Source organism: Mustela nivalis, assembly GCF_964662115.1.
Source record: "Mustela nivalis genome assembly, chromosome: 7".
Lineage (NCBI taxonomy): Eukaryota > Metazoa > Chordata > Mammalia > Carnivora > Mustelidae > Mustela > Mustela nivalis.
The window spans coordinates 136,893,459-136,954,406 of record NC_139026.1 but is presented as its reverse complement, the minus strand read 5'-3'; the positions used below and the strand labels follow the sequence as shown (position 1 = coordinate 136,954,406).

Sequence of the window (60,948 nt, the reverse complement as noted above, 5' to 3'; positions counted from 1 at the left end):
TTTCATCACAACACAAAGACTTAGAATTCAATTAAGACCTAGTCCCTTAAACTTATGTGCCAGTAGTATAAGGTTATGCAAGACTTACATCAAGAGTTTCTTGAAGGGGTGCCTGGTTGGGCTCAGTGGGTTAAGTGTCAGACTCTTGATTTCAGCTCAGGCCATGCTTTCAGGGTCCTGAAATCAAGGCCCACATCCGGGGCTCTGTGCTGAGTGTGGAGCCTGCTTGAGATTTGCTCTCTCCCTCTGCCTCTATCCCTTCTGCTGGTGCACTCTCACCCTCTCTTTCTCTCTCTCAAAACAAACAAACAAAAATAAGCAGAGTTTTTTAAAGCGAGTGTTTCTGTCCTCACGGAGTCCCTTCTCTGCTGGGAAAAACCGACTAGGCAGTATATTACTTTGGTATAGCTTTGACAAATGCTAAAAGGGAAAAAGAAGTAGAAAGCAGATGTTCCCCAAAAGGTATGGTGCAGTGAAGTGGGAAGGAGGGAACCAGTGTAATTGATGAGAGTGGTAAACAGACAGGCACACACACTCAGGGTGTGAGTAGTCTGATATTAGAGACTGTGACTTACTCATCCTGTTTCTCCAGCAGTAAGAACATAGTAGGTTAACAATTCATTGAATTATGAACAACTTTTTAGACGTACTTGTGCTGACAGAGGACATACTCTAGTACGCTTGCCTATTGCTTTTCATTTCAACCTATCTGATGATCCTTTTCTTCTGTTTACTCCCTTAAAGATAACTTTTTTATTATAATTTTAAATACCTTATTATAATTTTTATTGTAATTTTACATGCTTTAAAACGTGAAGAATTTATCAATATCCTACCAAGGAAGAAGATAGTTTGGACAGAGATGAGAGACCTTTCTGTTATACGAAAGCAGGGCTTGCAACAAAAATTAAAACATCACAATATCTGAGTTTCTTTTAGGTACTTAAAGAACAACTTTTTAAAGTGTCCTTCAGCGAGTTTAGAGGTACTTACCAGAACTGCAAATGCGTTACACCTTGGATCCTGCAATTCTACTTTTATAAATGTATTGTATACCCTTACTTGATCTTGGAGCTGCTTTCTTAGAGCAAGAGATAACAGATAACCTAAATGAATGAAGAGGATCTTAATTTACTGATTTGTAACTACCTTCAAGATACATTGTGAGGGTGCCTGGGTAGCTCAGTGGGTTAAGTCTCTGCCTTTGGCTCAGGTCATGATCTCAGGGTCCTGGGATCGAGCCCCGCATCGGGCTCTCTGCTCAGTGGAAAGCCTGCTTCCCTTCCTCTCTCTCTGCCTGCCTCTCTGCCTACTTTTGATCTCTCTCTGTGTGTGTCAAATAAATAAATAAAATCTTTACAAAAAAGATACATTGTGAAAATTGCAAAGTAAAACAACAGAGGATAGGATACTATATGCAAGCGCGCACACACACACAAACCCTTGGCTTGTATGTGTACAAACTATTTTTGGAAGGATGCACAAAAAACTGGTAGCTTTGACAGATTCGGGAGATGAATCAGCTGTGAGAAGGGGATTATTTATACCCTTTGTTCCTTTAAATTTTTAAATATTTAAAAACATTATAACTCACGGGGCGCCTGGGTGGCTCAAATGGGTGAAAGCCTCTGCCTTATGCTCAGGTCAGGATTCCAGGTGCTGAGATCGAGGCCCGCATCGGGCTCTCTGCTCGGCAGGGACCCTGCTTCCTCCTCTTTCTCTGCCTACTTATGATCTCTGTCTGTCAAATAAATAAATAAAATCTTTTAAAAAATTAAAAAAAAAAAAAAAAAAAAAAATTAAAAATAAAAACATTTTAATTCTGAATTTTATTTTAAAGATTTAAAACACTTAATTAAACATGTAAAAAGGCTTCAGATCTATCATTTGCTTCACAGGAGAGAAATTCAATATCTAATTATTAGGGGAGTCAGGGGGAACTACTTTTCTTTCTTTCTTTTTTTTTTTTTTTTTTTAGATTTTATTTATTTGAGGGAGATAGTGAGAGAGAGAGAGCACGAGAGGGGCAAAGTTCAGAGGGAGAAGCAGACTCCTCACTGAACAGGGAGCCTGATATGGGACTCAATGCTGGGACTCCAGGATCATGACCTGAGCCAAAGGCAGTTGCTTAACTGACTGAGCCACCCAGGCACCTGAGAATTAATTTTCAAGGCTTACATTTTTGCTCCTTTTAAATTTTTTACTATGCCTATTTAGGGGGAAAAAAATTAAATATGTCAGAGCTTTCATATCACTTTGTTAATTAAGTGACTATAAAAATTCCTAAATACAGTTAAACTATACTTAAAAATCATATAAACCTTCATAATTATATATTCTAAATTTTTTTATAATTCAAACTGATCATCTACATCTATCTCTTTGGGGTCTTATGGTTTTGCTACTGATAGTAAATTTTCTCAAAACTATCACTTACAGCTCTGAATGTATTCAATGTCCTCATTATATGATCACTTCTGATTATCTTTCTTTTTTTAAAAAAAAATTTCATTTATTTATTTGACACAGAGAGAGAGATCACAAGTAGGCAGAGAGGCAGGCAGAGAGAGAGGGGGAAGCAGGCTTCCTGCTGAGCAGAGAGCCAGTTGCGGGGCTTGATTCCAGGACCCTGAGATCATGACCTGAGCCAAAGGCAGAGGCTTAACCCATTGAGCCACCCAAGAGCCCCCGATCGTCTTTCTAAGCTCTAGGCATCCGATTTGTCCAGAAGTTCAAGCCAAGAGGCCTTTCTAAAGTTCAGTCTTAGAGTTTGCCAGGATTTCTAGGGCCCAAATAAAATGACCAAAGTGCTTTTTCATGGTTCTATTAATGCAGAGAGATAAGCTGTTCCTATGACGTATCCATAGAAATGATGTTGAACTCTTCATCAGTTCATATAGGAGATCTAAATGAGATCGTCTTTCAGTATTTAAAAGCAATCGCTTAGGCCCTCATATACAGATTGGCAATATTCACTATTTCCTGAGTCTGTCTGTCTTGGGTCACACACGAATCCTAGGCTTCTCCCTTTCCTTTTTTTTTTTTTTTTTTCTTCTGTTAGTCCACAGATAAAGTTTTGTTTTTTAATTTCTTTTCAGCGTAACAGTATTCATTATTTTTTCACCACACCCAGTGCTCCCTGCAATCCGTGCCTTCTCCAATACCCACCTCCTTGTACCCCAACCTCCCACCCCCCCGCCCCTTCAAGGCCCTCAGATTGTTTTTCAGAGTCCATAGTCTCTCATGGTTCACCTCCCCTTCCGATTTCCCCCAACTCCCTTCTCCTCTCCATCTCCCCATGTCCAAATAGACAGTCCTGCCCACCCCACCAGAACTGATGAATCTGATCCTTTCTGACTACAATTTTTTGCAGCTGCTACTTCCATTATGGCCACAGGGGGACACTGTTGAGAAACCCAGGCTCACACTTCTAAGTCCATCTCGTCAACATGCTCATGCTTGTTGACCTAGTAGTTCCACTTCTAGGATCAGAGATGTACATAAAGGTTTACATTCAATGCAGTATATAGTGCAGGGATATCATTGGAAACAACCCAAATGTGCAACAAGAAGAAACTAGTTCATTTATAATCCAACCACAGGTTAGAATACTAATAGGTTAATTATTAAGTGAGTAATACCAGCTCTGTATTGGTATTGGTTCTAAGCATTTTGTTTCTTGACTCAGTTAATTCCCACAAAACCCTAGGATAGAGCCATTATTATCATATTTCACCTAGTCTAAGATGCCATCATTATAAAACATTCTTTGATTTTATGCACCACTAAGAAAAATGCTGTCAATTAACCCATGACACAATGGGTTTCTCGTCATCATAGCGAAGTATGCTTTGATTTCAGAGATTTTAAAAATTGGGGGGAAATGTTTATTGCAGAATTGATAAAATAAGCTATTATCATGTCTCATTTTTGGGGTGAGGAAACTGAGACACAGTGAAATTAAATAATTTGCCCGAGATTAAAAAAAAAAAAAAAAAAGCCTGTAAGTAAAGGCAGAATAGTGATCATGGTGATCCACAGTCCCAGTTTGGTCAATCTCTGTGTGTCTTTCTCTTCTTCTGTCTGAAGGAAAAATACAGTACTTTAACAATATTAAAAAACCTCAGGGACACCTGGGTGGCTCAGTTGGTTAAATGTCTGTCTTCAGCTCAGTTCATGATCCAGAGTCCTGGGATCAAGTCCCAGGTGGGGCTCCTTGCTCAGCGGGAGCCTGCTTCTCCCTTTGCCTGCTTCTCTCTCTGCCTGCCACTCTTGCGGCTCGTGCTCTCGCTCTCTGACGAACCAATAAATTAAATCTTAAAAAAAAATAAAAAATAAAATCCTCCCAAAGCTATCAAAGATCCTCAGAGTAATTCAGGCACCTTAGAATATGCAGAGGACTTCTGAACTAAGCCGGAAATCCTAAGAAGCATTTGCACCTGCACTATAAGAAGTCCTTCTGTTTAGCGAATTACCCAGAGATCTGAGCTACAGGGTTGCCTTAAAGGAAAGAGGTCTGTACATTCTTCACTACCCTCTGAAGGGCTTTATGTAAATGAGGAGCATCGACTACTGTTCTCTCTCCTGTAAGATTTTTTTTTTCCTGAGTGATTGCTGCTGTTTGGGGAACATGAATGGTCAATTAGATTTAGCCTCACATGCTAGTGCTTGCAAACAAATGTCTTGAAAATGGGAAAATCGGCTTTGGGAATATGACACCAACCTGGCTGCAGTTTGACTTCATATGTTCTAGTCTGAGGGTTTTTTCTCTTTTTGGGAGGCTAGGCTTTCCAAGGTTGGTGCAGGGACCTGATTCTTGCCTCAGAAGCATTTGGCAAGATTACTACAACAGGAGAGTACTGGGCTTTACCTGCAGACTTAATCAGACTATCTGGGCGGGGGTGGAGGAGTGGGTTCAGGAGCCTGCGTTTTTCACAAGATGTTAGATGTGCTATAAGTTGAGAACAGCCTCCGAAGACCATCCCTACATGTGTGTGATCCCATGGAGGTCTACGCTTTTCTTTTTCTTTTTTTAAGATTTTATTTATTTATTTGACAGAGAGAGATCATAAGTAGGCAGAGAGGCAGGCAGAGAGCTAGAGGAGGAATCAGGCTCCCTGCTGAGCAGAGAGCCCGATGCGGGACTCGACCCCAGGACCCTGAGATCATGACCTGAGCCGAAGGCAGCAGCTTAACCCACTGAGCCACCCAGGTGCCCATGGTCTACGCTTTTCTGAAAAGATTGTTTTACCACACGAAAAACACCTCATATGATCTAGTTATTGCTAGAGTTCCTTTTCTCTCTGGAGAACGGCATAGTGCTTTTTTTTTTGCCATATTCATAATAATAATGATAATAATATCTATATTTGCTAAATTGGCTTATACTCATGTTTTAACTTGAGTTACAAAGAGTTCTATGGATTCACGTATATGTGAATTTTGATGCTGGAGCCAAATTTAATACTGAGTTCTATGACCTTAGACCCTAAGAAGTGGGCTAAGCTTCTGCTTCGGCTCAGGTCATGATCTCAGGGTCCTGGGATCAAGTCCTGCATCGGGCTCTCTGCAGAGCAGGGACCCTGCTTCCCCCTGCCTCTCTGCCTACTTGTGATCTCTCTCTCTCTCTTTCTGTCAAATAAATAAATAAAATATTTTTTTTAAAAAAGAAATACTTATTTCTCTTCTTGCCACATTTAATACTAACTCACATCTTCTTTTCCTGAAAAAAGAAAAGGAAGAAAGAAGAAAGCAGAGATCCTTTGAAGAGGCAAGAGGGGAGGGAGACGGCTTTGCCATGTTTCTCTCCTCCAGGTGTTGCTCCTCCTCAGAACCTCTGTCACTGGCTTCTTTGCTCACCCCTCTGGAAATGCTGCTGCCACCAAGCTACAGGAAGACTGTCTTCTTATGGGCAGAAATGCCTGCTCGAGGCTGCAAGACAGAAGAAACCAGCCTCTCGTTGAAGACAGGTATCTGGGAACCATGTGATTCCAACCCTCCAAATGGAGCCTGCATTTTCTCCCCATATCAAGCCTCTTCTCCTTGGTTTGTGGCAACTCAGCTGGGTTAGAAAAAGAGAAGTCGGCCTGATGAACCTCATAGCTAAAGGCTCCAAGACTTCAAAAATTAGGCTTATTCCAGGGATGCCCAGGTGGCTTAGTCAGTTAAGCATCTGCCTTTGGTTTGGGTCAAGGTCCCAGGAGTTTTGGGAGCCAGCCCCACATCAGGAGGCTCTGCTCAGCAGGGAGCCTGCTTCTCCTTCTGCCTCTGCTCCTCCCTCTGCTTCTGCTTCTCCCTTTGCCTCTGCTCCTCCCTTGGTTGTGTGCGCACGTGCACGCTCTCTCTCAAATAAATAAATAAAATCTTTTAAAAAATTAGGCTTGTTCCAGTCTATTCCAGTGTTCTAAAATATAAGTACTCTTTGCAGTCCCCTGAGATATATAATAAGCCTTTAAACTGACCTTTCCAAAGAGGCACTTAAGACGTTTGTAAAACTTCTACAAGCTATGTAAAAGTTTAATAATTTCTTTGTTGGGTTTTTCCTTAAAAATGTCCTGGTTCTTATCAGCTTTAGATATTTTTCCAAGAACCCCAGGGAGATTTGCAGTGGGATAATCCAGTGCACATGGTAAAAATGAAACCACAACCACGTAGCTTATGAGGCAACAGATAAGATATAATTAAAGAAGCACTGAAGAAAACCGGAAGGTTTGGTATCTTTAAAAGAAAAACCACAGCAAGAGGGCTTTGACCCACTGACTTGGTTCCCCAGGTTTCTCCACGCACTGACCCAGGGTTTCTGTTCTTAACCAGAGCCCTATTCAGGTGAAAGAAAAACCCAACCACCACCAAATTCTGCTCTACACCCTGCCCCGCTCCCCCACCGCCGGAAGATGTGAAATGTTATCACTAGCTGTGTCATTTCCCCCCTATATTCTCTTAACTACTTTCTCTCTCTCTCTCTCTTTTTTTTTTTTTTACACTTGGCATATATTATTTCTTTTAAAGATTTTATTTATTTATTTGATAGAGAGAGAGAGAGACGCGCACACACACAGCAAGAGAGGGAACACAAGCAGGGGGAGTGGGAGAGGGAGAAGCAGGCTTCCTGCTGAGCAGGGAGCCTGATGTGAGGCTTGATCCCAGGACCTTGAGATCACAACCTGAGCCAAAGGAAGATGCTTAACGACTGAGCCACCCAGGTGCCCTACTTTCTCCTTTGAAACACTGCAATAACCACCATATTTACTAAGCATCCTCATTCCCTAAATAAGCAACTACAGCTCAGAAGGATTAAGTGGTTTTCCAAATCACACAGCAAGGGAAAGGAGAAAAACAAAAAAGACTTCTGGATGCCACGTAACACTAACGCATGTTCTTTCTTTCACCCTCTTGCATCAGGGAAAAAAGATCATACATGTGATTACATTTGGTTACAGTGTATTTATGGGAACTATATAGAGCAACATTTCTTTATATTAACCTTCTCTAAAGGAGCTGTGTGTTACCATAAGAAGAGACAGGATTCGTGGGTCAAAAAAAGCTAGCCTCTGAACATGTTACTCTGAACAGTAACGGGATTCTGGATAAGTCACTCTCTTGATCTCACTTTCGCCATTTATAAGTTGAAGGGGTTGGATGAGATCACCTCTAGGATCTCTGCTCACTTTGAGAATCAATCCACGTCAACTAATAACACAATTGAAGTATGGATTTAAGTGACAAACAGCTATTCCTAGGCAGTGACTTGGGATGTGGGCCAGGTTGCATTCATTGTAGATTATTCTCTTTATGTGAAGGCACCATTCTCAGAAAAGTGCTCTCTGACTCTTGCAAGGTCTAGTCCATAAGTATCTCTCACACCCCCTTCCTTCCTCCTCTCTGTTCATTTCCTACAGGGTGCTGGTCCTTGGGTATGTGTCTCTTTCTCCCTGAGCTGTAGGATCCCTGAAGGCCACTGAATTTGTCCACTGCTACTTCCACAGGCCGGAATGGCAAACAACACACACACAAGGTTGTGTTGAATGAACAAATGAGCGAGCAAATTCCCTGTAAAATGGTGTGGTGGTCATTCTTTGTTTCTCACTTGTCAAGTTAATCTTAGCAGCGATTACCCAAGATAAGAGCAACAAAATCTTCCCTCTGTGAGTGACAAAGGAAATCAGAATGATGTTCCCTCAACGTTGAGAGTCATTCTGTCTGATCCAGGACTGGGGTGGTGGGGGGTGTACATTTCACTGTCTCTATCTTTCTACAGTGTCTTGACTGAACATAAATTGTTTTGCAATCAGATTGAGGTTTTTAAGAAGTACAAACTTTTGGAGTGCTCTTAGTTTGGTGTTCTTCTGGGAGCAGGTAATGCTGTAACCTGTACGTTGAGATGGGGGATTTACGAGGAATCAAGTGGTACCCCTGGAGGTTCCCCATCTTTAATTCACTGAAGGTGAAAAGATGCATCTCATTATGCCAGACTATGCTGGACAATGTCAGTTGTGTCTCTGGAGCCCACTGATCCCTGTATCTCTTGAATGAGTGACTTAACCCCTGCCGATTCCAAGAATAGAATGATCTAATGGCTACCTCATTCTGAAAGTGACACATCCAGGTTAGAATTTGGGATCTGTATATTATCTGAGTGATGTAACGCACTTATTTCCGGATTTTAGAGCCTTTGTGTAAAACAGGGCTAACTACGGCCATTTCAGAGTTATTTTATTAGTAAAAACTAATAAGTACATGAAATTATTATGTTCTTCTAAAGCTTTACAAAATGGTATAAATTCATGTAATAATTGATTTAACTTTTCTCCCAATGTCAAAGCTATGGGTGTTGTCAGCTTTTTAAATTGTGAAAAATAAGATGAAAACCAAGAAGCTTTTGTTTCCCTTTCCACAAAGCAAACAAACAAACAAACATAAAAAATCAGGGCTCTGTGAATTTATGTGATTAGCCCTAGGTGAGATGGACAGAAAATGACAAAGCAGAAGTTGAAGTCCAAAAAGTGCCCTCTCTACTTGCCCAGTATTTCCCAGTCACATTCTCCTGGAGCTCTGAAATTCAGATCTCTCTATGGAATGAGACTTCCCCAGGCGATGCCTTGAGGTGTACATGGACCCTGGATCCCAAATCCAGCCAGCCAGTCAGCCTGGGAGTTCAGATTAGGAGTGAAAGTGTCTCCTCCCACTGCCATCAGCCTACCTTGTTGAATATTTTGCTGCTTGCGTGGAAATGAGCTATCTAGATGTATTATGGAATATTAGAAAAATGAGAGTAAGGTGTAAAAAACAAAGTCAATAACCTTAAAACTCAAAAGTGCCTGAAAACACAAAATTCACCTGTAGGCATTGATGTGCTAACTCTTTAACAACCAGCCTTCTCAAAGCCCCGCCCTGGTTTATAGCATTTGCTGGTTTCCGTGGTGTGAATACGCCCACCGTGGCCTATTTTAATCTACCCAGGTGAGGCCACCGACTGCAGAGTTGCAAAGACATGCGCTAGCACGCGTCATAGTCTAGTATTTCCACCGCACACATAGATAGTAAACGTGAGTAAACTCAGGAGCCTGGGAAAAGAGAAAATGCAATAAAATAGTCTGGGCTAAGTTTTCAGTGTCTCTCTTAGTATTTGTTACCTTCATCTTTAATATCCATTTTATTTCCTTGTGATTTCATACAATTTTATTTTTCATACTGACTGTGTAGCAAGCAGCTGTCACAGATCCTGCAAAGTTTAACGCTGGTAAAAATGGGCTCCATCCATCACACTACTGTCTGTAGGGGTCTGGGCAAAGGACTCTTGTTTGGGGGGACAGTGCTGGTCTGGGGACTGTGTCTCTGTGCCAGAGTTGGGGGGCGAGTGGGAACAGCTGTCCAGCCACCTTAAGAACAACTTAGACCCCAGTGGCACCTACACAAGCCCACATTTCACCCAGCTCTGGAGTGAGGGGTGCAGGAAGGCCTCTGGGTTCCTGCAGACCCCAACAGGAATTAAAGCCAATTGACGGTAAGGATGAGAAAAACCGGTGTTCTACTCTGGAGGCTTTCTGGGGCTCAGCTCTCCCCTTCATCTGGATTCCTGGAATATTCTTGAAATTCCTTGGAACCTCTCCTCTCACAAAGAGAGAGCAAAGATTAAAGATTTAAACACCTGGCTGAGGTGTGCCTGAAATTCACTCACAGCGCAAGGAAGGCGGCCAGAGGCGACAGGAGAGGAGACACCCCCAAGGGAAAGCCGTCGGGGTATTTCCCAGTTGGCCTATGGTCAGCCCTGTTTTCCTCCAGCTGACCAACAAATGGCAGCCGGGCCTTGAGGGGCTTTGCCGTGGGGGACACCCATGTGCTGGCTGATGCGGGAAGTTATTATTTGGACTTGGGATTAGACAGGCATGGATTAAACACAAGGAAATCCCCCCACGCCAAAGGAGACATTAGTGCCCACCTCAGGACTTTTGTGAAGTAATCTAGCTGAAGGGAGTACCCGGGTCATGGTAAGTCCTTAAAACACAGTAGTTTCGACCAATATGGTTGAAGGCGACAATGATGCTTAGTTATTACGAAATCTATCCATCAGAGTATCTTGGTACTAGGAAAAAAAGTTGTGATGAACAGTAATCTGTGGCTTTAATTAAGAAAGGAGAGTTGAGGGGTGCCTGGGTGGCTCAGTGGGTCAAAGCCTCTGCCTTCAGCTCAGGCCATGATCTCAGGGTCCTGGGATCGAGTCCCGCATCAGGCTCTCTGCTCGGCAGGGAGCCTGCTCCCCCCACCCCCTCTGCCTGCCTCTCTGCCTACTTGTGATCTCTCTCTGTCGAATAAATAAATAAAATCTTAAAAAAAAAAAAAAGAACTGTCTCCCCCATAACACACACACACACACACACACACACTCCAAAAAGATGGAATTTGGGGGCGCTGCATGGCTCAGATGTAAGCATCTGTGTTCGGCTCAGGTCATGATCTGACCTGATCTGGTCTGGGAGGGACCCTGCTCAGCCGGAAGCCTGCTTCTCCCTCTCTCGCTCCCCAGGTCCCCCTCCTCTCCCTCCTCGCCTCCAGCTCTCTCTCACCCTGCTCACTCTCTCTCAAATATAGTCTTTACATAATAAAAAAACTAAAAAATTAGAAGATGGAATCAGTTGGCAATTGTCTCTAGCGTTGTAACATAACTGGAAGGGCAAACCGCAAAACGTGTTTAACTCACTTGATTTAAAAACAAATCACATGAAGATAAGCACACCACGACTTTTAGAGGCTGCTGGAATAATGCGACCTATTGCCCCACGGGTGTGTGAGGTCACTGTCTGGGGAGGTTGCGCTATTCTAGAGCGTGTGTGTGGTTTTTTCCCTACTATCCATTTACATTTGCAACTATCTATTTTTTTATTTTCAAATTCCAGCATATTTTTTTTTTTTTTGAGATTTATTTATTTATTTATTGGTCAGTGAGAGAGAGAGACAGACAGACAGACAGGCATAGGGAGCGGCCAGCAGAGGAAGAAGCAGGCTCTCCGCTGAGCAAAGAGCCTGATGTGGGGCTGATCCCGGGACTCTAGGATCATGACCTGAGCCAAACAGCTGCTTAATCATCCCGGCTCCCCTAATTCTAGCATTTTTTAAAAAAAATTTTTAATTGCCGTATAATTAGTGTACAGTGGAACATTAGCGTCAAATGGACAAGTGACTCAGCGATTGTGGACGTTACTCAGTGCCCCTCACTGTACTTAACCTTTTTGCAGCAATGCCTGCGCTCAGCAAACAATACCTTGCCAGCACTTACTTCCTCCCCATCGTGGGCAGTCCCTTTTCCATGCCCCACTGGCAAGGGATTGCACAGTACTGGGGCTGAGGTTAATCAGGAGTGACAGGGGCTACCTGAGGTTGCCTGTGGATAAGCTCCACAAATCCACATGGGACGGCTCCAGGCAACTGGGGGGAGTCCCACTGCTGAGCCTTTCTCAGCCTCTAAAAATGGGAACAATGAAAGCACTTGCTCAGGCCCCAGGCCAAAGCCTTGAGCACAGTTCCTGGGGGGGCATCCTCAGCCCTGTGGCAATTTCGGAAGCCCGAGATTAAGAAATGCTGTACCAGGACTTTCTATCTGGGAGGTGGAAGAGTGAAGCATAGAGTAGTTTCTGTTTTCAGAGTGTGGTTCAAGGACCTCCGATTTGAGGAAGTCATAGCACAGAGAGATGAATAAAACATCATAGGTATCCCACAGAACAGTGCGACTGAGGCACTTTGAGAGACCTAAATTTTAGTGTTCTGCACGTGAGAACAGAAGATCTGTGAGTCGCATGCCGGCCTGATTTACACACAGCCCTCATAGATAAACAGCCCCCACAGCTAAGAGTGTTCTGGAACTTCCCCTGCCTTCCCAAGGCCACTGGGGGATTTTTCTCCCCTTCCCCCCACGTGAGGACTCCATCTCCGCCTCAGGCCCCATTTCCCTCGTCCACTGCTGTTCCCACTTTGCACAGTGCTGACAAAAGCTGATGAGTACGGTGTCCCGAAAGGTGAGGTGAAGACAAAAAGAAGGAAGAGGACAGTGAAATTGTCCCTTTCCTTCTTGGCTACACTGCACAGCCACAGTCCTAGGGAGCATCTGCAGGGGAGATGGCTTCTGGAGCTCAGGGCTTAGCCTTGCACACAGATGTGCCCTGAGGGCTTTATAGGAACTCACCCCTATTGCTTAAAGCAATCAGGTGGGCCCGTGGGCTCTAGGGCCTGTCCCCTCTGCAGTCTCATCTGGGGTGGGAACTGCTGGGGCAGAGCAGAATTTAATGATACAGCATTTGGTCTCTAGAGATCTAAGGGACATCCTGAATCCACCTCCAGAGGGTGAGTGAGGCCAAGCAGATCCATCAGCCAGTAGCTGCAGTGAACAGGCCTTGCTGGAGGAAAGGGTTTGTTTTGGGTACCAGAGGGGCGTGGTCCGGGAGCATTAGCAGTGAGGGTGGGGTATGAGGGAGTAGGCCTTGAATCTCCTCCCTGACCGGATACTCCATCCTTTGGGCTAATTGTTTTTTCCCAATGTTGTCCAAGCTAAGTGATTTAACGGCGCATGCACATTCTGCAAATTAAAGCTTTGTCATTTAGAGAGACTTAAGTATGAAAAAGTCCGATCATAATTGAAACCCACGTACATCAGCGTAAGACATTGAAGGGTGCCCATGCAGGAAAACGAGATACTGGATTTTTAAAATGGCATTTCAACTTAAAAAAATTTTTTTGAAGATTATAAAAATGATTCTAAGTTTATGAACTGCATGTCTGCCTGTACAGTGTCTCTCCTGAAGGTTATTATCAGAGGTTTGGATAAATCATTATTCAAATATCTTAACTGGCAAATATGCATAGCTTGTATAACAAACACTTGCACAAAAAAGGTTATTTTCAGGAAATCAGCCTCAAGTTCCTCTTAACTTTAAAAACAGCTTATTTAGGGGTGCCTGGGTGGCTCAGTGGGTTAAAGCCTCTGCCTTCAGCTCAGGTCATGATCCCAGAGTCTTGGGATCAAGCCCCATCTCAGGCTCTCTGCTCAGCGGGGAGCCTGCTTCCTCCTCTCTCTGCCTGCTTCTCTGCCTACTTGTGATCTCTGTCAAATAAATAAATAAAATCTTTAAAAAAAAAATAAAAACAGCTTTTTTAGGGGCACCTGGCTGGCTCAGCCAGTTAGGCGTCTAACTCCCATGATCTCAGGATTGTGAGACTGAGCCCCGGGTGGGGGCCAGGGGGCAGCATAAAACCTTAAGATTCTCCCTCTGCAACAACCCCCATCGGCATGCTCGCGCTCTCTCTCTCTCTCTCTCAAAAAACAAAACTTATTTAAAGCTTTATTCAAATTCAGTATTTAATTATCATCTTCAAATACTTCACATTTTATAATTTAAGAAAAAGAAACACTTTTCACCAAGCTCTGTATAGGTATCCCCAACTTATTCCTGTTTATTCCAGTTTTCTCTAAGCATTATATATTTTATGAATAAAAAAGAACCCCGCAAAACATTGGAAAGCCATGTTCCATATTCTGTTCATTAGTAGAGAGCCCCATTTGTGGTTACATGAGATCAATATTCTGGCTCCTGACCCACCCATTGCTAGTCATTTTGGTTCCATGAGTACATGAGTTCTGATTTGCAAACTACAGTTTACAAACCCGTTCCTGTGCTAGACTGTAGGTGGAGAAAACCCTCAAGTAAACTGCAATGGGTTGCAATTCAACTTTAAAGTGCATTTTGTTGGCTTGGAACAGCTTGCAAAGAGCTGTTTTGAAACGTACATGGAAATGGCTTCTTGAGTAACTTGTGCACACTCTGGCTCAGGTGGTTTCTCCTTGGCAAGCTGGAACCTCATTTTCCCAGCAGGCTCCTAAAAAAGCGGGATTCCTTTTGCAAGTCTATTGCAACAGAGTCCTGACCAAGAAAGAGGCAAGCAGTCTGCAAACTTTTTCTTGCCAGTTCACTCGTCCATCTCCAGCCTCTTCCAGGACACCGGATTCAGTCTACTTTGTTAGACTTTCAAAAATGGGTTTAAGTTAAACTTCCTCTTAATTCGCCCCACCTAATGAAATCTGCTCTCCCACAGGTTGTGAACAGCCAGAACACCCTGCTAGGGCAGCCATCTCACCAGCTCCCTAAAATGCAGCTGTATTTGGGGGACCTCTTTGTGGGAAGTAAGGCTAACACTTAGTTCCCAGAAGATAAGGCGTGGTTTCAATGAGCTCATTCATGGGGTGGAAGCGGGAGTGGTTCCATGTTTCTATTTTTAAAATCCTTATAAAGATCATCCCTCCTTGCTCAAAGACAGCAGATGAGGGAGGGACGTCTCTCCGTCTCTCACGTTACCATTAGAGATAACAAGGGCACAACCTGGTTCCCAAAGAAAAAGCTAGAGCCCTTTGGATTTCAGTTTTCAGCACACGTTGCCTCTCCCCAGTTCCAGAGACAAAGTTAGTCCCTCCCTCCAAAACTAGAAAAAGGCCCGGCGCCTAGAAGGGCTTCTCTTCCGGCCGCTGGGGACCCCTTCACCGCCCGAGACCGCCTGGAAGGTTCCAGGGGTTGACACGCGTCCCGCGTTATTCGTGTCACCAGCACTCCAGGAGCTAAAATAATTGGGAGGTGGCGATTGAGTGCCGACTCCGTCCGTCAGTCCTGGCCGTTTTAGCTGCTCGTTCCGCGCACTTTTACTGATGGGCTCCTCTGCTCGTCACTTTTTCAGCCTCAGCCCTGCCTGACCGGAAACACAAAGAAAGGATGGGAGTTAAGGTCCTTCGGCGAGGGCCTTGCTCCTCACCTAAGCTAGCCTAGGTCCATCAGCAATTTTCGTAGGACTTTCCTGTATCGAAACAGCAACTCACGTTCCACGGAAGAAACGTGGAAAGCTCTAGAGCGAGTCCGATGAAGTTTTGAAACCGCGGAGGTAGGAGGACAGTGGGTGCAGGAAAGGACCGCGCGCGGACTCAGAGTTCTGGGGCGTTTGAATCTGGGCTCTGCCTGGGGACGCCCAACGTCCGGGTCGGCGAGACCTAGAGAATATCCACCTCACATTCTTTCTCCGGGCCGTCTTGCAAAATGTCTGGTTTATGGTAGGTGCTTGCTCCTAGGGGAAGTACTGAGGGGCGAGGGGGTGGCGAGTTTCGACTCAGCTACTGGGAATGCCCAGCAGAGCGGATTTCGGAGACAGAGGTGCTATTTTCCCTAGAACTCGCTTCCTGCTTCACCTGGAGGAAACAATTTCCATTCAACAGGGAAGAATACTGTGAACACACTTTGATCTTCCCAAACTCTGCAGAAAACCCCACAATGGCAGTCGGGGTAAGGAGAGGGCGATCCGTGCAGGTACATTTCGTAATGGGACGGCGCCGCCGAATAACCCGTTCCAAGAAAGGCTGCAGAGAACGAAACCAGGTTTGGCTAGCAGGGGACATAGGCCCCTCTCCAGGTGCTACACCGCGGGGTTCTGGCCCACTTTGCGGGAACCTCCCCCCAGCCTTCACGCGGGAGGCCGTGCGCGCAGACCGCGGATCCTGGCACTCCCTGCCCGCGGTCCGAGCCGCGCTACCCGCCGCGTGCGCACGGACGCGGTTCTGGGAGAAGGCGGGAAGCCCACGGCGCCTCGGTCCTCCGGGGCGCTGGAGGTGGGCGCAGGAAAGGCCAGGGCCGCTCGCCCTCCCCGTCGCGGCCTGGGACACTGGAGGAGCGCGGAGGGCGCCGGCACGTTAGGAAACACCATCTTCTATCCGGGACTAGGAAGGGGCGCAGAGGCGCGGTCGCGGGGCGCCTTACAGCACCAGGTTGTCGGGTCCCCAGGTCCGAGGGAAATTCCCCAAGTGTCCCAGGCCCCGGACTGGAGCCGCGGCCGCTGTCCTCGGCCCCTCAGGTGGCGTGACGAGTCCCAACTCCGGCGCTGGGCCGGCGCCCCTCCCCGCGCTGAGCCCCGCCCCCCCCTAGTCCCGCCTCCCGCTCCGCCCGGGCGCCCGGAGGACGCACGGCGGGGGGTGGGAGGGGGCGGAATTTCCCAGAGCCCGGGCTCCGGCTTCCCCGCAACGCGGCAGCCTCTTTCTGTTTACGGAGCGAAAGGGGAAATGGAAAAGGCGGGGAGGCGGCGGCTGGCGTCCGCTGCGCCGCCCCTCGGCCGGCTCAGACGCCGTGAGTCAGGGGCGGACGAGGGCGGCCTGGGCGGGCCGCCTGGGCTGGAGGCCCCGCGTTCACTGGTGCACTCCGCTCCGGACGACAAGCCACGCTGCGGGGTCGGTCGCGCGGGCTCCAGCTTCCGCTGCCCCGGGACCTCGCTCGACTCCGGCGGTTGGGCCACCAGCAGCGTCCCGAGCCGTCGGGGGGCCGCGGCTGCAGCGCTCCGCCTGCCAGGTAACCCTCCGTTCGGGGGCTTCTGGGTGTTTCCGTGGTCGCAGCCCTGCAGGGCGCCCCCGGCCGCCGGGCGCACTCTCCGGCTCTAAGGATGGGGGCGTGTTCGCCGCCCGCGCTGTGGCGCTTCCGCGGGTCGCCGCTGCAGTCGGCACAGCTGGAAAGCACCTTGCGCAAGGGTCTCACGGGGTGCAGACTCCGGCTCCTCCCCTTTCCTCTTCCTTCCCGGATCCCTAACGCGCGAGCAGTGCGCGCCAGGGCAGTGCGCCGGGACACAGAGCCCCGCTGTCACTGCGCCTCCCGCCGCGCGCACCGCCCGGCCTGCTGCACTCCCCCCGCCGACGCCGGTGAGTGCGCCTCCGAGGCTGCCGCCCGCCCAAATCGTGGGGGCTTTTATAAATTACAGGCCCTTGGTCGGCTTCCCCAGGCTTTAAAGAATCCGAGGAGGGGAATGGGGGTGGCCGTTGGCGGAGCAGAGAACCTTTCGAAGAGCCGAAACTTAATTTCGTGCTTATGTAACCGGGACGCTATCCTGTGACTCAAGGGTCGCTTTCCCAGAACGTGAAGGCTGGGCTTCGGTCTAAGGAAGAATTTGGGGGGGGGGGGTAGAGAAAGGTTATTTCATGCATATTTCCCGGTCGTAATGCGATATCGGGACTCGGAAATTCTAGCTCTGGGTGGAGAGTGACGCTTAGAAAGAATGACGGCGGGCACAGGGATAGCCCCAAAAGTTAATAAGGAAGACCAGGAGCTGTCTTCGAGAGAACCGGCCATTTCACTTTTGGGAAAGACATTCTGGCACGGAATAAAGAACTGCTCCTAATTAAAAAAAAAAAAAAAAGAGGGAAAGAAACACTCGTAGAGTTGCATTAGGTATCTGTGTCCTCTGCTTCGTGTATTTGCTGAGTGGAATATAACAGCCGCCCCCCACCCAACTCTCTGATGGACTGAGGTTTGTGTGCCCTACTTGTGGCCGCTGGCCCTGGAGGCCTTTTTCTTATAAGGGAAATTGGATAGTTGAGGTGTGTAGAAGTTTTTGAAGCAGTGTGGCTAGAATGTCTAATTCTGGGGCTTTTGGCGAAAAATATAAGAGATGTGCCCTGAGGGGCAACGTACTATTTTGGCAGGAAAATCTATTAAATGGGAAGTAACCAAAGGTATAATTATCCTTTGTTAGGCAGAGGTTTATATCTATAATCTTGTTTTTTTTTTTTTTTTTCCGAGCACCGTTGCTAGGAGTTTCTCCACTTCTGCATATGTAACTGGAAGTAGCCCTGAGTGTAACATTAATGAATAGGAACAGAGTTTCCTCTCGGTTTATTGCTGATTTCTGAAATAACTCGAAGCAAATCATTTCGACAATATCTGCCCATTTCTCCATTTCTAAGATGGTTGTAGTTGTGTACTCCACGGTCAAGTGGGGATTTTATGAGGATTTTTATTGTAAACCACGTGGGGGAAGAGTCTTTATCGGTCAAGTAGAGTACCTTCACAATCACCGGGTTTTCTAGATGAGTACTGATCTATATAACTCAGAAATCACTAGCATATTGTCTGCTTAATGAAGGCCTGAAAGTGCTGAGGCTTTCTGCAGGGACATTTAGAATGACCAGAAGGGCTGGTCATCAGGGTGGCTGGGGTGTGCTGATTTGCGTGACAGGAGCCCTGCTGTTGCTAAGGAATTATCCCTAGCATCAGTGTCCTGCACTCCTCCGCCTCCCCTGCCTCCCTCCCTTCTCCTCCTCCTCCCCTCCCCCTCTCCCTGCTGCTCCTTCCTTCCTCACCAAAGTTTCCCTGGGCACAAAACTTAGGGGTGTGTGCATTCAGACTTCTTAGGCTTCACATATAAATGCTCCAGACTTTCTGCAGAACTTAAAAATCAAAACCTGTCTTTCCTCTCTGGATCAGCTGACCGGTAGAAAAGTGTGGACTTTTTTTTTTTTTTTTTTTTTTTCCTTTCTTTCTTGAGTCATGTTACTCCTGGGAATTTTATTTTCTCTCCAGCCAGCCATTAGCTAAGTCCTGGAGCCTTGGAACTTTTCAGCCAGTGAAATCCTCCATCCGGCTGGTTTTGTTTTAACTTCCTTTTCTCAGCAAATTCTACAAGCAGAAACTGCAACTGAATGGCCCAATGAAAGCAGAGTAGAATGTTCCTCCTTGAACCTAAGCAATTCCTTTCCTAACTCAAGACTCCAGGAGCCCAAATCATAGTCTCCCTCAAAGACCCAGGAGATCTGTGAGCGGAGCTTCCTTTGCTGTCTAGATGTGACTGTGGTTAACAGCTAGCGAAGCATTTCAGAGGTTTTTGCCTTTTTGTCTTTGTCTCTTGTTCTAGAAACACCCTTTACAACCTTACTGTGAAGAAACCCAGGGGACAGGTAGCCACAACTGATTTGCAGATAAGAAAGGAGGCCCAGGCAGTATCTGCAAAGCCAGGAGTGTGACTCAGTACTTCTGTGTGTTGTGCACACACCTGCGACTAGAGATGCCAGAGTGTTTTGACTCTGCACCAGACACCTTACACACCTGAACTTCTTTAAACCTCACAACCGCCTTATGAGGTAGGTACTGTTCTTCCATTTCACAGATAGGGGAAGTCGAGGTGCAGAGGGGGTAAGGTGCCCACCCAGGATTCTGTAGGCAGTGAAGGAGGGGACTGGGAGTCCAGCCCAAGCAGCCTGAGTGGAGAAGGAATATCAGACTGCCGTGTGCAAGGTAGCGTGCTTCCTGTGGACACAGCTTGTCCACCAGGAAATGGTCATCAAGTAAGTGAACAGTGTCACTAGGTTGCCCCCGGCTTTTCTCAGATGAAATGGGCTCAGAGCAGGGCGCCTGGGTGGCTCAGTGGGGTAAGCCTCTGCCTTTGGCTCCCACATCGGGCGCTCTCTGCTCAGCAGGGAGTCTGCTTCCTCCCCTCTCTCTCTCTCTCTGCCTGCCCCTCTACCTACTTGTGATCTCTGTCTGTCAAATAAATAAATAAAATCTTAAAAAAAAAAAAAAAGAAAAAAAGAAATGGGCTCAGAGGCCAAAGGTGGCATGGTAGCATCAGGAGAGCAGCAGGTGTCCCCCCCAACTCCCCAGGCCCATGGCTTTGGGCACTGAGTAATGAATGTGTTAAACGTTTGTGCTTTGAAGAAGCAGAAGCATCTATCAGAGAGGCTTTGAGGAGTTAAGTAGTTTATGTAGATAAACTGAATTCTCTTAGATATCTTAAATCCCTTTATCTTTAATCCTCTGGAATGGAATATTTCTAAAATCTTGAGCAACAAACAGCATCATTTTATTACTCCGGGTTTACTTTCTTTTTCTCATTTACAGATCCCAAGCTGGAGGGCCTGATTTGCACACAAGAGCTAGTACAGTATTGGCCTTTCCTGTGTCTTGCTTAGGATGGATTTGGCTGTCCTGGCCTCTTTGTAATACCACAACTTCGAGAAAGTGATTGATCTAAATATTACATACACTTTCTTGGGTTTTTGAGGTACATGCTTTGTACTATTAAAGAATTCTGGTCTCAGGAGGAGACAGCTGATTTATAGGCTAAAAGAACCTTCCTCTTTCTCACAGGTAGCTGGCAGGCAGATTTGAGGCTTGCGGTCTGGGTCTAAAGGAGCAGTTGAACTTATTTGCATCAGAATTATTCCTGAAACTTGACCTGTCATCTTCCCTTAGATTCAAATGCATTTTACAGGCTTTTGGCTCTAGGGCCTGAATTAGATTTGCAAGTTAGCTCCTGAATTTGATAAAAGAGTTCTTTTTTTTTTTTTTTAATTTTTAAAAAAAGTTTTTTGTTTTTTTTTTTTAAAGATTTTGTATGTTTATTTGAGAGAGAGCCTGAGCAGTGGGGAGCAGCAGAGGGAGAGGGAGAAGCAGATTCCCCACTGAGCAGGGAGCCCCAATGTGGGGACCCAGGGATCATGTTCTGAGCTGAAGGCAGCTGCTAAACTGAACAACCCCCCTCCCCGCCCCAGGGCGCCCCAGTAAAAAGTTCTTTTTTCTGTAAAGTCACCCAGGGCATGGAAGCCACAGACAAGCCTCTTTGGGGAGGGTTGCCCCCTTGGGGGGAGCGGTAGAGTTGGGAGCTGTCAAGGGGCAGGAGCCTCAGCTCTTCAGCTTTCTGAGCGGCTCTTATTTGTGTTTCTATTTAGTGAAAGTTTGTTTTCAGTGGCTACAGCCAAAGCCACCAGCTCAGTGAGCTAGTAAGGAGTCAGCGCCCTGGATCTCAGGTTTCCTTTCTGCAAAGGGGAGGGCAGGACTAACGGTTATCTAAGGCCCCTTTCTTCACCATCTGTCAACTTGAATTTAGACACACTGTTGACACAGAGCCCTTATTTTATAAACAGAGGTGTACGGACAGACACCCGTTCCCAAGCCATTGTTGTCAGTTTTCCCACTGATCTTACAGGCAGATACGAACAGGGGAACTTTAAGTGTTTGCTTTTTCTTCTGCAGATTCTCTAGAAAGCATAACAGTGATGGAGTACATGAGCACCGGCAGTGACAACAAAGACGAGATCGATTTATTAATTAAGCACTTGAACGTGTCCGATGTAATAGACATTATGGAGAATCTTTACACCAGCGAAGAGCCAGCAGTTTACGAGCCCAGTCTCATGACCATGTGTCAAGACAGCAATGAAAATGAGGAGCGTTCAGAGTCTCTGCTGCTCAGTGGCCAGGAGGTGCCTTTGTTGTCATCGGTCAGATACGGAACGGTGGAGGACTTGCTGGCCTTCGCAAACCACATATCCAACACTGCAAAGCGTTTTTATGGACACCGACCGCAGGAATCGGGGATTTTATTAAACATGGTATGTTTTTTTTTTTCCCCCTTGATCAGCTGAGTGCTTTACTCCTGCAGCTTCCTGTAATGCGGGGGGTTGGGGGGGTGGGTGCAATTAAACTTGGCTTAGATGGGCTACCAGGTGCGACTTTTGAAAACACAGTATCTGTAAGAATCACCTCCGTGTTAAAGATGCAAAAAAGGTCTTCATTCCACGTTCCACGTAAAGAGTCTTCTCCATACGTCAGTGATAGTGTACAAATAGGTAATTATGAAGAACGTCTTTTAACTGAACAGTTCATTACGAGGCTTATTCATAGGGTAGGCAGAAGAAGACTTAATGAGGAGCCTTCCTCTGAACGGGGAGTCATACTTTATCTTTAACCAATATTTCTGAAAGCTGGAATTTTTTGTTCCTCTCTTGTCCCGTCTTGGAATGTCACAGTATTAATACTGGCTAACTTCAATTCTTAAATTTCTTTTTTTTGAGAGTTTATTTATTGATTTGACAGACAGAGATCACAAGTAGGCAGAGAGGCAGGCGGGGGCGGGGCGGGCAGGGAGCAGGCTCCTCCTGAGCAGAGAGCCCAGCACACAAGGAGGCTCCATCCCAGGACCCTGATTTCAGGGCCTGAGCCTAAGGCAGAGGCTTAACCCACTGAGCCAATCAGGTGTCCCCTAACTTCAGTTCTTGCAGAAATCTAGTTTGCAGGCAGTAAATAGCTATGCACAGATTCACTCTCTTTAATTGGCAAAGTATGAATGACAAACGAGGTACTTCCTTAGTCATACCAAGTATGCAAATAATCCAAAATATTGTGACAACACGTTGTCAAAATAGTTGATCAGATGATGTGTTAGGGTGTGCCCCGGATTCTGACAGTCTTAATATGTCAGAGGTCAGCATAGGTGTTGGTTAGAGGTTGTCTAATCTTTCAAAAAGGACTTTTTGCAAAGGAGGAGGTAGTTTCTTGCAAAATGTGCAAGATGAAAGTGACTTCTTTTCTTTTGGTGCATCTATGGGTAAAATGGCTAATGTAGGGAGAGGGTCAGTGTTGAACAATTAGAATCTGGACAAAGTACTTAATTTTTTTTTTTAATGTAGTACATTCATTCAGCTGAAAACAACACAGTAATTTAGGTCAGCTATGTGGTAAATTGTTTTTTGTTTTGTTAGAAGCCAGTTGTGTTTAGGTCCAGCTCAGTTTGGAGTAAGGCTACATTTTGCATAGCTGCATGACTTGCTTTGGTCTGGATATATCAAACTGTGGTGAGTAGTTGACTAAGTACTTTACCTTGAGAGTATCATTTCTTCTTATACATGGAAGTAATATTGAACAAGGAGCCCTACCTGATTTTCTTAACTAAAATAGAGCTGGAGAACTCTGGTTAAAAATGATCTATAATAAGAAACAATTGTTGATGTCTTTTTCTTTCCTTTGTGTTTTTTTTCCTCACATGTGTATTTATTTAAATGGGTATTTTAAAGGAACACCTGCAGGTAATCAAAATATTTTTGCTCGTAAATATGTAGAAACTTGTGTACGTTTCCCCTGACCCATCAGACTGATGAGAGATGGGCCATAAAACTTTACTGGGAATGTACAGAAGAGAATTCTGGAAAATTATAAGGAATACAAAGAAATAGCTTCCTAAAGGTTTTGGAGTTAAAAAAAAAAAAAAAGACAATGCAGAAAAGGCAAAAACAAAGAGATTACATGGAAGTGGAAATTTTATCAGCGAAGCCTAGGAGTAGAACGGTGTCAGTCTCCGCCTTGGAGTCCATGCTCTGTAAGTGAATAAACATGTACTCGGGAGAAAAATATAAGAATAGGACATATCATAAAAGCAGGGATCTTTAAAACTTTAAAAAGATTTTTAATTTAAAAATGTTCAAGAGTATGAAGCAAGAAGATTTACAACCAGAATAGAATAACAGGAGAACCTCAAAACCCGCAGGAATGTAGACCGTGCCCCACTGGGCAAATCATCCCGGTGGTTGATGACTCTCGGGGCTGTGGTAGACTTTTCTGTCACTAAGCTTAAGAATCGGATACATCCCATGACTACAAGTAACCTGCGCCAGGCCCATGCTTTGTACATAATGGCATAGGAATCGTGACTTGCCACGTTTGATCTTTGGCAGTCTGAGACAAGATGTTGAAGGAGGCCTGGTTTGCTTTTGGCTCCCATTCATGCTCACATGGGGCTCTCCTTGGAACCAATCCTGTGTTTGAGCCCTTTGTCTTCCTGTGGCCCTCCCCCTGAGACCCAGTGAAGATTTTTCCATTCTGGGCTTCCTTTGCTGCTGTCTGTCTCTCTGCTTTAAAAAGAGGATTGCTCGTTACCAAAAGGCACACTGGTTCCAAGGTAAATTTGATCTATAAAGTGCATCTGTATATGGACCAAATACGTTCATTCAAGTCTTCACCCATTCGCTTGCTAGACGTAGGTCAGATAGCGACAGTATATCCGGTACTTTTCCAGATGCTATGGACCCAGCATGGAAGAGTCTTCTGGTGAAGGCCCGAGGCAAGTAAACAGGCAATTATCATGCGGTGTGCTACTTCCCAATACAACTACACCCTGATTGCTGGGGGAATGCTCAGACAGGACACCTCATGTGTCCAGTAGGGAAGAGAGACTGCCAGAGAGGCTCCCAGAAGGAGTTGATGCCTGAGCTGTTGAGTTGGAGTCTTCCAGATAAAGGGGATGGAGAGTGGAGAGTCTTCCCGATGAAGAGAACAGCATGTGCAAAGGCCCAGGGGCAGAGAGACCTGGTGTGCTCTTGGCGCCCAACAACCATAATGCCCGTGGAGCTAATTAGACAGGGTGGAGGATCAGGAATTACAAAACTATCCCGTAGCATAAGTATGTAAATTGTTGGTCTGCACGTGTATGCAAATGTGTGCTCTTTTTCTAAAAATAGTATCTGATAGAGATTCTACCAACATCCAGCTGGACCTGGGGAAGAACCTTTAAGAGACCACTCTAGGCGTTGCTGGGTATGAGAGTGCTATGAGTTACTCACACTCTAGACCGATTCACACCCAGAGTGGGGAATGAGTAACCAAAAATAGGTAGCACACACCACTGAACTCACTGGTGATTAGGTGGGGACCCGAAGGCCCCCAAAGGGCTCGCTCATAGATACGGGTATGAGATATGGGAATGCTGTTCCTCAGGGGTTAGTCATGGAGTCCTGGCTTCTCAGGGTTGGAAAAAACCTTAAAGATAATTGAGTCAAGCCCTCTGTCTGAAGCTTACATAACCCGATCATCATATCCAATAGTTGTTGGAACATTTTGGTCTCTGCCTGATAATCTCCTGTGACAAAGCATTTATCACATACTGGGGCATTTAATTTCAAAGTCAGCCAATTCTGATTGCAGTAAGGCCCTCCCGTAAGGGTATTGTACTAAAATCCGTCTCTGACTCTTCTTAGCCCTCATCCTACTTCTTGGCTGTAAGAAAGTATGGATGGATGTTGAATAGTGTGAGAGTGCGGGCCCCTGACTTATGGTGCCTGGGTATGTATTTCAGCTTTGAGATGAGTTAGCTGGGTGACTTTGGGCTATTCACCCGTCCACGGCTCAGTTTACTCATCTGTGAAATGGGTCACATCCTAGCACTCACTCCCTGGGGCTGCTATGTAGGACAAATAATGCATGCATGGGACCTGTTTATGCAGAGTGAGTGTTGAAAGGATACAGCCATTGTGGTAGTCGTTATAAACAATTGTTACTCTCCTTCCTTAGGACGGTCTTTCCAATATTTTAAGACCTGCATATTCCCCACATCTTCTCGCCTCTGTCACAAACACTTCTCGTTGTGTCTGTTACTCGTCACTTACTGGAGGGTTAACTTTCATCCTCCACTTGGGCCGTACCCTTTGAACCCAAGCCTGGGTCAGTGCCTGCCTTACAGCCCCGAACTTGAACATGGCAGTTTATTTGTATGTGACCAGCAGAGTAGGAAAGAGCCACCTTTACCTTCGTTCTAGATAATGTGCCTCTTTTAATGTAGCCCAAGGTTGTATCTATGTCTAGCAGCTCTATCATACAGGTTCCTGATGGACTTTATTCCTAATGAGGTACCCAACAATTTTCCTCAAGGCCTGCTGCTGGGCCCAGCAGTGTTCAGTGACACTAGTCTGGAGAAGGGAATCAAAAGCATGCTTATAACATCTGCACTTGATGGTGGCTTTGGTTAAGCTGGAGAATTGGCAGGCACGAGTGGCATAGAGTTCCATAGGAGTATTTGGTAGGGCCACTAAGAGAAGAAGAAAGGGGGAAAAAACCCCACTGCAAATCCAAAGAGGGAAGGTCTCTAGGGCTAGGGGGAAGAACCCAGGGCTTTGCAACAGATGCTGACTAGTCTGGGCTCGCATATCACACCTGTATGCATTGGGCCCCATCGTCAAGGGAGAACCGGCCTTTGGAGGATGGTCCCCAGAACACGGGAGCTGGTCAAACATGGTGAAGGAGCTTGCAGTATTCCATCGAAGCAGGCGAAGGCTGAGGGGCTCAGTGACTTGTAAATGTAGGCTTTTAGTAACTGGCTTTCGCTCCTGGGTGAGCTTTAATTCCTATCTTCTGGAAGATAGAAGGCACACAAGAAGGCTGTGGGGTCAGACAGACCCAAGTTCAAATCCTGACTTTGTCTAGTGAGGTACTTAACCTCTTGAAACCAGTTTTCCTCATCTGTAAAGTGGAGATGAAAATAATACTTCCCTCCCAGGATCACTGGGAGGTCTTGATGAGCGCCGAGCACGGTGCCTGCCTTCTAATTAGCGCTCCGTGTAGGAGCGCTATGACTCTTCTTGATCCCTGGGGTCAGACGGGGCTGTCATAGGTTGAGTGGGACAAGAGTAAAGCTTTCACGGAGGGAACAGGCGTGGCTAGCTGGAGCTGAGGCAAAATGGGAAATGTACATACTTGATAACAAAGTAACAAGAATGAGGTGATGAGCTAGTACAGTCGGGTGCTGTGGGCTGGCTCTGTCTAAATGTGGCAAGGGACTACATTTACCGCGTGCTTCGCGTGCTGTTAAAAGAGGCCTCCAGTAACTTGAGGTGACACACTTCTTGAATGGAGGTCATATTTCCAGGAAGCCAAGACCCTGCGCTGTTCTTCGTTTTCCTGCTCCATGCGGGAGCTGGCCCAGGGGAGTGCTCAGTAAATACTTCATTTTAAATGCAGTGACAGGGGGGCCTGGGTGGCTCAGTGGGTTAAAGCCTCTGCCTTCAGCTCAGGTCATGATTTCAGGGTCCTGGGATCGAGCCCCGCATCGGGCTCTCTGCTCAGCAGGGAGCCTGCTTCCCCTCTCTCTCTCTGCCTGCCTCTCTGCCTACTTGTGATCTCTCTCTGTCAAAAAAATAAAAATAAAATCTTTAAAAAATAATAAATAAATGCAGTGACTTCACCTCTCCAAGGGCTGGAGTTGTCCCCTGCTTGTTCCCTGACTAAGAGCCATGCATCTGTTTGCAGGGGACAGCTCTGATGAGCAGTCCTGGAGCCCGAATGAATAACCCTGGGACGATGACAACTATTCTGGCGGCAGTGGCCCGGTGAGGGGCCCGCACATCTGCTGAGGAATCGGGTGTTCATTCTTGTCCCATGTGGTCTACATTCCCCTTCAGCCTCTTCTGCGCTTGAAATAGCTTTAGTGTCACTTGCATAGTTTCACGATTCCCGAATTCATAATCTGAAGTCGTAATATTGCTAATTACACCGGGGAAAACCTTGTGTTTTTGAATCTCAGTTCCCCTCCAGAGAACATTTTAAACATATTTTAGGCATGTGCTGCAGGTTCTAACTCATAACAACATATCTTATTAATTTATTTTCATATTTATCATTATAATTATCCGTCCTTGTAATTTTTTTTTTTTTTTTTTTTACTCTCTTAAAATTGAGGTCTACTTCACATGCTGTAAACTACACAGACCTTAAATGTCTGGTTTGTTGAGTTTGAACAAAAGCAGCCACATTGCTCCCGGGATATACGTCTTTTAAGTTTTGAGTCAACTTGTTTTTGAAACCTCTTGTTCCAAGTGCTGGCCTGTTTGGGAGCTCTTGGAGGTGAAAGGTCACCTCTCTCTTGTTCAGAGCTGGCCTCTAGACACAGTGCCCGGTGCCTTTTTGCACTCGGAAAATACCAAGCGAGCAAGTAGATGTGAAATAATTCTGCCGCTTACTGTATTGATGTAGTACTGTCAAATCATAGCTCTGGCATAACACCTTATTTTCCAGAATCCTCTACGATCATCAGTTTATTTCCATGCTCTCTCTCTCTCTATACGTCATTTGTGAGTAATAGCTATGCAGACTAACAGGTTAGCGCATTTTAATTGGAGACAAGTCAACTTGCCCTCACAGTTTATATTTATGCAATCTCTATTTTCAGTCTTTTGGTCATGGTAGTCACGCTCCCTTAGATAAATAATTTTTAAAATTTTGACAATTACTCACCGGGAGGTGGAAATACGATCAGGTCTGACTAGGGACGTGTTTCTGTTACATGCTTTCTCTGGCTTGCTGAAACTCTAAATATAGTCTCTACACTGTTAGGATTACACAACAGTGACATTAATTTCAAACACGGCCAGGAGGAATGTGATCTAAAGTAACCAGTCTCTGAAGGTGTGTCTTTATGATCTAAAGTAACCAGTTTCTGGAGGGCGGGTCTTAATAGAGAAGTTTGCTGAAATTCTCACCCTCCTGCCTGTTTGTTTTGTTGTAGGTAATCACTCCCCAGAATGGACGCTATCAGATAGACTCTGATGTTCTCCTCATCCCCTGGAAGCTGACTTATCGGAATATTGGCTCTGATTTCATACCTCGGGGGGCCTTTGGAAAAGTGTACTTAGCCCAAGATATAAAGACTAAGAAAAGAATGGCGTGTAAATTGGTACGTAGTTTATACCAGACATCCTGCACGTATATGTTTGGCATCGTGGCCCTTGTTAGCTTGCTTTACTCAAAGCCGGTTACCATTTGGCTGGATCTTATGTAAGAAAGAGCGTCCTGTCCAAAAACATCTTTCTTCTTCTTCTTTCTCTTCTTCCTTGATTTGCTTGCTCCTTGGGGCTGCTCAGCCCCGAAGTCTGTTTAAGTGCGTAGTTGGTTTTAACTGAGTTTGCCTCGATAAAAAAGAAAACGTTGCTGGCTTCTTTAGCAGGAGCAGGATAACATCATCCCTCTTGGGGCAGGGTGGGAAGGAGGGGTGCTCTTCCTGCAGGAGCAGATCCGTGTGCACCTCTAATCCCAGCCACAGGGGAGGGAGCCAGGCAGAGAACCCAAAACTGGGAAGGCCGCAGCCTTTGCAAGACTGCAGATGAAAGGCTTGCATGTAAATAGACCAATTATTGCAAAGACCCCATCTCTTCTCTTTTTATTTCTGAGACGTCCCTGCTTTGCAAGACTGTCCAGGCTGGACACGTACACACCCTGTGACCCAGAAGTTCTACTCCCGTGGGCACCCCCAAGAAGCACGCATGCGTGCTCACCAAAGGCTATGTACTGACTCTTCATCATAGCAGTCTTTGTCATCGTCCCAAACTGGAAATTCTCCAGGTGTTACAGTGTGGTGTACTTACATAGTGGGATACTATACAGTAAAGAGAAAAAAAAAAGGTTTACCGTTGTAATAATGGAGATGAATCTCATCACGATATGTTAAGCCCCAATAGCCAGATCCCAAGTAAGACCTACTCTATGAGATTCCACTTCTGTACAGGCCCTCGAGAGGTGAAACAAATCTGTGCTGGTGGAAGTCAGGACAGGAGGTGCCCTTGCTGGGCAGTGACTGGCAGAGGTCAGGAAAGGGTTTCTGGGGGCCCGGGAGAGTTTTGTTTCTTTTCTTTTTTTTTTTTTTTTTCAAAGATTTTATTTATTTATTTGTCAGAGACAGAGGGAGAGAGAGAGAGTGAGCACAGGCAGACAGAGAGGCAGGCAGAGGCAGAGGGAGAAGCAGGCTCCCTGCCGAGCAAGGATCCCGATGCGGGACTCGATCCCAGGACCCTGGGATCATGACCTGAGCCGAAGGCAGCTGCTTAACCAACTGAGCCACCCAGGCGTCCCTAGAGTTTTGTTTCTTGATCTAGATGGTGGTGACGTGGGTGTGTTCAGTTGAAAATTCATTGAGTTTGCTATGTAACCAGTTTTACGCTTTTTAGTATGTCTGTTTCACTGTAAAGATTTTTAGGAGTGCAAGAAAATAAACTCCCTTTGGATTTGCTGAATATGGCCTTAGTCTATGTTATTGGAATTTAAAAAAAGAGCAACAATGTATTGGCCTCATTTGTTCCTTTATAAATATGTGCTAGAGTATCTGTTATCAAAAGAAAACAAGGAGATATTATAATAAGCCATTTGAAGCTTTCATTTAGAAGAGACATATTCCAATTCTTTTAAAAGAATCTAGTGACATTCTAGAAAGATCTGTTTTACAATTTCATCACAAAAGGCATGGAAAAATACATTTGTGGGTTTGTTTTCCCTAGAATACTTACATTTAATTTTTAAGCTGTATTTTTTTTCTTGAAAAGAAAACCATGTAAAATGATTAACAACCCCCCTAGCAGATTCAAAAGAATGTAGGTTGAAGAAATGAGGCAACTACTGTGAATGAGATCTTATACATCTTTCCAGAAAATTTCTATGGACATGTATTATGTATAGATTAAGAGATTTTTAAAAATGGGAGCATAATACCTGTACTTCTGTATCTTGCTTTCTTTATCTGATACCTTATTTTGGAGACATTCCCTATCTATCTGCACTGAAAGATCTACTTCTTTATTATTGATTTTTTATTATCCTTAGAATAGGTTTTAAATGCTTGTCAGAGCATGAGCTGGGGTCCAAAGACATAATATTATTTCATGACAAATGGAAATATTGAAAAGACAACCTAAAATCTAGGTGCCATAGATTTTACACGTAAAATAGATGGGAAATGATCTCTCTTTTGATTCAATTGTAAATGATTCTTTGGTTGGATTGCTTCATTCTAAATGATAATAATATTTTATATTTTGTTCTTATTTTCTTATTTGGAACCATTTACCTAAAGCTGACACCATGTAAAAGCGGGTTTGGGGCAGGTTTTAACTTGGCAGCATAATTTCATGCACATCATGATATCCTCAAAGGCATTTATTTGCCCTTTGGTTTGTGAGTTGACCTATCTCATATATATTTTTGTCTAGAATCTTACTGGTATGTTTGTGTTCTAGATTCCAGTAGATCAGTTTAAGCCGTCTGATGTGGAAATCCAGGCCTGTTTCCGTCACGAGAACATTGCTGAGTTATATGGTGCTGTGCTCTGGGGTGAAACCGTGCACCTCTTTATGGAAGCCGGCGAGGGAGGGTCTGTTCTCGAGAAACTGGAGAGCTGTGGACCAATGAGGGAATTTGAAATTATTTGGGTCACAAAGCATGTTCTCAAGGGACTCGATTTTCTACACTCAAAGAAAGTGATTCATCATGATATTAAACGTGAGTTACCTTTGGATGTGTAAGCTTTTTGGCTTAGAGATGAGCCAGACAAGATGTAGATGGGTTCCTCTCTTCAGTCTGAGGATCCTTGGTGCTGGGGAGGACAGCTGCCCTCAAGCACTTTCCACCTTCCTCCCCTGTGCTCCTGAAACATGTTTCCGCACCAAACGAGATCATGAAAGCTTTCGAAGTCATGAGGAAGGGTGATTATCCAATTGTGGAAGATTACGGCCACATATCTATTAAGTACTGGCTACGCTCTTTCTCATAAGTCTTTAATAAATACACTTTAAAACACACTCAGAGTTACATAGTTTTTGAGAAACAAAGAGCCTTTTCATTCTGAATACCATTTTGGTAATAATTCATTAAACAAGCCTTCACTGACTGCTTTCTAGGAGTAAGATGGTGGGAAACACACAGCAAAGACCCATGACCAGCCCCTTCATAATCAATGCTACATTGAACTGACAAAACTTTACTTAAAAGGAAAGTGGCATGATAATAATAGGCTTTGACTTTAGAATTTGAAAGTACAGCTTGAGAGCATGATAATATTTTTTCCAGCTTTGTTGAGCTATAACTGGCTTAACCTTGTGTAAGTTTAAGGTGTGCGATGTCATGATTTGCCGTAGGTATATATTGCAAAACGATTGCTCTAACTGGGTTAGTTAACACATTCATCACCTCACACAGTTATAATTGTGTGTGTATGGGGAGAACTTTTCAAATCTACTCTGTCAGCTACTTTCAGATATATAATATATTATTTTTTAAGATTTTATTTTTTTTAAAGATTTTATTTATTCATTTTTTTAAAAGATTTTTTTTAAAAGATTTTATTTATTCATTTATTTGAGAGAGAGAGAGCACAAGCAAGCAGAGAGAGAGAGAGGAGGAAGCAGGCTCCCCACTGAGCAGAAAGCCCGATGCGGGGCTCGATCCCAGGACCCTGAGATCATGACCTGAGCCGAAGGCAGAGGCTTTAACCCACTGAGCCACCCAGGCACCCCTATAATACAACATTATTAACTGTAGTCACTGTGCTGTGTATTATAGCCCCCAAAACTTGTTCATCTTATCGCTGGCAGTTTGTACGCCATGACTGCATTTCCCCACACCCTCCACCCTCGGCCCCTGGTAACCATGATCTGTTCTCTGTTTCTATGAGTTTTGTTGTTTTAGATTACACAAAGTATTCCTCTTCCTCTGCCTGACTTATCTCAGTGATTTCACGTAGATCTTCAAGGTTTCATCCATGTTGTTGCAAAAGGTAGAACTCCATCCTTTTTCATGGCTGAATAATAGTCTCTTGTATATGCGTAAACACAGACATCATATTTCCTTTCTCCAATCATCCATTGTGGACCCTTAGATTGCTTTCATGACTTGGCCATTGTCTCTCAAGCGTTATTATTGCGTGCAAACATTTACGCCCACATTAACTGCGTTCTTGGCACATCTGAAGTGCTTTTCACTTGAATTCTCACCTGGATTAACCCTCCTCTTGATATAATGTAGTCATCTCAGTAGGGAGCACATTTCAGTCTATTCTGGTTTGGGGCTTATTTTAGATGATGTTTTTATTTTATTTATGAGTATACAGACAATTTTATCCTAAAGAAATATCCCCTCTTTATAGCTAGCAACATTGTCTTCATGTCTACAAAAGCTGTTTTGGTGGATTTTGGCCTAAGTGTTCAAATGACTGAAGATGTCTACTTTCCTAAGGACCTTCGCGGAACAGAGGTAATTCTATTCCCACAGGAAAGGTCACTGTCTATCTTTAAGAATAAAATTTAAAAATGTTCTGGTGTTATTGCAGAAAGGACAATAAAGGAGAGGAAAACCATTGCATCAAATGTTATTATCATTGAAACATTTATTGAGCACTTGCTCTGTGCCAAGTACTAATTTTAGCATTTTAAATGCATTGTATTATTTAATCCTTGTTACAACCCTATTATCAGTAAATACTGTTATCATAGGCAAATTCTATTATTTACAATACGGAAATAAGCTTGAAGAAGTTCAAATAAAGTGCCCAAATTACTCAGCTAGTGCCAGATCTGGAACTTAATCCAATTTTCTTTGGAGTCTGAATTCTAACTACTGTGTAACATTTTAATATAACTAATGTATATATTCTTAGTATAAATGTATGTTATATATATTCTTATATAATATATCTTTACATATTATATGTGTATATAATATAACTTAGTTCTTATGTTACATTCTTAATATAACATAAGAATATGTTTTGGTTCAATTAGTCATAATTGTCATAGTTGTTTATAATATATGTTTAGGACCAACAACTTTTTAGGCTTATCTTTATAAAGAGCCTATAATAAACCTCAAATTTATTATGGCACAAATAAACTGTATTTAAAGATATAAACTAGCTCTAATATTTAATTCATTTGTGAAGCAAAAACCAAACCAAACCAAAAACTTCTCTGAATATAAATGAGATTGCAAGGAATGCATTCATGGGCTTGCAAATAATACATTTAATTTCACATATACCTGATTGGGCTGAATGGTGGATTCATGTAGAAGCATAGTCAAGCATCACTGTCTGTCAGGCTGTTGGGGGAATCAGGCATGGAGTTAGCAATGCTCTTGGTGGTATGTTAGCAACCCCCGCTCTTTGGCGAGAGAACCTATTTTAAATTTTCCTCAATTATTAAAAAAGCAACAGTTAAGTGCATAGTGGATTATGATGGGCATGGGTTTGGATGCAACTGGGAAGGAAAATAGGGGTAGAAACTGCCTCCTTGGCCCATGCTTAATTATCAGAGCCTGCCAGCCCCATGCCCTCTCTCTGCTCTAAGTGCCCACAGCAGATGGAGAGAGGGCACTTGACTGAGCCTTTGCCTTAAGATTACCAGGTCTGGGGGCACCTGCATGGCTCAGTCCATTAAGCATCTGACTTCGGCTTAGGTCATGATCCCAGAGTCCTGGGATCAAGTCCCAAGTTGGGCTCTGTGCTCAGTGATGGGTCTGCTTGTCCCTCTGCCCCTCCCCCTGCTTAAATAAATACAATTAAAAAAAATATATTGTCTGGTCAGTCTTCGTATTCAACCAAGCCCTTAGTCTAGCTCGTAGGTATATTGCACCGAACCCGACTTCAGAAGAAAAACAAACAAATAATCATCGTTGGAAACTAAGTTTATATCAGCTTTTTCTTAACTCTCTCGAGCTCTCCTGGGAAGCAGAAGAAATTGCTGGTATTACTAAAGTTATTCTGGAAAAGGCCTGAGGGAGGACCCTTGATAGTTGTCTTTGAGCAGAATGATTTCTAGAAGAGAGAACTGTAGACTTCTTAAAAAGAATGTTTTAGTCCCCAGATCTTAAGACTACTTCACCGAAGCACAAAATCCAATAAGACTTCATGCTTCAGACATGTTTTTTTTGGAAAATGTTTCAGCATATTTTGGCATTAATCCGAAGTTCAGATATGTGACATTCTACTCTTTTTCCTGGAGCCAGTTTGAGAAACAAACTATTTATGGTATTAAAGAGAGAAAATACCTTTCTCTTCCCGGCAGTGTGATCAAATCGAACATTTTGCAACGGCTGGACCAAGAAATGCCCTCCCTAGGACTGTCTACCAGAAAGAGAATGTGTGCTTGAGCATGAGATGATAACATAGTGGTTATTCCTAAATAGTGTTTGGACTGAGTTATTCTCAGCAAATGCAAATTGCTTTTTCCAAAGCGCTAAACTGACTTGAATGTTAAAGATTGACAAATTCTCTTCGAATCAGCCTGCATTTACTGTCTGTGTGGTGCTCCCAAGTACAAGTTTGCTAATGAGCAAGGTTGTGAAAGCACCATTGAACGCTTTCAGCAAGTTTGTTTTAACTCTTCCTGTTTAAAGAGCCAGTGAGATGCTGTTAGTCAAAGTCAACCACGGAGATTTACTTCCCGCTGGAACTTGATCACTTGGCCGCTACAGGGGTGTAGGTGACATCTGATTCCAAGTGCAAACTCTGGTTCCCTCTGTGTGATCTCTCGCCCGGCATTCATATTCAGAACATTAGATTGTGACCATACAATATAAGCACAGGGTTAATCTGGTTTATATTTAATGTATCATTTTTTAATTACATCACACAGAGAAAGAATAAATAATGAATGTAAATAACTAATTAGAATAGATTTGTTTTTTTTAAGCTAGAGGGACTGGGGTGGAGGGGCAGAGGGAGAGGAAAAGAGGGAGTCTTCAGCAGGCTCCCCACCCACTGTGGAGCCTGATGTGGGACTCGATCTCACGACCCTCAGATCATGACCTGAGCTGAAATCAAAAGTCAGATGCTGAACTGACTGAGCCACCCAGGTGCCCCTAGAATTATTTTTATAGCGTGGTTCTTTTTTAAAAATTCTTATTTTCTTCTGAGTCTGTGTTTGGGCTTCCTTCATACAAGTTAACATGTAATCCATGCATGTGTGTTTGCACACAGGCAACACCTTTCTAATAAATGTGTTGAGAGGTGAAGTGCTTTGACACCCCCCCCCCCCAGACGGATGTATAGTTTTCCCTGCACTGGTGCCTGGGCCCGAGGCTGTGCAGGTCCCAGAGAGCCTCGCATGGTTCCTACTGAGCCTTTTTCATGCTTGTAGTCAGCCAACCCCAAAAGTTCTCGAACACCATGCATGCCCGCTGCTCTGGCTCGTGTAGAGCCTGCAGAAGCCAGGGTTCCGAGGCCTAGAGTGCTGGGGGAACTGCCTGGGGTGGGGGGGGGCAATCAGCCACGTCCCCAGGTACGCAGGACACTGCATCCCCAAATGAATGGTCCCCAGAATCCTCCAGCACGCTGTGTGCAGAGCGGGTTACACCAACCGTAACTACTTTGCCTGATTATTTGCTTAGGAAGGCAAGCAAGCCGGGAGGAGATGAACTTCCTCTATTGACAGCTAATCCTTCCCGATGCGTTTGTTGTTTAACTTTGTGATTATATTTAGTAAGAACGTCCGTTGGGACCCAAAGGCTCTGTGTTCACTTCAGGACATGTTTGAGAACAAGGGGCTCAGCTGAGCCTGTTCGGTGAGACAGACAGGATGAGCACGGGAACGAAAGCAAGCCAGCCAGCAAGGGTGTTGGGGGACGGTGTTGAATATGGTTAGGATGGGGAAACTGGGACATTTTCCCAGTTTTTGTAAGCCAGTTTTTTTTTTTAACGTATTGACTCGGAAATATATTCCAGGAACACTTATCCCTTTCTCCATAGTCAAATGATGGACAGCATAAACATTTCTTAATGTTAAATATTGATAATTAGGATTTTTTTTTAAGATTTTATTTATTTATTTGACAGAGAGAAATCACAAGTAGATGGATAGGCAGGCAGAGAGAGAGAGAGAGAGGGAAGCAGGCTCCCTGCCGAGCAGAGAGCCCGATGCGGGACTCGATCCCAGGACCCTGAGATCATGACCTGAGCCGAAGGCAGCGGCTTAACCCACTGAGCCACCCAGGCGCCCGATAATTAGGATTTTAACCACTTACTGTACGTCTCTGTACCAGCCATAGATACGGATCATTGGTTGGCATTTGTTTACTTTTTTCTTGTTTTATGTTTACAAGCAAAGACTTCCTAGAGAAGCTATTTCTGAAACTTGCCCTGCTTCTCCAGCATGAAACCAAACAGAACCTACACGTGGTTAAAATGGCATGTGTTCAATAGTTAGCCACCAGGCCACATGGGAGGTAGGAATAAGAAGTAGTTTGTATAAACGGCCAATTAGGACCATTTCTAAAACATTCCACTCAAAGTGCTTCTCTCCCGTGTGATCGGTGTTACTACCCCGGGGATCTCTGCCACCTTATATCACTGCAGATAGTTAGGGATTTGGCAATTTAATGACAAACCTGAAGTGAAGCAATGTATTTGTAGTGTCCATTTAAATATCGAAAGGAATTGATATTTTTAAAAATATTTTAATTTATTTTTGCGAGAGAGCATGGGGTCATGTGGGCATGAGTGGGAGGAAGGGTCAGAGGGAGAAGCAGGCTCCCCAGTAGACAGGGAGCCCCATGTGGGACTCGATCCCAGGACCCTGGGATCATGACCTGAGCTGAAGGCCGACTCTTAACCAACTGAGCCACCCAGGCACCTAGAACTGATGTTTTAATAAGGAAGTTAAGCCTCGGTTAGTGCCTTCCAGAACCTTGATGCACACGTCGGGGGTTCCCAGGTGGGTTCTCGGCAGCAGGCTCTCGGCTGCTGGGGCTGTCTCTATGTCCAGCATGTGGAAAAGCGGTGTTCTTCATGAGGCTGCAGGGACGCCTCGGGCGAAAATGCCTCCCACCTCCCCCAAGGGTGTCTGTGTCCCTTTCCCTAGCTTCCGGGAGAACAGCAGGGACATGGTCTCCTGGGGGGCTGAAACATCCTGTAAATACGGTAAAGGCGGGTGTGCCAGCTTCCAGAACTGGGTGAGGGAAATGGACACCCAGACAGACAGGGGAGAGTCAGACTGACGGTTTCTGCTTCTTTTTTAGATTTACATGAGCCCAGAGGTGATCCTGTGCAGAGGTCATTCAACCAAAGCGGACATCTATAGCCTGGGAGCCACACTCATCCACATGCAGACGGGCACCCCGCCTTGGGTGAAGCGCTACCCTCGCTCAGCCTATCCCTCCTACCTGTACATCGTAAGTGGGGGTCAGCCAGCGCCGAGGGTACGGGGGAGCTCCCTCTGCTCAGGAGGGCTGCTGCCCCTTTTCTAACACACCCAAGTGGGATGGTGTGAACTCGTGACTTGTGGAGCTAAAAGTTCTCCCCATGGGGCTGCCTGGGTGGCTCAGTGGGTTAAGCCTCTGCCTTCAGCTCGGGACATGATCTCAGTGTCCTGGGATCAAATCCCGCATCAGGCTGTCTGCTAGGCAGGGAACCTGCTCCTTCCTCTCTCTCTCTACTTGTGATCTCTCTCTGTCAAAAAAAAAAAAAAAAAAAAAAAAAAAGTTCTCCCCACAGGGAGGCAGGTCCCATTCCTGCAAGGAAGGCATTGCTGTTGCAGCCGGAATTGGCTGAAACATGCACAGGGCAAAGATTCTATGCTCTTCTGTTATTCATGACTCATAAGATGCCACTTAGGAGAAGCTGAGTGGCATCAATATCTGAGCCAGAGAAGATAACGTTCTTTGAACACTTCTGGAGAGGAGATACGAGATTTTGGATCCCCAAGCCAGACTAGACATAATGAAATGTGCAGTTTCCGTTTTACCATCGAGAGGTCAAAGGGCGGATCCCTCCCCATTACAACGCCCTGACCCTTGAACATCATTAACCCAAAGGATGGGTTTCGCTCGGGGTGCTTATAAAATTAAAGGGAAACTTGTGGGCAGGTATGACCATTTCCACTGCAGGGTGTGTAATGGGAAACAAATGACTTTCCAGATATTGTTCACTAGAACGCTTGAACTGGTGAGGGTATATTTCCATATGGTTGGTGCTAAGAGAGCCGGTGTGTTGCTAGATCCACAAACAGGCGCCTCCGTTGGAAGATATCGCAGACGACTGCAGTCCTGGCATGAGGTTGCTGATAGAGGCTGCCTTGGAGAGGAACCCCAATCACCGCCCGAGTGCAGCCGACCTGCTCAAACATGATGCCCTGAACCCCCCCAGAGAGGATCAGCCACGCTGTCAGAGTCTGGACTCTGCCCTCTTTGAGCGGAAGAGGCTGCTGAGTAGAAAGGAGCTGGAGCTTCCGGAGAACATAGCGGGTATGGACACCTGCTGTGGGCAGTGCCCCTTGCTTCCCTTCTTTTTCCAACTACCTTATCCTTCTGACCTCTTTCACGAAGGCATTCTTGAGTGCCATACGTTTTCGGAAAAACTTCAGCAAGAACTTTAGCAAAAGCATTTAAAAAAAAAAAAAAAAAAAAAAAGATCGGCTAATTGGCCAGCAAATCACAACATGTTTCAGGGCAAACGTAGGTAACAATAGTTCTTAAAAATTGCCTCTTACTTGCTTTTTGCACCAGGGAGTATCTTTTGCCTTTAAAAACAAATCAGGCCTGGCAGTCCTGCTTGTCGGTTCTGAACAGGGTTCCGTTTCATTCAATTACGGTAAACCACTCCAGTCCTTGGTTGGAGACACCAGGGCGCTGCTCTGCAGATAAAATACTGAGTTTGAAGTCAACTTGCATTTTTGTCTTCCTCTGCTTCAAGTCTCCTTGCCAGCTATGAATCTTTCCCACATAGGAAAGTCAGTGCACATTCCAGGAACATTGAATATGCAGGGGGAGGGTTTCTATTTTTATTACTAAAATCTGTGGCATTCTTAATCCATTTAGGTCCAAGCCCAGATGTCAAGCCTGGAATGTTTATTTGCATTTCATCCTCTTCTTGTCTGACCTTTCTGTATTTGAAGAGAACCATCTGGGGTGTTGGAAAATACACCAGAATTTCTAGCTAATTTCTTGTCATCATTGACCTTTTTTGAACCCTTTCGTCTACGTCAGATTACATAAACTAGCCCACAGTCTGTAACTCTAAGTCTGCAGGTTTTTAATAAAACCATAGCTTGAGGGGTGCCTGCGTGGCTCAGTGGGTTAAGCCGCTGCCTTCAGCTCAGGTCATGATCTCCGGGTCCTGAGATCAAGCCCCACAGCAGGCTCTCTGCTCGGCTTCTCTCTCTGCTCCCCCCTCTCTCTCTGCCTGCCTCTCTGCCTACTTGTGATCTCTCTCTCTGCCAAATAAATAAAATCTTAAAAAAAAAAATTATAGCTTGAAAGGCTGTTTGATTAGGGCCAAGGTTTTTTGTTGTTTTTTCCCCCAGAAGAAACAGGTGTTTATTGAGCATGTTACCTGGCCATTCATTGTTTTTTTTTTTTTTTTCAATGTTTCCCTTTCCAGATTCTTCATGCACAGGAAGTACTGAGGAATCAGAGATGCTGAGGAGGCAGCGTTCTCTTTACATAGATCTGGGGGCCCTGGCTGGCTATTTCAACCTTGTACGGGGTCCACCAACCCTAGAATATGGCTGATCGATGGCGCCATTTGCTCCGAGTAATTAAGACTCAGCATTGGGCTCCTGGAAGCTGGTTATATGGACTCGAACCCGGGCTCTGTATATTGAATCTTGCCATCCGTCAGCGGGCAACGTGGCCTCCTGTAATCCGTGAATGTGACTCCACGTGGCTCCCCTGGGTTTGATTCGGGAAGCTGCCTTGGTAGCCCCCCGGGTCTAAAGGTTCTCATGTCTCAGGTGGTGTGACCAACTCAAAGGAAGTTGCGAGTTCGTAGAAGGATCATTTCTGGTGGCTGATTCCATTCACTGTGCACTTTGCTCAGAAAATGTCAAGATTACAGATCATGAGGATAATGTCCTAGCCTGAAATTACTGTTCTTGGTTCTGATTTAAGTCTGGGAACTTTATTTAACTCAGAATAGTTGTTTTGTGTATATTGGTGTATATTATATGATAATGCCTTGAGCCTTTGTAGGTAGATTCTAGTGTAAATTAAAGTCCTTATATTTTGGGTGAGTAGAACAACTTGAATATTAAAGCAATAAGCTGGACTTGTGTCTTAAAAATGGCTGTTCATTTAGGGGCCGTCTCACTGTGGGCCACTAGTGACAGGTTCTGTTATGTTCCTATGGAAACATTTTGTACTGTATATGCTATGCTTAAACCATTTAAAACATGATGTTTTGAATGTGGATAAAACTGTGTAAATCACATAATTTCTGTACATCCCGAAGGATGAGAATGTGACCTGTAAGAAAAATGGAAACATTTCTAAATTCTCAATGATGCTACTTTTGTAACTCTTCTGACTCTACTTCCTTCCAAGCATTTGTGTATTGAAATAGCATACTGTGTATGTTTTATATCAAATGCCTCCATGAATCTTTCTTACCTATACCTATATTTTTAACGTTGTGAATATGCCCACTTAAAGTATGTTTTTACATTAGGCCAATGAAACCAACACTTACATCCAATGTAATTGGTCAGACCAACTGAATAAACTCCATATTTTGCCTTCATTCTTGGAATGAGTGTGATTCTCGACTGGGACCGGGGGTGGGTTATGAAGGTTGCTTCTTCAGAGGAGGAGAATGTGTATCATGAGGAAGCATAGAACATTCAGTGGGTTAAGCCTCTGCCTTCAGCTCAGGTCATGATCTCAGGGTCCTGGGATTGAGCCCGGCATTGGGCTTTCTGCTCAGTGGGGAGCCTGCTTCCCTTCCTCTCTCTCTGCCTACTTCTCTGCCTATTTCTGTCTGTCAAATAAATAAAAGCATAAAAGAAAAAAAGAACACCTGAGAGGTTTACAAATTGTTTATAAGCCCTTCTATTGCTGAGGCATTAGCCATTGTCATTCAGATTATACTGTGTCCCTTCAATGCAGGGGAACAGAGAAAGAATTGTCAGCCACTGGTTCAGGCTAAGTGTGGTTCTGTTTTACATCTTGTTTTTATACATTTATACTATCTTTGAATATATGCTTGCCTCTTCTGTGTCTGTTGTTTGTCAAGTTAATAACTAACTTGCCTTGGGGACGCCTGGGTGGCTCAGTGGCTTAAAGGTCAGGTCAGTTGTTTTCAGCCCAGGTCCTGATCTCTGGGGTTGTTAAAATGGGAACCCCTGCGTCAAGCTCTGCATGTAGCACGTAGCCTCGTTAGGATTCTCTCTCTCTCCTTCAGATCCCCCCCCACCCTGGTTGCTGTGCACTCTTTCTCCCTAAAAAATAATAAAATTAAATATAATTAAAATAAATATAAAATAACGAACTTTCCTTGTATAAGGTAAATTTCAATCCCGTAGACCAGTTGTAATGAAAATTGTTGGATGAAAGTTGGAGTCCGTCATTCTCCGAGTTAACCGTGTGACCTAACGCCATCCTTGCGATCTTCATAGCACATGCATGAAAGATGGGCCGTTGCCTCTGGGTTTTCTTCAGAGGAGGCACTGAAGCACAGTGAGGTTCGATCACTTTATGCTTCAGATCACAGAGCATGTGAAAAGACCGAGCTGGGGGGTGCCTGGGTGACAGCTCAGGTCATGATCCCAGGGTTCTGGGATCAAGCCCCACATCGGGCTCTCGGCTCAGCAGGGAGTCTGCTTCTTCCTCTCTCTCTCTGTGGGCTTCTCTGCCTACTTGTGATCTCCGTCTGTCAAATTAAAAAAAAAGAGAGAGAGACAGAGCTGGTCGAGGAAGTCAGGCTTCTCTGCCTCTAGTCCCCATTTTCTTACACATATGGTGTGTTGGCCCGTGATAGACCATCATGGATGATGGGCGGTCTTGCTGCAGAGAGAGCCCTGAGCTCCCGCTGGGACTCAGTTCTCCAAATAAGGGCAGAGGTGCCTTCACCACCAACGTAATGAAGCTTCAGCCTCAGGGCCCCTCACTTGCCAAGGTGCCCCCATGGCCCTGTGCCTGCTCGTATATTATCCCACATCAGGTCCAACAACACCCAGACCTGTCCCTGGGCCAAGGTGTACCACCTTGGATGATTTTCATGAAAAGCTGAAACAGTCAATATGAGTCATTTAGTTGAAGAACTCCACTGGGAGAAAAAGCATGCCATTTAAATAAATTGGAGCTCTCGTGGAAAGATCTGGGATGTTTGCCAAAAGATGACCAGGGACTGTGGGGGAACGAGAAAACGTTCGGGGCTGGGATCTGTGTCCGGGGCACCTGCAGAGCTGTTAGCCTAGGAAGCCAAGAGCTGCAGCCTGGGGATGGGCCCCCAGACACAGTCAGCTCCTGAGAAGAAGGAGGCCATGAGTTGGTCCTGAGGGAATCCATCATTTGCTTCCTGAGAAGACAACCAGGGCGGCTGTCAGGCTTCAGTGTAGCTGGGACAGAATGTTCACATCCTGAAACCTCTTTCCGATCCCCTTGATAATTCCTGCTTCAGGCACCAAGGCATCTGATTATGTTCGGACATTGGAATGCTTCATGGAGGACAGACCAGATCTTTCTAGCTTAAGTCCTGAGATCGTGTCTAAGCCCCTTGCTGGGTAGGGTGTTCTATGGGTAAGCTTGCTGGTCATCCCATGGTACGAGCTGGAGCCATGTCTTCTAATTACTACTCCCTACCTTGCGCTTGCCTTGAGGTCTATAAAAGAACTGGAAATGGGTCATGAAAACTGCCTACCAGTCTGGACCTCGTGGGGGATTTGCCCAGGCTTAGACAGACAGCTACCATCTGAGGTCAGCCATTCCTCCAGAGGGAAGTTTCCACCAGCTGTCCACCATGGTGCCAAGCACTGCAGTCGGTCTTGAAATCCACGATGTGGATCACTCACTGTCAGCCCCCGTGTTCCCCCGTCGTGCGTGCGTGCCCATTTATCAGACAGACTGAAGCCAATCAATCTTTTATTGATAGCAAACGTTGGTAGCGTGCGTCAGCATGAAAGCCAGGGGTCGTATACAGACTTGCTGTGATTTCAAATCCATGTTTTGAAAGCTCCTCGTGGACAACGTTGTTTGTGGTCTGAACTCGTTTCGAGTGAACTTGTTTTGATGAAACAGTTTTGAAATCAGATACTGGGACTTTGGCCTCGAACTCTCAGCTCCTGCCGTGGAAAGCATGGTTAACGTGACTGACACCACAGGAATGGCAGTGGCGTCCTCAAGAGGTTTTACCAGCAATTTGAGTGGGATCATCTAGATAAGACTACTCTTTGCTGATCTTAAGAGCTCTCCAAGGATCTTGAGACACCTACCTCTGCTGTGGCCAGGATATTCTCGGTCGGTAGTGTTGACAAACCTGGGAAGAGAGGGGACATTTATTCCTGCCTTGGCGAGCCAAAGTCCTTGTAGCCAGTGGTACAAACTGTGGGACAGTCGCTGGACTAGTAGACTTCGGAACAACCCACCTTGCCTTCCATTGACGGCGCCATCGCCCGCCAGCTCCAGGCCCCAGCAGTGAGGGACCTGACCTGGCAGCTGCTAATCAGCTTTTAGTTGGAAGGACTGACTACTCCACTGAGAACCAACTTTTAGAAGAAGCGCCACCCGGACAAAATTTGGATTTTATTTCTCTCACCTTCCCTTTGCCTGGAACAAAAGTGTAATTAATCTGTCATTGGTTTGGAGTATGTTATTTCTATATTGGTTTATTAAGAGGCACTACCTGGTAGGCTATTGGCTTGTGAAATATTACTATGATGAATTTTAATTCCCATAATGAGCCTGTGTCCAATAAATGATTGGCAAAGAATCTCTGTCTCTGAGCTTCATTTGCCCTGAACAAAACAACAGTGTTTTCTGAAGGGCCTGGGGGGATTTTTTGTGTGTAGGTCTGCAGTGGGGTCGGGAGTAAAGATTGCCTGATGCCACGGGTCTAGGGCCAACCCCTCAAGGTGCAGCCAGGAAGGAACACACCCAGGGGAGAGAATTCCTAGGTACTGGAGAGCAGACCAGCTCTAGAGGAGAGCTGAATGGAGCCATACTGGGACCTATTTTGTGCAAAGAACCATGCTGGCCCCTGCGGGGAACAGAGGTAAATGTATCCAGTCCCTGCTGAAAGGTCTGCTTTCCATGTTGCAATTGTCAGAAGACTTTTTGTTTTGATGTATTCCCCACTGTTTCCACAAAGACTTCTTCGGCCAAACGCTTATTTGCAATTTTACCTTCTGCCTGCGAGCTAGATTTTTAAATATCGATCTAATCTCAAATGCACAAGAAAACCATGATTACAGTAACTGGGTTGCAAAAGCGCACTTGGAGCCGGAGAGAGGAGAGATGCAAAGTAGCTATGGACAAAGCACTTTTGTTCTCATCTGTAGACACCCTCAGCGGGAGTTTTGCTGGGCCCTCTGGAGGGCGCCCAGGACAGAGCAGAGGGAGAGAGCTTGGGACAGCCAGCAATCTGGTCCCTCCTCTGCTGCTCAAGGACCCTTGCCCCTCAGCAGGGGGGAGGTTGGCTTGTCTCTCTACGAGGACTGACTGCACTCTCCTCCCGTGTTACCCACAGTTAACCTAGATGTGGGAAACCTGTTTTGTCTCCCTCCAAAATCAGTTAAATGCGACCACTTGGACTGATACCGTCTGAGAACAGAGCCCATGCTTTGTTTATTTTCAGTGTTAGTTTAGGGATCTGGGTGCCTGGGAAATTCAGAGACATCTATTGCATCAAAAATGCTGGCGACATTGGGGCACCTGGGTGGCTCAGTGGGTTAAGCCTCTGCCTTTGGCTCAGGTCATGATCCCAGGGTCCTGGGCTCGAGCCCCATATCGGGCTCTCTCCTTGGCGGGGAGCCTGCTTCTCCCTCTCTCTCTGCCTCTCTGCCTACTTGTGATCTCCCTCTCTCTCTCTGTCAAATAAACAAACAAAAAAATGCCGGTGACAAAAAAGTGGGTTATCTGGCAGGCCCAGATCCCCTTCATTCTGGTGAGCGGACAAGGGGAGCCGATTGGAATTGGGGATCAGAGAGACATCAGCTGGGGAGCACAGGCTCCTCTCCTCACAGCTCTGCGTCTGCAGGGAGGTGCCCTGAGCTTGCTTCCCTGCATGAACTTGCGTGCAGGACCTTGCCAGGGCCAGCAAGCCAAGAAGGCCCAATTGTTTCTATTTTAATTAAGTTATATAGGAAAGAAAGAGAATGAATGAGATAATGAATTCAGATTTTCTTGCTGAAACCCGAAGGTTGTTTTTTTTTTTCCCCCACCTGGCTAGCAGTCAAAAGCAAACAGAAGAGATTTGGCAAGTATCTTTGTCACTTACCGTTTCAGGCTGGTCTCTTGTGCCGGACACCTGGTTCCCTCCTAATTCCCCAGATCCGCTCTTCAGAAGCCATGGCTGCTAGCAAAGATATTCTACGCATAAAGAAGCGTGGTTATGTAACACCCTCCTTTGTAAACCAACAATAAAATGTACACCTACCAGCTTGATTTATACATGGCTTTATGTCTTGTTCTCTTGACAGAATATTTCCCATTATGGAAGGAAGTATTTTAATAAGAGTAGTCTTCCTTAACATAAGTCTGGCATCTGTCTTAGACATAGCCTTTGACCAGCCACTTCTGCCATAAGGCGAGAGGCTTGAATCTGGCTCCCTTCTTTCCTTTCCTCCTCTGGGGACAACGGGTGGAACTAGATGCCTTCTCAGTCTGCTTCCATCCATTAAAATCTTTAAAATTTAGTTTTAAGGGCAGCCTGGACAGCTCAGTCAGTTAAGCCTCTGACTCTGCATTTTGGTCTAGGTCATGATCTCAGGGTCGTGAGGTCGAGTCCTGCCATGGGCGTGTGGAGACTGCTTGGGATTTTCTCTTGCTCTCTGCCTTCCCCTGCCTCTCTCCATGCACCCCCCCGTCCCATACTCTCCCTCAAAAAAAAAAAAATTTTTTTTTTTTTATAGGAGAGGAAGTGGAATGGCAACAAGTGTATGGATCTATGGTTTGACTCTGTGCACAGAGCAGGGATGGGAATCAAAGCCCTTCCCTTCCTCATCAGGACCTTGACACTAGAGCTCATCGCTCGCTGACAGTCACTGCTGCCTTCTGGCTGTGGAGGGCGCGGGGAATCCTGGGGCCAAAGAAAGGCAGCAGTTTATACTCATGCAAGCTTTGGGGTGTGGGGAATTGATGAGAACTATCTGGCTAGACGGATCAAGTTTCCATTCTCCTGATACCAAGAGGCTGGATCCTGTCTCCAGTTGATGTCATGGGATGTGAGCTAAGGGGATGAGAACAGGTGCTGGGGTAAAGGACGCGGGGGAGAAAAGATTCTCCTACACATGGAGGTGGATTCAAGGTGATGGTAAAGGGAGAAGAAGGAATGATGTTTAGTATAGAAAACAAAGCCAAGAGCTGCTCATTAAAGTTAACGATGACAAAGGTGTTGCTAAGCGCGAGCTGCGTGTCAGGATCGGAGGATGTAGCTGTGGCTGTAGTCATATTCCAGTGAACTAACACCGTGGGAATCAGGCTCCTTCCAGGTAAATCACGCTGTAGTTTTGGCATTTAACCAGAATCTAGTCACCAATTCTGCTGTAGACGGTGGTTTCCCCACACCACTACGAAGTCTCAGATACCTGCTGGGTATCCTACGATTCGACAGGTTTCCGACATGGCCTTCCTGGAGACAGCGTCCGATTCCCATGGGTCAAGGTTTCAGTCCCACAAAACTGCCCCCACACAAACACACTTCTGATGCCATTTGCAAATCCGGATGGTGACCCAGGCTTCTGACTCACTAGTTATACATCAGAGGTCCCCGTGACTTCCTTCTCGGGTTTGATTGATAGAAGGCTCAAAAAACTCAGAGAAACATTTTATTTACTAGATTACCAACGTATTATAAAAGATATTAAAAGATACGAGTGAACAGCCAGAGAAGAGATCCATAGGGTGAGATTCTGAACAAAGGAGCTTTAATCCTCATGGAGTTTGGGGCCTGGTGTTGTGGTACCTCCTGTGTCTTGGGTCACCAACCTGGAAGGTCTCTGAACCCCATCCTTTTGGTTTTCCATAGAGTTTATTACAGAAGTTCAATTGGTTAAATCATAGGCCATTGGTGATTGATTCAGCCTTCAGCCCCTCTCCCCTCGTGGGGGTTAGGGGAGTGGGACTGAAACTGCCAACCCTCTAATCACATGGTTGATCTCTTGGCATCTGGTTTCCATCCTTAGGTGCTTTCCAACAGTGACCTCTCATTAACATAAACTCAGGTGCCACTGAGAAGAGTTTGGTATGAATATCAAGACCCCTTTATCGCTTTTATAAATTCCAGGGTTTTTACGATGTGATATGGGGACAAAGACCAAATATGTATTTCTTCTTATACATCACAGTGTCACAGCATTATTATTTCTGTTTGGACTCAACAGAAGCACAGACTCAAGCAATCATTTGTGAATTCAGCAAAGAGATGTCGAAGGTCCTACAAGCAAAACTCGTCCGAACTAACCTGAACCTTAAAGTTGGCAGGTATGGTGGGGGAGTGCTAGTGTCTTTGGTCATGTAACTCAGTGGCTGAGACTCAGAACGCAGAGGTCAGAGTGGGTCTTATTTGCCTACTGAAAGCCAGAGCCCCAGCCTGGGTAGGGGAAGTCTGCATACAGGATTTACAAATCTGTCCTGTTAGAAGTGGTCAACCTGTCACTGATCCATTGTTCTGTCCAGCAATGGAAAAACCTCAGAAGAAACGAGACTGACATTTACCGAGTGCAGGCACTACGGCTAACATCTCAGTAGCCCCATTTATGTGTATTAGTAAACCAGGGAACGGAGACTCTGGGAGGCTGTTTTGTGAGGGTATATTCCTAGTACATGGCAGACCTGAGATTTGAACCCAGGTTCATCTGATTCCAAAGTTCACACTCTTCTCGCTAAACTCAGCTGTTTCCCATGTCATTGGAGGGGAGAGGGTAAGGGATCACGTTCCAAACCTCATTACAGTGAGACTCCAAATCCTATGATACCTACCTTATGTCTACCTCTAGAAATCATTGCTTGAATTATTGTAATATTCATTTTTTAAAAAAAATATTATTCATTTATTTAATTGACAGAGAGAGAGAGAGATCACAAGTAGGCAGAGAGGCAGGCAGAGAGAGAGGGGGAAGCAGGCTCCCCGCCGAGCAGAGAGCCCAATGCGGGGCTCAATCCCAGGACCCTGAGACCATAACCTGAGCTGAAGGCAGAGGCTGAACCCACTGACCACCCAGGCGCCCCTATTGTAGTATTTGTTACAGGGACACCTTCTCTCCTCCAGTACAAACAGAACTGTATAGAATGTGGTCTTAGCTCCTAAAAAATTTAGTCTGGCTGTCCAATTAGAACAAAATCCATAAACAAAGCCACCAGGTCCCACCATGTAATCAAGAACGTAATTGCACAGTACAGTGTTGAGTGCGCACACGGAGAGTGTAAAGTTGAAGGTGGAAAAGCTTTAAGGAGAGCGGGGAGGGGTTTGCTTCAGTTACAGTCTTCCTTACACTGGGCTCCCCAGAGAAAAGAGCATGAGGCTGGGTCTAGATGCTGATGTGTTATAGTGAGTATATCCTAGAGCTGTGAGAGGGAGGGAGGGAGGAGGGAAGAGAAGGAAGCAGGAAGTGAGTCAGGAAATGACAGGAAGCGAATAAAGAGTGATATTACTGAACAGGCCACAGCATTAGGAAAAGCCACAGCTGGTTGCTTCGTCACATGGAATATCTTTGAGGGGCCGTACAGCACACCATGTCCCAGAACAGCCCCCTGAAGAGATGAAGGGAAAGAGACTCATTCTCTTGCCCTCCTATTTCCTGTCTCATTGGTTGAGTTTCTGCAGGAATGTTAGCTTCCCTACAATCTGGGTTGTGTCCCCAGACACCTTGGAGCAGTCGCCATTTTCCACGGGCCGCAGTTTATTGCTTCATCTAAATTTATAAGTAGGGGGAGGGGCTGGAGCTGCCTGGGTCCCGTCAGGCCTGGGCATCAGAACAGCTATGGCTCCCACTGGAGCAGGAGCCATGGAGGCCATGTTGGCTCTTGGAGATGGTCAGTGCTGGCAGCCTTGGCAATGGCAATGGGGCGGGGGGAGTCTTCATGAGTGAGCAAATCAAGGGCACTGGGGACAAGCGGGGTCAAGCGCATCCGAGGAGGTGTGTAAATTGCATTTGATAGAGTTCTAAGAGAAGAGAGATGGAACATTCAAGATGGAGTATTCTAGAGTATTCTGTTCAAGAGATAAGGTAATCTGAGGAAGTTATAGTCACAGTGACACTATTCCAGGGATAGCAATGTAGGGGAAGCATGGTGAGGGAAACTGGATAGCTCTGGGCTTGTGGCAGCAGAACTGTTACCAATGCCAGGCTGGAGGAAATTGGGTCAGAGAGCAGTTGCTGAACTCAGGAAGACAGTCAAGTGACCTTTGGTCAATGGACACGGCCAACCCCAGAACGATAGCACAAAGACTCGGAAGGTATCAGCTTCCATCAGAAACCAGAGAGTAGGGCACCTGGGTGGCTCAGTGGGTTAAAGCCTCTGCCTTCGGCTCAGGTCACGATCCCAGTGTCCTGGGATCGAGGCCCGCATCAGACTCTCTGCTCAGCTGGAAGCCTGCTTCCTCCTCTCTCTCTGCCTGCTTCTCTGCCTACTTGTGATCTCTGTCTGTTAAATAAATTAAAAAAAAAATCTTAAAAAAAAAAAAAAAGAAACCAGAGAGTACCTTCTACTGAGGTAACCTTGGGGGTGACCGCCCCCAGGGCTGACAGCTGATGGAGAATGAAAAGTTCTGATCTGGAAAGGCATTTGGAAGATCTCTGGCACAGGCTCTCAGAGAGCACCTATTTTAGATCTTTCTCACTCCTGTCTTTTTTTTTTTTAATTTTTATTTTTTGCAATTAGATGAGAGATGTAGCTTGCTCAAGGTTATAGCCGGGGGACGGGGGTTGGGGGGGGCTTTATAGCGTGAGTAGGATATGGCTGGGTACAGGGAAGCTTGCCACAGCAAGGAAGGCAGAGTGAACAAATGCCCAGGGCAGGAATGACAAGGCAAGTTTGTGGGGCACCAATGGGGTCATCCTGACCCAACAGAAGTTGAAGGATTATGAGAAATACTGGTAAACGGGTGGGATCATCCTTTGAAGGGCATTGAAAACAGGCAGGTCCGTTTCCGCTTGGTGTGGCCGGTAGGACGTTGCTATTGAAGGTTTTGAGATGAAAGCAGCGCTCAGTAAAGTCAGCTGAGGCAGAAACAATAAATCCATTTTAAAAGAAAGGGCACTTGGATCCAGGGTGTCTAGCTGGGAAATGGTTAAGTAAATACAGAAGCGACTGGTGCAAGTCTGGATCTGAATCTGGTTGGGGATGTAATCACAAGACGCGCTTCAAAGGGAAAATGGGTAGGAGTTGCGTGTTGCTGGGTGTGGAGGCGAAGGAAAGGAATGAGCCCTGGAACATAAATGTTTAAGTCTGGGGGACTGTAAATGGCATGGTGCCTGACCCAGAGAGGAAGGGGAGATGGGTGGTCCTCTAGGGCAGGCGTGGGGACTGAGGTAATGATCAGCTGTGGAGATTGGGAAACTCACTACTTAATCATCCCCTCATCTCTACATGTGCAACAAAGATTGTCATCAATGAAAGGACCGAGCCGTGGGGCACCACGGCTGGGGCAGTGGGAGCTGTCTTCCAGAGCACAGGGGACAAGGTGCGTTGTCTATGGGAAACTATGGGAAACTCACAATCGTGAAATCAACTAGAAGTCCATGTGCTTTTGATTATTACTATACCTGGTCAGTGATAAAATATTTCTTCCTGAAAGAACTATTTCATGGTTCTAAATTCCAAACAATTGCTGTGGTTACTGTTGACTTTTAACAATATATACATGCTTAAAGTTAGCACATTTTAATCACCTATCCCTTTTTAAAAAAAACTAGTAATTAAAAAAAAACTGTGATAAAATATACCACATTAAATAAAAATTTACCATTTTAACCACTTTCAAGAGTACAGTTCAGTGGCATTAAGCATTTCAAGGTTGTGTGACCTTTACCCCCATCCATCCACAGAACTTTTATCATCTTGCAAAAGTGAAACTCTGTCCCCATTAAACAGTAACATTGAACAAACTTCCCATTGCCCCTCCCCCCAGCCCCTGGTGACCATCATTCTGCTTTCTGTCTCTATGAATTTTACTACTCTAAATGTCCCCCAAGAGTGGAGCCATTACTAATCTTTCACTAAACAGTTTGTGGTAGCTCCTTTGGGGAACTAGTTATAAAGTTACCCCCACGGAGAACTCAGCCCGGGGTATTTGTTTCAAGAGTTAAGTTTTTAATGTCACATAAGACTAATTATGAAAAAGTAATCCCAATTCTGAAGTTGGAAGGATCAGCTTAGATTTCATGAAGAAAGCCTTTAACTCTGCAGCCACAGATTATTGAACAAGGGCCACCGACATAGAAAACAGAATTATGGGGCGCCTGCGTGGCTCAGTGGGTTAAGCCTCTGCCTCCGGCTCAGGCCATGATCTCAGGGTCCTGGGATTGAGCCCTGAATCTGGCTGTCTGTTTAGTGGAGAGCCTGATTCCCCCTCTCTCTCTGCCTGTTTGTGATATCTCTTTCGCTGTCTGCCAAATAAATAAATAAAATCTTAAAAAAAAAAAAAAAGAAAATAGAATTAAATTTTGAAGATGAATATGGAGAAATGACAAAGGATGCTGGCCATCCGTTGCCAGAAGAAACCCAAAGGGCAATGTTTGAATACCCCAGTTGTTTTCCCCAAGAACTAGACACTAAGGGAATAGGTCAGGGGTACCTGGGTGGCTCAGTAAGTTAAGCATCTGCCTTCGGCTCAGGTCATGATCCAGAGCTCCTGGGATGGATGGAGCCTTGTGTCGAGCTCCCTGCTCAGCAGTGGGGGTGGGGAGCGTTTGCTTCTCCCTCTCCTTCTGCCTGCTACTTCCCCTGTTTCTGTGCTCTCTCTCACTGTGTCAAATAAATAAAGAAAATCTTTTTTAAAAATTAAAAAAAAAAAAGGAATAGGTCAAACAATGTTGGTATTCATGCTCTGATTTTTGCAGAAGAAGGAAAACTAAGTTTTCTGCAAACGCAGATCAAACTTGACAGTGAATTTTTCTGGAGAAGGTATTTACAAGATAATGGAAATTTAAAAAATTTTTTTCAGACTTCTGAAAGCCCCTGGGATCAACCTCCAAGAAACGAAAACATTGACAACATTCCTATTTCTGAAACTTATTGTGAAATGCCATTTATATGAATCTCTGTTAAACCGCATTCTTTTGTAACCATGTGTCTATCTGTTGTCTCCTGTAGAAGAAAAGCTTTGTAATTAAAATTCATAAATGTTGCTCTTTAATAAACTATGAATGAAGAGAGATGTACCAATCTGGCCACGCCATAGAGTGCATGTCACATGCCTATACAAAGAAGAGCAATCAAAGATCCGTCTGCCATCAGCCAATTTGCATGAGTCACAGCTGGAAACCGGAAACTAGAATTTATTATTCTTTACTGCATCAGAAAAAAAAATATATTTTTTCCTCTTTCAAAAACATATTCATGCAATTAAAAACATTAATCTTTTAAATTTACTTATTTTTTAATTTTTGTTTTTTTATAAAAAAGTAGTTTCAGAGGTAGTGATTCATCAGCTGCATATAACACCCAGCGTTGATTACTTCACGTGCCCTTCCTATTATCCATCACCCAGTTACTCCATCTTCCCACCCACCTCTCCTCCAGCAACCCTCACTTTGTTTCCTCGAGTTCAGGGTCTCTTATGGTTACTTCTCTCTCAATTTTCATCTTATTTTATTTTTCCTTCCCTTCCCTTATGTTTATCTGTTTTGTTTCTTACATGTCACATGAGTGAAATCATATGGTAATTGTCTTTCTCTGATTGACTTATTTTCATTAACATAATAACATGCAGTGCCATCCCCATTGTTGCATATGGCAAGATTTCATTCTTTTTAATGGTCTAGTAGTATTCCATTATAGATATATACCACATCATTTAAAAAAAAAATATATATATATATATATTAACATATAATGTATTATTTGCCCCAGGGGTACAGGTCTGTGAATCATCAGGCTTATACATTTCACAGCACTCACCATAGCACATACCTTCCCCAATGTCCATAACCCAGCCACCCTATCCCTCCCTGCTACCCCCAGCAACCCTCAGTTTGTTTCATGAGATTAAGAGTCCCTTATGGTTTGTCTCCTTCCTGATTCCATCTTGTTTCATTTTTTTCCTCCCTAACCCCCACAATCCCCTGCCCTGCCTCCCCAATTCCTCATATCAGAGAGATCATGTAATTGTCTTTCTCTGATTGACTTATTTTGCTTAGCATAATACTCTCTAGTTCCATCCACGTTGTTGCAAATGGCAAGATTTCTTTTTTTTTGATGGCTGGCTGCATAGGATTCCTTTGTATATATATACCATATCTTCTTTATCTATTCATCTGTTGATGGACATCTAGGTTCTTTCCATAGACTGGGTATTGTGGACATTGCTGCTATAAACGTTCAGGTGCATGTGCCCCTTTGGATCACTACATTTTATCTTTAGGGCAAATATCCAGTAGTGAGATTGTTGGGTCGTAGAGTAGCTCTGTTTTCAACTTTATGAGGAACCTCAAAAAGATTTTTAAAAAAGTATTGACAAGATAAAATAGTTAAAAAATGTTAAAATAAGAAAGAGGAAAAATTTAAAAAGCAGAATAAGAAAAAAATAAAAAAAGTTAACTTTGAAAGACAAAAAAAAAAAAAAAAAGCCATGAATTCTGTGGGTTGCTTTCCCCATCTGTGGCATTCTGCAGTTCTCATTGATCGGTAGACTTGGTCTTGGCTGGACGGTCTTGCTGATCTTCTGGGGCCTGTTGCCGTTATTCTCAAATGTCTTTGCCTGAGGAGGAATTGACCTGCCCTTGCCAGGGGCCAGGCTAAGCAATCAGTGGTTTTGGTCTCGGAGCTTTTGTTCCCTGAGCGCTTTCCGTAGAGCTTTGGAGGATGGGAAGGAAGATGGCGCCGCCCAGTCTTTGGCCGGAGGAGCTGCGAACTCGGGCTCCACTCCTCGGTGCGCCCTCGGATAAAAGCCGTCAGTCCCTCCTTTCTCCGTGGTCTCCGGGCACACTTCGAGCTCCCCCAGCATTTTTGTCTCTGGTACATGGTTCCATATGGAGTCTCCAAACCCAGCTAATTCCTGCCGCATGCTCGTGCTGTCCTCCTGGAAGAGGAAGGAAGATGAGTCTCCCCGGATCTACCGCTTGTGGGGTCCCTGCTTGAAGAGCCGACTGGACAGCATCTCGGGTCACAGTTTAAGGTAAGCCCGGGCTGAGAGCCCCTCCTCAGCTCCGTCTCTGCTGCCGGCTTGATACCTGGGAGCTCAGCCACACTCAGACACCCCTGGTCTTTCTGTGACCCCCACAGGACATGAGGCCACACTGTCTCCACGAGGGCTTCACCCCCTGCTTAGCCTCTGAAGCGACGTCCCTCCACGGAGCAGACTTCTAAACGTTCGGATTTTGTGCTCCGGCGGCGCCACTGCTCGCCCCTCCCCCTGCGATCTCTCTTCTTGTCATCCCAGATTTACCTCTCCGCTCGTCCTATCTTCCGGAAAGTGGTCGCTTTCCTGTTCTTAGAATTGCGGCTCTTCTTCTCTTCATTCTCCTGTTGAGTGTGTAGGTGTTCAGAATGTTTGACTACCCTCTAGCTGAACTCCTGGGACCTGACGATATTTAGGTCTCCTCCTCTGCCACCATCTTGTTCCTCCCCCTGTAGCACATCTTTATCCATTCATCTGTGGATGGACGTCTGGGCTGTTTCCATAGTTTGGCTGTTGTGGACATTGTCGCTCAGGTGCCCCTTCGAATCACTGTGTTTGTATCCCTTGGGTAAATACCCACTGGTGCAATTGCTGGGTCCTAAGGTAGCTCTACTTTTAACTTTTTTGAGGAAACTCCATATTGTTTTCCACAGTGGCTGCACCAGCTTACAAGCTTCCCCTTTCTCCGCATCCTCACCAACATCTGTTTCCCGAGTTGTGAATTTTAGCCATTCTGACTGGTGTGAGGTGATATCTCATGGTGGCTTTGATTTGTATTTCCCTGATGCTGAGTGACAGTGAGCATTTTTCCACGTGTCTATTGGCCATTTGTACGTCTTCTTTATAGAAGTGTCATGTGTTCTGCCGATTTCTTGACCGGATTTTTTTTTTTTTTTTGAGTGTTGAGTTTGTAAGTTCTTTATAGATGTTGGATACTAGCCCTTTAGCTTTTAAATGTAGTATCTCTTTTTATTTATTTATTTTTACTAGCATGGTTATATAGTTGAAGTTCAGTAAGAAACTATTTTCATTATTTGGGCTTCTCTTCTGGTCACAACTCTAATTTACTTCATTTTATTTTTTATAACTGAAAACGATTTTGTCCTATAGGGAGGAGGTAAGTATTAAATAGTGATCTGATGCAGGGCTATGTGAGGTCTGCCACTGTGTTAAAGTCATCTTTGAAAGTTGTACAAAGGGGTCCTTTTTGCTAAGGGATTCAGAGCAGAGAATAACTTCTTACCTTTTTTTTTAAGCTTTTATTTATTTATTTTAGAGAATGAGAGTGAGAAAGCATGAGTGAGGGGAGAGGCAGAAGGAGATGGAGAGAGACTCCATGCTGAGCACAGAGCCTAATACAGGGCCTGACCTCATGGCCCTGAGATCATAACCAGAGCCAAAATCATGAGTGGGATGTTTCACTTACTGAGCCACCCAGACCCTCTAACTTCTCAACCCTTGATTGAATTTGGAGACTAGGGCTGGGACTTGGATCCTGTTTCACTGAAGCCAGATCGTGGTAGAAGAGAACATTTCTTGAACAAATGAGTGAACGAGTAAGCGAATGAAGGACTCTTCTTTCTGGCAGTCTTCGTTCTGCACCAAGGAGCATGTAGAATCTTAATAGGACTTGGGAGGGATTTGAAAATACACTCAAAAGACACCAAGGATGAGCAGTTTATTAGTGAAGGGGTTCCAGAAGTTTTATAAACTTTGGCAGGGCTTTAAATACCTTGGTTTACACAGCCTAGTTAGCAAAAAATTAAGAACCATAAAAACCAAGTGTTTCCTTAATGAATAAAATTTGACCTGAGAGGAAGCTGAGTGGTCGAGAAAGAGGGCAAAATTAAAAAAAAAAAGTTTGCATGAGTAGGAAATCACATGGGAGGGATATCACCATAGGTGAATAGATCTAGACAACACGTTTTGGTTCCCTGACACCCAAACTGGAGAAACGAGGTTTAGTAATTTACAGCACTGGTGTGAGGCTTAATAAAAGTTTTAGTTCAAAGCTTCGATTGTGGGTCCCTCACGTTGGACCTGAAATAGCCCAGCTACTCAAGAAGGGTGATATTTACTTCCTTCCCCTTCTACGCTCATCGATGGTAATTAAGAACTAAACTGGGATAACTAAAAAAAGGTTCAAAAAAAAAAAAAAAAGAGGAAGTGTGTGAAAAGGGTTGGTGTGAGTTTTCTCACTGATTTTCAGTCAGTGTGTATGCTGGCAACTTATCACTATGCTTTCTCCCTACTCCCAACTCCCAACTCTCTACAAAAACACATGCAGTGTGGGTGGCTCAGTTGGTTAAGTGTCTGCCTTTGGCTCAGGTCATGATCTGAGTCCTGGGATCAAACCCCATGTCCAGGTCTCTGCTTGGAAGGGAAGTGTGCTTCTGCCTCTTCTTCTGCCTCTGCCTCTCCCCCTGCTTGCGTTCTCTTTCTCTCTCAAAAGAATAAATAAAATCTCTAAAACAACAACAACAACAAACATATGCAGTGTGGTCCCTGGGGCTTTCTGTTTGATGTGAAATGCACTGAGAGTACACTAGGGGAAGTTTGGTAGTGACTGTGGGTAGGTTGGCATCAATGGTCATGTCTCAGTGGGACTCCCTATCTAGCTGCTAACCTAATAGGCCATGCTAAATGTGTAGACCAGTGAGGGTTTGCATTGGAGGCATAAAATATGAACTGAAATTGGAACAAAGAAAAGATAGGATTAATTACATAGAAGAGGTTATTTAATTGACATCCCAAAGTGGATCTCAATTAGTTTGGAATTAGTTTACATAGGGAAGTGTCAAAGAGAATATGCTTATTGCAACTTTAACATTGTAAAATATCAGTAACAGTGGAGAAACGATTAAGTAAATTATGGTACATTCACTTGTATTATCGGTAGAAATAGTATTATGGGGGTGCCTGGGTGGCTCAGTCGTTAAGCATCTGCCTTCAGCTCAGGTCACGATCCCAGAGTCCTGGGATGGAGCTCCTCATCGGGCTCCCTGCTCAACAGGGAGCCTGCTTCTCCTTCTCCCTCTGCAGCTCCGCTTGCTTGTGCTCTCTTACTCTCTCTGTCAAATTAATAAATAAAATCTTTAAAAAAAGAAATATGTATGATGAAGAGCTAATAATTGTACCAAGAAGTTGATCAATGCTCCATTATTTTAGCTAGAGGTGTGTGATCAGCAAATCTGATTCTGTTGAAAAGGAAGTCTTCATTGATCGTAGGATAAAATTCAAACTCAATAACCTAGTTTACATGGTCGGTTATCTCTCTAATCAATCTTCAGAACTCCTCCTGTCCACTTCCTTCTGTGTTGCACACATGCATGCTATTCTTTTTGCTTAGAACAGTCCTTCCTATTGGTCAGGCAACTCCTCCTAATTCTTCGGATTCTGGCTTGGGCCTCACCTCACACAGGAAAGCCTTCCCTGACCACCTCCTTTAAGACCAGTCTGGGGGCCACAGCACATGCTGGCTGCAGTGTCATAACTGTGCCATTACTTCGGACATCGGGGGTCAGGGTGGTGAGGAGCCTTGCGTCCTAGGAGCCTGGTACAACCCTTCACCCATAAAAATGCTTAATGAATATTTGATGAGTTAGTTGTCTTACTGAATGAAAATGGAAAATCTACACTGTATGTGTGATATAACTACAAGTATTTTTTAAGAACTATATATCTTTCAGGATGCCTGGGTGGCTCAGCCGTTAAGCATTTGTTTTCTGCTCAGGTCGTGATCGCAGGGTCCTGGAATCGAGTCCTGCATTGGGCTCCCTGCTTGGCTGGGAGCCTCCTTCTCCCACTCCCTGCTACTCCCCCTGCTTTTGCTCTCTCTCTCTGACAAATAAATAAGATCTTAAAAAAAAAAACCTTTTAAACAACAAGAAGGGCATATCATACAACAAAATGTTACTATTTTAATTACTGTATTTTGATTGCAACTAGGTATTATTTTAATAATGACATAGAATCATACTTTGTGATTTTTAAAATGCAACCGAAAAGAGGAAACTCTGAATCCAACCATGCAGTTCAGAACAGTGTTTCAAGCGTAGTGCCAACAACTGTGATTTGACTTTAAAAAAAAAAAAAAAACAGCCGGGGTAATGAGGTGGAGGGAAGTTGGCATTGGTATAAACAACCCGTGGGCCGGCCACAGCAGAGGTGGGCGCCGAGTGAGAAGGGAAATGAAACACGGGGCTGGTAGCACGTGTCCGGAGGGCAGGCAGGAGCCCACATCATGGATGCTCAAGGGCAGAGCCTGCCAGAGAGGTTTCAGGCAGGAATGGGGGATGTCCCAGAGGAGGCTCAGAAAGGTGAAGGGATGCCAGGGATGTTCTGGAAAAGCCACAGGCACCGCCTGGAGCCCATCAGCCCCACCAGAACAAGGATGGCCTTGCTTGGTTTAGATCCCTAAAGAGAAAGAGGGAGAGGGACAGAAGGGAAACTGAGCAAGTCTAGTGGCTGTGGTGTGTGTGTGTGTGTGTGTGTGTGTGTGTGTGTGTATCACAAGGCACCTGGCAGCAGGGTCTTCACAAAAGACCCCTAGAGAAATTCAAAGAAGGGTCCATGCGGCTTGACAAAAGGGAACATCAGATTCCATCTACCAAAAACAGGGCAAGTGCCAGAAGGAAAGGTGTCAAAGGTAAAGAACTCTTGGGACAGGAGTGAAGATGAGTGAGTCCCCATGAGGTGACTGTCCGCTGAGGAACCAGGCGGGTGAAGGCAGGAACCGGAGGAGCGCGCCCGGGCGTGGAAGTCGGAGCGTGTTTGTTGGCCTGGAGGAGCCTGGGTGGACGGGCGCGTCGGGGACGACTTCTGGCTTGTTCGGTGGCAGGCCAGGGCAATCATGTCATGACAGCTTATCACAACAGCACGAAAGGAAGCTAGCCTGAGCTCTCCTGACGGCAGGCTTCACGTGCGCGCCCTCGGGGGTGGGGGGATGAGAAGTGGGACTTCCCCAGCTGAGGTGGGCAGTGCCGGGGGTCCAGGAGACTCCGTGTCCAGAAGCGTCTGGACCTCTCCGCCTGGCAAGTTCATCTTCCTGGAAACAACCCCCCCACACTTCTCACTCCAGCTCTGGCTGATTCGCTTAGGTATAGAAAGTCGGATCTTGGGACTGGAGACCCACTGCCGTGATCTTAGTGTTGACCTCTGGGTCAAAAACACTAAGGTGTGTCGACACTCACCGAGAACAGCAGTTAAACACAACTAGTTCTTCCTTCCCCAGGTATCAGCAAAACTTGGCAGAGGAATCTGAGAATGTAAGTGACATCACCAGTGTCCATACACCACCGATAAGCCCATTTCTTGCAGAGACCTTAGTACCCAAGGTGTCAGGAAATCTCTCTCCTGAATCCAAGCAGAGATCTCATCAGTCCTCCTGGGGGACACTGAGAGGAGACATGCCCACATGTGCTGGGTCCTCTTAGCCATTTGTGACCCCAGGGGTTCTTGGTTGTCGTGCTCCAAGTTCACACATAGGAATTGATGGAAATATTCCTGTCGCTGTACACAAACACACACAAACACCCCCACCCCCCCACACACCCCACCAAGGTGCAAAACTTGGGCGCTCAGAAGCTCCATTTCCTGGCATATGGTAATATTAGCCATTAAGGAGAGACCATCAAGCTGATGCCTCCAGATAGGACCAGAGCTGCGGGTAGAGTCCAGGTGGCAACCAGATCTCTCGTTCCAGGCTTTCCTCCAGCCCTGCTGCATTCCTGTCCTTCCTTCTCAGATCCTTGAATCAATGAATTCCCCTTTGGAGCTAAACTAGTTTGCCTTGGGGGTCTATCCCTTATCGTTGACATGGTGAGGCTAGTGAAATGCGTGCGGCACTTGCCAGAAGGTACCTGGTTGCTGAGAAAGAGGAGTACAGACCTCACAGCAGAAGCAGGCTGCTTACGGTCTGGGGATTCGTGAGCCACGAGTTCTTGCTTGTGACTTTGGGAATGAACTGGTGGATGTTGCTGCAGATGCCTGGGAGGTTGGGGCAGTAGCATAGAATCCTGGGGGAAGAGGAGGGGAAGAAGGCCA

At 45.3% G+C, this 60,948-nt stretch overlaps 1 protein-coding gene across 4 annotated transcripts; it reads left to right on the top strand.

Moving 5' to 3' along the window:
* Window positions 1-13,795: 13,795 nt before the first annotated feature.
* On the top strand, window positions 13,796-41,148 carry MAP3K8 (mitogen-activated protein kinase kinase kinase 8). 4 transcript variants are annotated; one of them, XM_082739597.1, is made up of 10 exons: window positions 16,749-17,206; window positions 18,954-19,095; window positions 19,195-19,420; window positions 21,312-21,670; window positions 28,387-28,554; window positions 30,884-31,145; window positions 32,788-32,894; window positions 37,653-37,805; window positions 38,630-38,876; window positions 40,012-41,148. In XM_082739597.1, exons 4-10 carry the CDS (start codon window positions 21,335-21,337, stop codon window positions 40,140-40,142), a joined length of 1,404 nt encoding a protein of 467 aa, XP_082595723.1. In that variant the 5' UTR covers window positions 16,749-17,206; window positions 18,954-19,095; window positions 19,195-19,420; window positions 21,312-21,334; the 3' UTR covers window positions 40,143-41,148. The 4 variants fall into 4 exon arrangements, with proteins under 4 accessions (XP_082595721.1, XP_082595720.1, XP_082595723.1 ...); XM_082739595.1 differs by lacking the exon at window positions 18,954-19,095 and having other exon boundaries at window positions 13,796-16,862; XM_082739596.1 differs by lacking the exon at window positions 18,954-19,095.
* Window positions 41,149-60,948: the final 19,800 nt, after the last annotated feature.

Bases quoted from the DNA above. Each gene is read 5' to 3' on its own strand.
- MAP3K8 (XM_082739594.1), top strand. From the start codon at position 16,580: ATGGAAAAGGCGGGGAGGCGGCGGCTGGCGTCCGCTGCGCCGCCCCTC. The intron at 16,863-21,311 runs GTAACCCTCCGT...TTTCTTCTGCAG, and splicing joins TGCAGCGCTCCGCCTGCCAG to ATTCTCTAGAAAGCATAACA. The intron at 32,895-37,652 runs GTAATTCTATTC...CTTCTTTTTTAG, and splicing joins AGGACCTTCGCGGAACAGAG to ATTTACATGAGCCCAGAGGT.